The sequence below is a fragment of the Podarcis bocagei genome, assembly GCF_964188305.1.
Source record: "Podarcis bocagei genome assembly, chromosome: 14".
In the NCBI taxonomy this organism is placed as follows: domain Eukaryota; kingdom Metazoa; phylum Chordata; class Lepidosauria; order Squamata; family Lacertidae; genus Podarcis; species Podarcis bocagei.
Genome location: NC_138139.1, coordinates 22,445,521 through 22,517,609, shown reverse-complemented (window position 1 = coordinate 22,517,609; position 72,089 = coordinate 22,445,521). Strand labels below are relative to the sequence as shown.

The window sequence follows — 72,089 nt, the reverse complement described above, 5'->3', positions numbered from 1 at the left end:
CTTCCTATGTCCTATAATTGTGTATTTTAATGGGTTACTTGAGCAGATCATACAAGCCTTTGAGCGACATGACATGGGACACAATCCTGACCCTGAAAATACTAAACTATGTATTGATTTAAAGTGTTTATTGAAAGCACCTTCAGCTAAATGGCTCCCAGGGCTGTTTATGTAAGAGCAATAAAAGCAAGACAACCTGTCTGCAGGTTTTACCATCTAAATGGCATGACACAAAAGGAAAACAGGAGGAGGCAGGAAGAAAAAACACACAAAACACACAGGTAGTGGTTGCAGTTGTGATGGGAACAGTTCACAGAGAGGGGGAGCCCAATGGAGTTGGTCTCTCAGCAGAGCTGATGGAGTGACCCTGTTCCCCATCTCTCCTGGTGCTATAACTTGATGAAATTAGAGTGCTTTTCCCAAAACAAGAGTACCTGTATCCTCCAGAGTCTGTTTGTCCTGAATGTCAGCTGAAGCTTTTTGTTGCTGTTTGTTTTTTAACCTAACCAATTCTAATGTCATCACAGCAATGATGGGACAATTCATTTTTTTTCTCCTGACATGGTTAGCGTCCTCCTTTAATGAGCCTCCTTTATTTTGTATAGCACCCTAAATTACAGGGTATCACAAAGCAATTAAATGGGAAGAATGCAGAGTGCAAGGAACACACAAGCCTGCACACACACACACACACACACACACACACACACACAGTTACCCTGCAAAATGGTTTCAGATGCTGCTAATATTACTCATATTAAAAACTAGCGAAGCAAAACACCCTTTCATCTTATTTTAATTGAGGGGAGAGGCACATATCTAAACCAATTATCTGAACTATCTTGCTGTTCCAGATCATCGTGTCTTGAGCTTTCATATGAGACAGGAAAGGCTACAATGCCATCGGCAACTGTCCAAGTTTATGCTGGGCCTACAAATCAGCATCTGGGCTACACAAGGGAACAGAGTGTTTAGCACAGTACTCAGCACCAAAGCCACTGCTGCCACTGTCACATTTTCGCAAGGGCATTATAAAGTACCAAGTTAGGATAGATAGATCTGTCCATATCAGTTTCTTTCCATTTTAACTTTTCAAAACTTAAATTCAGTTCTCAGTTTTTCTACATCGGTTTGTGGTTAGATAGATAGGCAGGCAGGCAAGTAGGTAGACAGACCTATCCTCATAAAAATCCATCAGCGTTCTAGTACAGAGTTCCCCTAATCCACATGCCTTTGTAGGCAATTTTGTCCAATGTGCACTTTTTTGCACACAGAATGCCTTTTTGTATCTAATTTTCAGTAATACAGTATATACATTTGTAAGCATACTTTACCCTGGAATTCCCATTGACTTGCTACAGAAATGCATTGCAAAATTCAGAGAAGTGCAAATTTCGAAGGATGGTTGTTTCGTTTCTAATAATAATTTCAATAATAATAATAAATGTACAAATGCAGAAATGGGAGCAAGGAAGAACCATTGTGGAGTCCAATGCTAGCCAGGAATATGGAACCTGTGGCATACCAGATGTTGTTGGACTCCAACTTCCATCAGCCCATGGTCAGGGATGATGGGAGTTGTAAGAATCCAACCACATTTGGATGAGGGAACTTAAGGGCCACAGGGTCCCCCTGACTTGTGGTCCACCGGACCTTTCATCCACCTAGTTCAGTATTTTCTACTCAAAGGAAAACAGGAGGAGGCAGGAAGAAGAAAACACACAATCCCCAGGTAGTGGTTGCAGTTGTGATGGGAACAGTTCACAGAGAGGGGGAGCCCAATGGAGTTGGTCTCTCAGCAGAACCAATGGAGTGGCTCTGTTCCCCATCTCTCCTGGTGCTATAACTTGGTGAAATTAGAGTGCTTTTTCCAAAACAAGAGCACCTGTATCCACCAGAGTCTGTCCTGAATGTCAGCTGAAGTTTTTTTGTTTGTTTTTTAACCTAACCAGCTAAAATGACATCACAGTGATGATGGGACAATTCATTTTTCCCGACATGGTTGGTGTCCTCCTTTAATGAGCCTCCTTTATTTTGTATGGCACCCTAAATTACAGGGTATCACAAAGCAATTAAATGGAAAGAATTCAGAGTGCAAGGAACACACAAGCCTACACACACACACACACACACACACACACACACACACACACACACCAAGGTCTCTGCTAGAGAAGGCTCTTCCTATCACCTGATCCTTATTGCATGGATATGCTGGGACTGAATCTTGGGAACTCTATATTCGAAGTTTTGGGGTCTAACCCTGACTTATAGCCCATCCCCTCATTGATCTGGTGCCTACACAAAAGACTCAATATCTATAGTAAACATACAAGACAGTTGTAGAGGGATTTACAAGGGAGGTAAGACCAAGGGAATCAGGTGTCAATGGAAGTGCAAGTAAGGTATAGATAGGTATGTTCAGAATAATGCTAATAATGATAATGATAAAGATAAAGATAAAGATAATAATTTATACCCTGCCCATCTGGCTGGGTTTCCCCAGCTACTCTGGGTGGCTCCCAACAGAATTAAAAGCACAATAGAACATCAAACATTGAAAACTTCCCTAAACAGGGCTGCCTTCAGATGTCTACTAAAAGTCAGGTAGTTTTTTATTTCCTTGACATCTGATGGGAGGGCGTTCCACAGGGTGGGTGCCACCACCGAGAAGGCCCTCTGCCTGGTTCCCTGTAACCTCATTTCTCGCAATGAGGGAACTGCCAGAAGGCCCTCGGAGTGGGACCTCAGTTGAACAATGGGACTGAACAATTGGGGTGGAGACACTCCTTCAGGTAAACTGGACCAAGGCCACTTAGGGCTTTAAAGGTCAGCACCAACTCTCTGAATAGTACTCGGAAACGTACTGGGAGCCTATGCAGGTCTTTCAGGACTGGTGTTATGTGGTCTCGGCAGCCACTCCTAGTCACCAGTCTAGCTGCCGCATTCTTGATTAGTTGTAGTTTCTGGGTCACCTTCAAAGGTAGGCCCATGTAGAGCACATTGCAGTAGTCCAAGCAGGAGATAACCAGAGCATGCACCACTCTGGCGAGACAGTCCGCCGGCAGGTAGGGTCTTGGTCTGCATACCAGATGGAGCTGATAGACAGCTGCCCTGGGCCCAGAATTGACCTGTGCCTCCATGGACAGCTGTGAGTCCAGAATGACTCCCAGGCTGTGCACCTGGTCCTTCAGGAGCATGGTTACCCCACTCAGGACCCCACACCTGCCTACCCCCTGTCCCCCCAAAACAGTACTTCTGTCTTGTCAGGCTTCAACCTCGATCTGTTAGCCACCATCCATCCTCTGACCCCCTCCAGACACAGGACCTTCACTGCCTTCACTGGTTCTGACTTGAAATAGAGGTAGAGCTGGGTATCACTCAGTATATTCAAACCAGCCTCTCCCAAACCTGGCGTCCTCCAAATGGTTTGGACTACGACTCACAACAGCACCAACCAGCAGTGGAGGTTCATCCATGAGGGTGGATAGAGTGTTCGCTCACCATCCCCACTGTGGTTTCAGCCAACATCCACCAATGACCAGTTGAGGGGGTGGTTCTGGTTGGCAGCTTCCTCCTCCCTAGTCTCAGTATTTCTCAGAACAGCGAAGAGGAAGGGGACAAAAATAAAATGGGTTGCCTCCACCTGTCGTTGGTTCTGTCTCTTCCTGTCGTTCACTTGGCTCCACCTACGGTTGACCTTCCTCTTTTCTGCCCTTGCAGTTCCAATGGGCACCAGCCACCACCGCCAGCCATCACTGATTTAGTCCATTATATTTATGTGTGCTACTGATATGTCATACTATCCTACACACACACACACACACACACACACACACTCACTTACATACTTTTAAAACAATGGCTAACAAATTGTCAGGGATAGGTCGCTTTTGCCACTTCCAAATGTGTTCATGAAAAACAGCATATATTTTTGACTCAATCCTAACATTTTGCTTAATAGTTAATTCAGTCCTGCCCCCAAAACAGCAGCTGGTAGCAGGTGTGAGTTCCTTTCTGAAAAAAATATAATCTTGTAGAAAAGCATAGAATTTGTCTTAAAACCCACGTTCTTCAAACTTTCACTTTAACGTCTTATCTTGTAACTCCCAAACACTGGAAATGGGCTCAAGCGAATTGTTACATATAAGCTTTTGGTTATTAAAGGAAGTAACTTGAGATGTTAAATTTGGCATCTGTCCAGAGCACAGAGATTCCTTCCCCCTTCTAAACCCCACAAGGGGTGTGTGTGCGCGTAGCTCCGTCAAGCTCCAATACTCATTATAAATGACCTCATTTTATAAATAATGGAAGGAAAAACAATACATTCAACAGAAATGAGATTAGAGCATCGGCGGAGAGGTGGAGATGAATTGCAAATGCCGAAAACGTCTGTTAGTTATTCCAAGGAAGATAAATTTTACGTTAAAAGGCCCCCAGTGGGGCAGTGCAATTGTTAAGAATGAACTAAATAAGCAAACAAACGAGAGAGGGGCAGAGAGAATGAGCTTTTGTTTCATTTCAATAGAAATTATGACAGTATGATATGGAAGAAGAGGACTCACCCATTTTCAATGAGGAACATAGGAAACTGCTGTAGCTCAGTGGTAGAAGGTCGCAGGTTCAATTCCTTGCATCTGTTGCCAGTCAGTGTAGTGCCCTCCAGATTTTGCTGGACTACAACTTCCATAATCCATGACTACTGGCCATGCTGGTTGGGGCTGATGGGAGTTGAAGTTGATGTAGACAAAACTGACCTAGATGGACCATTGCTATGACTGAGTATAAGGCAACTTCTTATTGTTCCGATGCCTTATACCTTACACCATTTGTCCATCTAATATGGTACGGTCTACTCACTGACTGGTAGCAACTCTCTAGGGTTTCAGAAAGGGTTCTTTCTCTACCTTACCTGAAGGCACCAAGGATTGAACCTGGGACTTTCTGGAATCAAAGCAAATGCATCACTCAGTTACTTGGATCCAGAACTCACTAACAGCAGGAAATGCTAGCCTATCTCAGTTATACCACTGTAGACTGCATGAGGCAATTTGCAGGATACTTAATAATAATAATAAATCCCTTGCATATAGAACAGCAGGTGTAAATGAGAAGCTTTCAGCAGAAAATGTCTGCTTTCTAATTTCTATGCCACCTAAGAGAAGGATGAGAAAGCCAAGACACCCTCCTCTCACGCAGGGTTCGATGGGTATCAAGCCTCTCACCCTACAAGACAACTACCAGAGAAGACACTCCACTTATTTGGGGTGGGGGACTCTGCAAAAATAGAAGACCTGGTGTTACCACCACTCCAGTTCCAGGCCCCCCATGCTCGCCTCCAATACCCCCAGGTGAAGAGACGGCTCTGCGTCTGGACTGAAAACCTGGCTAAACAGTGCAGTGCCCACTGGACATCATTTGCCAAGTCCTATTTTGGAGGATGAACCATCAGACAATGTTCATCTAGGAAAGGGCGGAGCCAACTCTATAAGTGCTCAGTTGCAGCTGAGCTGGTGCTGGTGCAATGCCTAACCTACTCAGCATGGTGTGGTTTCTTGGTTGGACAGCTCCCCTCCTGCTTTGGCAACTTTGCCACAGACTGACTCCTAGGCTTGCTGGACAGCTCCCCTAACTTTGCCAATAAGACAGGAGTCGACGTTGCTCTGTAGCAGTGGAGGGAATGGGATGAGTGAGCACACCCACCAGTTCGGCTATGCAGTGATGTCATGCTATGGCCTGGTCTGCCCGGGTAGCAGAATCGGGTAACTGAACAGACTGTACCACTTTGGTCTACAGATGGAGAGGGCATTTTTGCTCCCCCATGGAAACAATTCCTTGCAGGCATTTCCTGCAATTATTTTAGGATGAAGAGAGTTTACAGTAAGCAGGAAAAAAACAGTTACTACTGTTAGATGTTTTGGTTATTTTCTGAATCGATTGCAATTATTACAATGGCCTGGTTCACACATAACCCTAAAGCATGGCTATTAAATTATTTATTAAAAGCTATGGCTTAGTGTTATGTGTGAACCCTACCTGACAGCTTAACTATGTTTACTGCCAACTATGATTCTATGAAATCATGAACTGAGGCCATGGTTTGTTGTTGACTTACAAGCATGGGTTGTGTTTTTTTAAAAAAAACCTGTGACTTGGCATTATATATTAGCAGTGATAGCAGTGCTTGCAGCTTGGGCAAATTAGATCAGCATAATCACTTACAGTTTCTGGAGTTCAAATGCAGGTAATATTTTCAGGATTAGTGGAGATGAGAGAGAGAGAGAGAGAGAGAGAGAGAGAGAGAGAGAGAGAGAGAGAGAGAGAGAATAACAGACATATTGTCTGGAGAGAATCACAAACAAAATGGCTCTGCTTTTTTGGGCTGGAGTTAGACATAGAGGTTTACAAGCAAGTGCTGACTAGATTGCTACACATACAGTGCCTTCATATGGTTTAAAGTTACACATGCATTAGCTAGAAGTTCAGGAGAAAGTAAATATATTTGCTTTTTTCCAACACCTAGCAACCATCCTTAACCATGGTCTCCTTGATCACCCCACACCAGAAGCTCAACAGACTACAAAAGCATGAGGCAACAGCAGCTGGAGGGGGGGGAAAGCAAAATTGGGAGAAAGAAGCCATGGCTTCTTTGATGATCTGTGGGACAACTCATGATAAACTTGTGATTTGTTAAAGAAACCATTGTGTTGCATTGTGTTGCAAATCAATCCAATATTAATTTGTTTGTTGAGTCTTTCAGCAGGTGGGCACATGGACTAAACACAGTTATCTCCCCTTGGATGGTAGTCTTTGACTATCAGAGACCTAACACAATTGCTCTAATACAGAGCTTTGAAAATTCATTTTTAAAAGGACCTGGTTCATATCCAAAAAGTAGCTAATTCTACTCCACATTCAGCCCTTTATAAAATGAACCCATTTGGTTCATACTTGGTTCCCTTAAAATTCATCCAAATGATCCTCTGCTAAATATATTAATAAATAAGCATTCAGAATGTTACAAGCTCCTATTCTGGTGTATAAAATACACTTAGGAAGACAAAGAAAACATCAACACACAAACACAGCTGAATGTGAATTTTTTAATGTCCACCAACAATTACACTGTTTAAGCTTAAAGGTCCAAAGAGTCTCAAATGTCAAACAAACAAAACACATGTGTAAGACAATTAAGTTGAAGACAAACAAGAAATTGTCCAAAGGTCAACCCCAATTCACCTGGCAATTATAGGAACTACTTATTGTTTCTCAACACTGGATGTAAAGTTGGTATGCTGGACTGGAGAAAGACTATTGTTGACATTTGTTGATGATAATAATTAGACTTTTTATGTAGAAGGGAAAATATTGCCCAGCAGAACAAGGAACAGCAGCATACAATCCTGGAATGAATGCTTTGAGTTTTGAACTTATTCACTGAACTTAGACTCATAGAATCATAGAACTGTAGAGTTGGAAGGAACCACAAAGGTCTTCACATCCAAGCCAACTTCATTAAAATGAACTAGTTCATTCCAAGCCCTGCTCTAATATTTCCCGCTTTCTAATGGAAAATGGGTTATTTTTACACACATCACTTTGATTAGTTCAGTCTCTCCCCAATAACTTATTGAACTACATATAATACACTCTTCCCCCACTCAATATATATATATATATATGTTTGAGCATATTCTTGGAATGTTTTAGCAATGGGAGTGCACACTGATGCCTTATCTCCATAGCAAGCCCCAATCATGTTCCTTCTATCAGGCAAGAGGAACACCACAAACCTTGGGCTCCAAAACACAATGGGCGTGCTTGTATGGCTCACTCACATTGGTGATGGTTTGGTCTGATTCTTTACTGCAGTCAGAGAGCTTTAAAAGGTGGAGGGGGGGAGCACTTGAGCTGGAAGGTCCTGGTCTACTAATTCCTATGCTAGCTTTCTCCTCCCAAGGGGTTATTCAGAAGGGGTTTCCCCTTCCTGCAGCCTGGTGGTATGACCCATCCAACAACTCAGAACTCTGCCACCTCCGTCTGCTGCCTGTTGTGGACCAGGCCTAATGTGAAGCAGATGAGCCTTCCCTGGACTTGCCCCGCTACACTGTGTAGAGGCTTAGCTGCGCTGATTAGATTTGGTGAGGTATCCCCTGAAAGAATGTGGATGTCACAATTCTGCACATGTAGACCTGTGGTATGTGAGGCGATGGAGGCTGAGCATCTAGAAATGGCAACCGTACAGCCTTCAACCCCTTGGGCCAAGGCTGGAGAACAACCGAAAGTTATGGAGCGCCAGAGCTAATGATTCCCTTTAGGATTGCATCACTGTATTCAGACTGAGTCATGGCGTGGAAATTTGGGGAAACAAGTCAGAATTCATTATAAAGAACGTGATCAAGGCTGTTTCAGTCTCCATGTATTGCTTGAATTATGCAAACATAATAGGTGTAATAAACTGGTCACAAATCTTGAGCACATCTGGGGAAGCCTGGGGGAAGTCTAGAAGTGATTATTATTTTTTTAAAAAAATAAACCAGGGCAAATGTTGAAGCGGAGTCATGGCTGACTTTGGGATGCTTTGAGCTGGCCATTTACTCAAGACAAATTTGCAATTTGTTCTGAGACAACCCAGAAACATTCAAGTTCTGGGCTGGCATGTCATCGGGGAGGTTATTTCTAGCTCTGAAATAAAATTTAGCAGCATTTTTTAAAAAATTAAAACATTTTAAACTTGATATTTCATCTTAGGCAATTTCAATTTTTTCTTTCTTTCTTGTTTGGATACTTTCCTCCAAACCCTATTTGGTTAATTTTAAGGCACAATCCAGTCTTTGTACACAGAAGTCCAAGTTAAAGATTTTAACAACTGTTTTAATTTGTATTTTTGAGCAGTTTGGGCCAATATTTTGCAAGGAATTTCCCATTGCAGTGAACAACTTGCTCTGACAAGTGCTGGAAGGGAATTTGAGGCCTTTTCAGCTTCTACACCCCAACCCAACTCTCCTAGCTCCACCCCTTTTTAGAGAGTCCCTTAAAAGGGTTAGTCCCTGCAGCCCTCTGGCCTGAAAACAAGCACTTCTCCCTTGCTTCATGGCCTCCCTCCTGGACCACTCCCTGTGTGGTTTGACTGGCAAGGTAATGTTGGAGGAACTCAATTCCTCAGGCCCAGTGGAAGGTGCCCATAATGGTTCTGGCTCTGAATCTATGCACCCTGGAGCTGTAGGAACTATGGGTTGAACAGTTTCCTGCTTGCTAGCCTCAAGGTTCAGTGGTGCCCTGACTACTAGGCTTAAAGCCAGGAAACTGGTCCAGCTCCATAAGATCACAGGAACTTAGGAAGCTACCTTAGACTGAGTTTCAGGCTATTGATCCATCTAGCTCAGTTTTGCCAGCACTGATTGGCAGCAGCTCTCCAGGGTTTCAGGCAGGGGATCTCACCCAGTCCTACTTAAAGATGCCAGGGCCTAGAGCTCCGGCCTTAGCTCCTTACTTAGGGAGGCTGTCGCTTCCGATATGGTTTCCTGGTCATTGTTGGACACCAGAGTCATGGTGTCTGTTGACCTTAGCTAAGAAATGGGCTCATGGGATATAAAGAAGGGAGGAAGCATTTCTCCCCCTGCCACACTTTTGAACTTGCATGGCATCCTGGACAACCAGCCGTAACTGCCCCCCTCCCCCTCCCTGTTTTGTACCAGGTAATGCCTGAAACTATCAATAATCATAAGGCCAGCACTCTCAATGGAGTTGACAGATTACATCTCTTGAGTTCCTTTATTGGGCCTTGTTCCTCAGAAAAGCTTGCAAATTGCTCAGATCTCAACTAACAAAGCCACTGTTCGCTCCCGGGAGCCTCTCTGGATATCCTGCGCGATAACATGTGAATTGCTGAGAATTACCCAAGATAAAATATCCTTTACAACATCAAAGTCGCCTGTTTCCAAGCTGTCAGCTGCAGGTATGTGAAAGTTCTGACAGGCTGAAGATGGAAGGAAGAGATAAAGGGGAAATTAAAGAGAGGGGCGGGAGGGACTGGGGAGTCCAATTCCGTGAATGGGGAAGGGAGGAAAACACACATACACTTTATCATCGCTTTGGCTCCAGAGTTTCTCTGATGGGGATTAGCGCAGGCTCCTCGGAGGTGTGAGCAAAAGAATTATGGATTTGGCCTCGGAAATTGGCAACCAATCCTGCTCAACTTCAGCAAAGGACAAGCCGCGACCTCCGGTTACATAGCGTACAATGCACGTAGGGTAACAATGCCTCGCGCATATCGGTAATCAATCTTTGGGGCTTTGATCATTTTGATGCTGGCAGAGCGGGTCCATACAGTCCCAGCTATGAATTTCTAAAGTGAAGGCTGCTGGAACTCAGTATTCTGTTCCAGAGGGAGGGGATCGTTCTGCATCATCTCACAGGGCTTAGTAGGCTATGAGTGTTTGGAGCACATTCTGCTGGGAAATTCTGCTGCCCACATCCCATGCAATTGAATGAAAGTTGTACAAAAGCACACCCGTGTTTCTGCAATATCTGTTTATGGAGAAATATACAGGAAGGGCAGTTGGGAAGCAAGGGCGCATGGCAATCGGGCATTGCATTCTGCTAGGCCCCATAAAAGCAAGAGCAGCCCCCTCACAGCCTCCCAAGACTGTATCCCGCAGGCCAGTTCGCAACTTTGTTTTCTCTTGCCAAAATTAGCTTCCAGGACTTGAGACCAGAACCACCAGATCTCCATGCTGGGTTCCCTTTGATGAGTATGTCAGGCTGCAGAATGAACAGGGCACAGTATTATCCATTTCAAGCTGTAGTATGCTTCCTTCCCTAGGCAACCCACTGATACTTCCTGACACAGCTTCGCTATAAAAAGGTAAAGAACCCCTGGACATTTAAGTCCAGTCAAAGGAAAGGGGTGCAGTGCTCATCTCACTTCTGGCCAAGGGAACCAGCATTTGTCCACAGACAGTTTTCCGGGTCGTGTGGCCAGCATGACTAAATCGCTACTGGTGTATGGAGGATGGTGATGAGTGCTAGAGCACATGGAAACGTCGTTTACCTTCCCGCCGCAGCGGTACCTCTTTATCTACTTGCACTGGTGTGCTTTCGAACTGCTAGGTTGGCAGGAGCAGGGACAGAGCAACGGGAGCTCACCACCATCATGCGGATTTGAACCACCAACCTTCCGATCAGCGAGCCCAAGAAATTCAGTGGTTTAGACCGCAGCGCCACCTGTGTCGCTATAAATGCATCCAGGTCAGCCTTGGGTCTTTGGCTGAGAAAATTGCCCAGTTTAGGCTTCCAGGGATGGAAGGATCTGTCAATTTTGGTTCTCTTGATTTCTCATCCCCCCACCAACTTCAATTCTCCACATTTTTGTAACAGTTTGAAATTATTATTATTATTATTATTATTATTATTATTATTATTATTATTATTATTATTATTTCCTTCTGACTCAGTGTAAGGCAGTTCCTGTGTTTCTGTGCCTTAAGGGAAGGGTAGTAGCTCAGCAACAGAGCATCTGCTTTGAATGCAGATGGTCCCAGGTTTATTCTCCAGCATCTCCAGGTAGGGCTGGGAAACATTTCCTGCCTGAAACCCTGTAGAGCTGAATTGGGTTCATCTAGCTCAGGGTTGTCTACACCTTCTGCATGCAGAGAAAATGCTCTACCACATTGCACACTGTAACCATGGAGAATGCACACAAGTTTGATCGGTGTTTTTATCTTCCCCAAAACCTTTTTCTTTTTCTATACTGGCAGTATGGACATGCACTTGTAAGATTTTGCGATTCTACACTGACTCGGTGGTTATGGAGGCTATTTGGGTGGGTGGGGGATCCCACTTTGGTTAGCACCCCCTCCCTGGCCGATACACTGCCTGAGTCAAATTACAACTCCCATCCCTCCAGGCCATTCTGTTGGGCTACCTATGAAATAACAGCTCTTACTGTAACCAAATATTTCCATTCAGGAAAGCCAGTTCACAACCAGCAAAGGAAGAGACGTCTTCATTCATTCCCAGAGGCTGGTGAAAGGTCCTTTGTTCCAAGCAGGAGCACCTGGAAAGGATGTTGCTGGAGGTCTGGAGGCCCTCTGAGTCCATGACTCCAAGCAGCTGTGGTGGCCCCTCACATTTGATCCTGCATGAACACAGTGGGGTGGCCATGTGTGTGTGTGTGTCTCCCCAGTGCAACCAGTATCTACTTGCTTTACCTGTAATAGCCCAATAAGAACATTAGAAGAGCCTGCTGATCAGACCAATGGTCCATCCAGTCCTGATCTCAAAGTGGCTTCCCAGATGCCCATGGGAAAACCTCAAGCAGGACCTGATCACAAGCGCACTCTCCCCTCCTGTGGCTTCGTCCATGAATTTGTCCAATTCTCGGCATTGTAGGAGAGGATATTAATAGACAGGATTATAAGCCGTTTTTATACGCAATGACTGCAGGAAGAATATTATTGGCACAAAAATGGAAGCAAGAAGAATTACCAACAAAAGAAGAATGGTGGACGAAATTAATGGACTATGCAGAATTAGATAACAGGAAGGATTTGAAACCTGTGGGATCAGAGATTCTTAGGAGACTGGAGTAAATATATGAACTATTTGAAAAGCAATTGTAATGAACAGATTACGCTTGTAGGACTGCAAGAAGTTCTGTAAGGAGGACTATTTGAAATATTGCACGAAAGATTATGAAGAGAATTATTAGTTAATGATAATTAAGAGTAATAGAGAAATCAAGAATTGCAGAATAAGTGATAAAGAACGGAAAATCATCAGAGGTTGTTGACGGGAGTCTAAAATATTGTACAAGATAAGAAGTTATGTTAAATGACTGTTGGAAATGATATGTTAAAAAACCCAATAAATATATAATTATAATAATAAAAATAATTTGTCCAATCCTCTTTTAAAGTCATCCAAGTTGGTGGCCTTTACTCACATTATCTCTGAACGAAAAAGTCCCAAGTGTTGCAACCTTTCTTCATAGGACAGTCACTCTCCTTGATCATTTTGGCTGCCCATTGTGGAACCTTTTCCAACTCTACAATGTCTTTTTTGAGGTGAGGTGAGGAGAACCGCACACAGTAGTCCAAGTGTGGTACCTCCCAGCTGTTCCTTAGACTCCCCTGGTTGTGCCTTTCTGTCAGAGGGCGGACTTGTGTTGAAGGAAGATTAAACCGTCAGGCCAGTCAGCTTCTGTATATGGAATAGCTGGGCGCCATCTTCTCCTTGGCTTCAGGCAGCAAAATGTATTGGACTCACCCTGAGTGGTCATCCTCTGAGCCCAGCGCTCTCCCATGCCCTCAGCAGTGTGACATTACAAAGCTCAATGGACTAAGGATTCACAGAAAAGTTGGGGAATGTGTACAATCACAATTAATGACGCCACCAAAACTCAAAATTGGGCAGTTTGTAGGTCAAATTGGTTGTTGAGAAATGCTTGAATCTGTGTCAGGTCAGTATTTAATATTCTTGTAATTTAGCTGCATGAGGAGTTGTAGACTCAGAATTGGAAGACACTTCAGAATATAAATATTGATCAACAGTACCAAAAAGTTTGGCCATGTGCTCTCTTAGAGAAATTAACATAAGAACTAAGGGCAAGTGTGGGACAAAAGATAAATTTGAGAAATTGTGGGAAGTGTTTGCTGATTATTGATTGGATTAGGTTCAGGTTTCCTTGTGGGGAGAATTCACAAGCACCTGAAGAAGGGCTTTACCTTCCAACCAGAAGAGAGCCCTGCCACTATTCTTGGATGCGGATTATGAGGGCCCAAAAATAAATTTATTTCCTTAACCACCCAGGTAGCACCTTCAGGGAGGCAGAGCCTACCGCACTTGATGGATGGTCAGCCTAAATGATGGTTCAGTTGACTCTACTCCCTGCAGAGAATACACCCCTTGTAGCTGTCTCAGGAGGAGAATGGTTCAGCCAATAGCGATCCTTTGAAGCTGTCCAAGGTCCTGATCTTGCCTGCTCACTACTTGAACCAGATACTGCCTGCTTCCCCCCTGGGCCTAAATAATGTTCCAATTGACTCCAGCTCCTTGCAGAGGCACCTTCTTCAGCACCTGCCTTCATGGGGCCCCTTGGAGATGCTCAAGGTCTTGGATGCACTCTGCTTGACTCAGCTTACTGCCTGTGTCAGGTTCCTGTCCCCAGACAACACACGCTCTACTCTTACTTGTAAGGAAGGAAGAGTTCTATATTCAGGTGGTGCAGGCTCAACAGCAAACATGGGGTCCAGAAATCAAGTTTCCGAGGTACAAGAGCAAAGCAGGTGGTACATAACCTAGATGGAAGCTACTAAGATGTCCCAACAGTTGGTACACTCCTCCCATCAAGCTTTTAAAGATGAGACAGGGCAAGCTCACTAGTGGGACTCTCGAGCCCTATGAATTTGCTCCAGGCACGCATGCATGTTTCATTTTGGCAGCTGTGCCTGATCCCACCTACGAAGGTGGTATCTGGTTTTCTGTGACACAGCTTTATCTTGTCCTTTTGCTGGCAGCTCTGCTACCACCACCTCCTGTTCAGTCCTCCACCTTCCCCACTGAGACTCTGTGCCAGAGGAGCAGAGGGAAGGGTAGGTAAATATGCTTCTCTCTCTCTCTCTCTCTCTCTCTCTCTCTCTCTGACATCTAAAGTCACAAAGGGAGGACCTTTCTCATTCAATCCTGTGTTCCAGCCTCTCAGCCCTCCCCCGCCTTCTCCTTCTCCTATATAAGTACAGTGGTACCTCAGGTTAAGAACTTAATTCGTTCTGGAGGCCTGTTCTTAACCTGAAACTGTTCTTAACCTGAGGTACCACTTTAGCTAATGGGGCCTCCCGCTGCTGCCGCCACACGATTTCTGTTATCATCCTGAAGCAAAGTTCTTAACCCGAGGTACTATTTCTGGGTTAGCGGAGGCTGTAACCTGAAGCGCCTGTAACCTGAGGTACCACTATAATACAGAAACGAGAGAGAAATCATTGTGAAATATGTTCAACAACATAAGAAACCGCATTATACTGAGACCAATGTCTACACTGGCTGAGTGCACTTAGTGATATCTCCCATGCTTCACCATAATAACTGCTTACCTATCCATAGCACTCACAGCTACCAAATAATATTGATACCCCACTTTTCTGTAGGCTAACGAAAGTGGCATACGATGAAATAGGAACACAGAAAGCTGCCTTATGCTGAATCAGACCATTGATCCCTCTAACTCTGTATTGCATACACCGATTGCCATTGACAATCCACTGTCTCAGAGAGGGAACATCCCTAGCCCAACCTAGAGACGCCAAGGATTCGACCTGGGGCCTACTGCTCTGCCACTTAGCCTTCTGTGGTAAACAACGGATGCAAAAACCATTTTTACTGCTTGCCCTCCAAAAAGGAGAGAATATTTGCAGATATCAGGTTCAGTTCCACACCCGCAATCATTTGTGTGAAAGCACCGTAGCGAATGAAACTTGGGCATGAGCAGGGAAGAGAGTTATTGGCTTGGCTTTTGAAACAAAAGCCTTCATGCTGTACCTAGAACAGCTTAAATGCTCCCCCAAGTCTTTATTTGGTTTTGATTGCCAGGTTCCCTGATACTGGATACTACATGAATACCAAACAGGGGGGGGGGGGGAGACCGATCAGGAAGATAGACGGAGAAACACACAGAATAAGCATCTGTATATTTTGTTTCAAAGGGGAAACCCGGCTATTGTCCTGCTGTCCTTGGTTCTGTTTGAGCCTGGATCCACTTAAAACAGTTAAAGTGATTCAAATACACCCAGCTTTAGAAGGCGGTAGCTCCCTATGAAACCAAACCAGCTTCTATGCCACTGAAAACTTTTTAATGCAGAGGATTGTGTGATATGGAAGTGGGGTGGGGCGGGGGGAAAAAATAGAAAAGTAAATCCTCCTATCTTCCTGGAAGTTTAATGGACAGATTATCTTGGCTGAAACATCCTTGCAGGGTAAAATATCTGGACCTGACATGTGCTCGCTTTATGCCTCACTAACGTTTGATCCTCTTGTTGTCTGAATTTGGTTTTTGATCAAATATTTGTATCCTCCTTTTCCAACAATGAAGCTAAGCTCGGCTCACAACAATAGCTAAGGTAGTAAAGGGGCCCCTGACCATTTAGGTCCAGTCGTGACCGACTCTGGGGTTGTGGCACTCATCTCGCTTTATTGGCCGAGGGAGCCGGTGTACAGCTTCCGGGTCATGTGGCCAGCATGACTAAGCCGCTTCTGGCGAACCAGAGCAGCACACGGAAACGCCATTTACCCTCCCGCCAAAGCGGTACCTATTTATCTACTTGTACTTTGACGTGTAAACGGCGTTTCCGTGTGCGGCACTGGTGCTGGCTCACCAGTGCAGCTTCGTCACGCTGGCCACGTGACCTGGAAGTGTCTTCGGACGGCGCCGGCTCCTGGCCTCTTGAGTGAGATGAGCGCACAACCCTAGAGTCGGTCACGACTGGCCCATATGGGCAGGGATACCTTTACCTTTACTTTGACGTGCTTTCAAACTGCTAGGTTGGCAGGAGCAGGGACCGAGCAATGGGAGCTCACCCCATCGCGGGGATTTGAACCGCCGACCTTCTGGTCAGCAAGTCCTAGGCTCTGTGGTTTAACCCACAGCGCCACCTGCATCCCTTTTTATTCAGCATACATCAGGACAAAAGGAAAACATGTCTGATCCCTTTCATGTCCAAAGCAAGACAGCATAAGCAAAAGCTACGCACAAAATGGAAGTTCCCAGCAAGCTGTGCTGGAGTGTAAACAGGCATGTGACACACAACAATCATGTCTGTTCCCTAAGGTGGAACGGAATATTCCAACAATACTTTGCCCAGCCAATCCCACTTCACTTGGTTTCCTTCAGTGATGAGAGGGTAGTCTACCATGCTGCCAAAAGCATCCCTATGTGTGCACAAGGCAGGACTGGACTGAGAGGGAACACACAATAGGTAACACCTCCTCTGAGCACTTTTCGGTACTACTCTCTAAGCCCCAAAGTGAACAGACGCATGAGATTCACGTGCTTGCTGATTTCTCTCTTCCTTTTACCTTGGGAAAAAAATCTTTCCAAATTTCCTTAAAAATAAAGGGACTTTTGTTTTGTTTTTTTAAATGACGAGGAACAGCTGTCAGGTGCATGGTAGACAGACTCTCTGTGCTCACAGGAAAGCCTTGCCAAGGACATCGTGGGCTTGTCAAGAAGTGTGGGTACCCAAAAATAAAGGCTCCAGAACGCAGAGTATCACAGAGGCTTGACTGAATGAAAGGGAGTACGCCTCACATAGGCCACATTTGCACACCATATATTTAAAGCACTACAATATCACTTTAAATAATTATGGCTTCCCCCAAATAATTATGGGAGTGGTAGTTTGTTAAGGTTGTTGAGAGTTGTTAGGAACTCCACCCACCCATCCCGGCAATTCTCCTCACAGAGCTACAATGCCAGGAGTGGTTTAACAATCAATCCCTCTTCACAGGGAATTCTGAGAATTGTAGCTCTTTGAGGAGAATTGGAGTCTCCTAACAATTCTTGAGGTCTTTTTTCGGTGCCCATAAAGTCTCTGAGCACCCACCCACCCCATTTGCTTCCCCACTGGTCAAGAAGTGGTGAGAGCGGTTATATCCCAAAGAATTTTGGGAACTATAGCATATATATTTTTAAAAAAATAATTTTTATTGCATTTTTTCCAGATACAGTATAGAACAACCAAAGAAAGAAAAGAAGAAAAGAAAAGGAAGAGAAAGAAAGAGAGAGAAAACCAACCATTTCAACAACTTGTTTCAACTTTCCAACGGACTTCCCCACGTCTCCCGCACAGAGCAATCTTGACAATAAATTTATCAGCAAATTATAACCTTGTTTCATGTGTTACTTTTGTACTTTCAATTGCAATTTAAGTTTAAATCCCTTATTATCCGTTTACTCTATAAGCAAACATATTATCCTTTTTGACCATTTAAACATTGATTCTTTCATTAATATTATCTAATTTCATATATATTCCACTCTTGTTGCTGGGGCTAACATTCAAGTTCATGCGAAATCCTATAGTTCATATAACTTATAAAATTTTTGCAGATAGTCCTTAAATTTTTTCCAGTCCTCCTCCATTGCTTCTTCTCCCAAGTCTCGGATCCTGGCAGTCATCTCGGCCAACTCCATGTAGTCCATCAATTGCGTCTGCCACTCTTCCAGTGTGGGCAAATCTTGAGTCTTCCAATATTTAGCGATAAGAATTCTTGCTGCTGTAGTAGCATACATAAAAAACGTTCTGTCCTTCTTTAACACCTTTTGGCCGACAATGCCCAAGAGGAAGGCCTCCGGTTTCTTAGGAAAGGTGTACTTAAACACCTTTTTTAACTCATTGTAGATCATTTCCCAAAAGGCCTTCACTTTTGGACAAGTCCACCAAAGGTGAAAGAATGTCCCTTCAGCCTCTTTGCACTTCCAACATTTATTGTCAGACAAATGGTATATCTTAGCAAGCTTGACTGGGGTCATGTACCACCTGTATATCATTTTCATAATGTTTTCTTTCAAGGCATTACATGCCGTAAATTTCATACCGGTGGTCCATAACCTTTCCCAGTCTTCAAACATAATATTGTACCCAATGTCTTGAGCCCATTTTATCATGGCTGATTTAACTGTCTCATCCTGGGTGTTCCATTTAAGCAGCAAGTTATACATTCTCGATAATACCTTGGTCTTTGGTTCTAACAGCTCTGTCTCAAGTTTCGATTTTTCCACCTGGAATCCTGTTTTTTTGTCCAACTTAAAAACCTCATTAATTTGGGCATAATGAAACCAATCTTGCACCTTATCCTTTAATTTTTCAAAGCTCTGCAACCTCCAATTGTCTCCAATGTTTTCTATTATTTCCCAATATTTCGGCCAGCCGGCCTCCATATTAGGTTTTTTCCGAGCCTTGGCCTCTATTGGTGATAGCCACCTCGGGGTCTTACTTTCAAGTAAGTCTTTGTATTTTTTCCAGACCATAAATATTGCTTTTCTGACAATATGGCTTTTGAACATTCCGTGTGTTTTTGCCTTGTCATACCACAAATACGCATGCCAACCTAACGAATTGTTAAAGCCTTCCAAATCTAGGACATCAGTGTTTTCTAGCAAAATCCAATCTTTCATCCAGCAGAAGGCTGCAGCTTCGTAGTATAACCTTAAGTCTGGCAGGGCAAACCCCCCTCTTTCTTTTGCATCAGTTAATATTTTAAACTTTATTCGGGGCTTTTTGCCCTGCCAAACAAACTTCGAAATATCCTTCTGCCACTTTCCAAAACATTCCACTCTGTCCACGATCTGCAAGGCTTGAAACAGAAACAACATTTTTGGCAAAACATTCATCTTTATAGCTGCAATTCGGCCTAACAAGGATAGTTTCAATCTTGACCAGATTTCTAGGTCTTTTTTAACTTCTGACCAACATTTCTCATAGTTGTCTTTAAATAAGTTCAAATTTTTGGAAGACAAGTTAACCCCCAGGTATTTCACTTTTTTAACAATATTTAAGTCTGTTTCCTTCTGAAACCCATCTGTTTCGGAAGATGTCAAATTCTTTCCTAGTACCTTAGTTTTTTGTTTATTCAACTTAAATCCCGCCACCCGACCAAATTCTTGAATTAATTCTAAAACTCTTTTTGTACTAGATTCTGGCTCCTGTAGTGTTAAAACCAAATCATCTGCAAAAGCTTTCAGTTTATATTGTTTCGCTCCGACCCGGGAACTATAGCATATTAAGTGTGCTGAGAGTGGCTGTTGTTGTTGTTTAGTCGTTTAGTTGTGTCTGACTCTTTGTGACCCCATGGACCAGAGCACGCCAGGCACTCCTGTCTTCCACTGCCTCCCGCAGCTTGGTCAAACTCATGTTAGTAGCTTCGAGAACACTGTCCAACCATCTCGTCCTCTGTCGTCCCCTTCTCCTTGTGCCCTCCATCTTTCCCAACCTCAGGGTCTTTTCCAGGGAGTCTTCTCTTCTCATGAGGTGGCCAAAGTATTGGAGCCTCAGTTTCAGGATCTGTCCTTCCAGTGAGTACTCAGGGCTGATTTCCTTAAGAATGGATAGGTTTGATCTTCTTGCAGTCCATGGGACTCTCAAGAGTCTCCTCCAGCACCATAATGCAAAAGCATCAATTCTTCGACGATCAGCCTTCTTTATGGTCCAGCTCTCACTTCCATACATCACTACTGGGAAAACCATAGCTTTAACTATACGGACCTTGGTCGGCAAGGTAATGTCTCTGCTTTCTAAGATGCTGTCTTGGTTTGTCATTGCTTTTCTCCCAAGAAGCAGGCGTCTTTTAATTTCGTGACTGCTGTCACCATCTGCAGTGATCATGGAGCCCAAGAAAGTAAAAACTCTCACTGCCTCCATTTCTTCCCCTTCTATTTGCCAGGAGGTGATGGGACCAGTGGCCATGATCTTAGTTTTTTTGATGCTGAGCTTCAGACCATATTTTGCGCTCTCCTCTTTCACCCTCATTAAGAGGTTCTTTAATTCCTCCTCACTTTCTGCCATCAAAGTTCTGTCATCTGCATATCTGAGGTTGTTGATATTTCTTCCGGCAATCTTAATTCGAGCTTGGGATTCATCCAGTCCAGTTAGGAGACCCCTATTCCCTTCTCAGAGCTACAGTTCCCATGGTGTTTTGACTATCAATCCCTCTTCACAGGGAGCTCTGGGAACTGTAGCTCTGGAGACAGGGAAACAGGGGCTTCCTAACAACTCATAACAACCCATAGCAAAACTACAGCTCCCATAATTCTTTGAGGGAAGCCATGACTGCTTAACGTGGTATAATAGCATTTTAAATGTGTGGTGTGAATGCGGTCATCATCCCGTGGCCACCTTGAAAGTAATATGAGCACGCAAACAAAAAACCCTTGTGCCCCACTCATAAGAATTTCACCCACATACCAAAATAAATAAATAAATAAAAATCCTCCCTTTGATCATTTTCAGATGTAATTCCAATTCCCATTAATTTATTTTCACAAAATTTTATTGGTACTTAAACAAATGCGAATACAATAAACGTTAAACACTAATCCAGCAGTACAACTAATGGTGTTTGTTTTATCCATTACAGTGGAACCTTGGTTCTCGAACAGCTTAGTTGATGAACAAATCGGCTCCCAAATGCCGCAAACCTGAAAGTAAGTGTTCCGGTTTTCGAACGTTTTTCGGAAGCCGAATGTCCGATATGGCTGTTGGCTATTGTTTCCGGAGCACCTGCGCCAATCAGAAGGCACGCCTTGGTTTTTGAACATTTTGGGAGTTGAACGGACTTCCAGAAGGGGTTATGTTTGAGAACCAAGCTTCCACTGCATTTTGTTTTGTTTTCAAAAAAGAGGAAGAAAAAGGACGGTGGGGGAGGACCAGCTATATTGAGCCTCCCCAGTCCATTCTTGGGCATGGTTTGGAAGACCTTCCACAGCATCTTCAATGCCTATGAAGCCCAGGCTCAGACAGCAGCCTGTGAACTAGCCCCAGTTGTCCCAATTGAGCTTGGGATTCCACATGTCTGGAAGTAGGCTTTCTACACCCCGATCCCTAGATGATGGAGAATTGCTTGCAAGTGGCTGCAGCTCCCACCGTTCCCCAGCCTGATCCAGCAGCTGTGGCTGGGCATGCAGCCCAGTAAACAAAGCTGGAATCCAGCTGTTCGGATGTTTGGGACAGGGAATAGGGGACAGAATCCAGCCCCCCCTCTCCACCTCCTTCCTTCCCTGCCAAATGACCGATTTGTGGAATTTCAGGTCCTTTTAATAGGCTGCACTTGTTGAGGCCTGGCTGCTGTTTGCACCCTCTACAGCAGCTGAGAGCACCACCATTTTTATTTCCTGCACTACGCCCAGTGTCCTATTGCTCCGGAAGAGGAATTGCCCACCTTTTTTAGGCCTACGGGCAAACTTGGTGTTTTGAGTGATGGGCACCATCCCCTCTGGTGTCTCCCAGCGATTGCCACACACACACTGTAAATTCAAGATACACAAAGAGAAAAAGCACACAGACACATACTTCAGCTTTCCCAAGGATCTGAGTGACATAATTAACCCGAGCTCTGAAAAGCACATAGTGGCGAAAGAGGAAGTAGGCAAGAGTGTCACCCTTCCCCGCTTCCTCCTTTGGTTCAATGTACTTTTTTCACTGGAGAAAAGGTAATCACACTTGCTACCTCATGACCAGGGGGGCAGTGAATGGGGACTGGGGGGGGGGGCTAACAGGGGTTCATGGGCCCTAGAGGTAGATCTCGAGGATGCTATTGCACCCATGGGTGCCACATTAGTGCCACACGCTTCTGGGTCATGCTTAGAAATTAAAATGGCAGAGATTCTAGACCTGTCTGCCTAGTACTCTGATGAGGTGTGAAATATACTCGGAGTCGAGAGTGGATTTCATGCTGTTTATTCAGCTCATAGTGGTGAGGAGGAATGAATGTTCCCCCAAAGTATCTGCTTTATATACATTATTTACACAATGGGCTGCACGTGATTGGCTAATTCCGGGATTCTCCTGTAGGCCAATCAGGTTGTGGATTCACTTCCATCTGGAGCTGGATTGGGTGGCTCCTGCGGACCAATCATACTGCTGCATTGTTCTAGGACCAGTCAGACTGCTGCATTCTGAATCCTATTGTTCTAGGACCAATCAGACTGCTGCATTTTGGATCCTATTTAACTCAGTACATAATAAGGTGTGTGTGTGTGTGTGTGTGTGTGTGTGTGAGAGAGAGAGAGAGAGAGAGAGAGAGAGAGAGAGAGAGAGAGAGAGAGAGGGGAGTGGGGAGGATTAACTGGGGTCCAAAATCAGACATCAGCCGTAAGCCTTGCTGGGATGCTGAGGCCTGACAGCTGACCAAAAGTGCTACTTACTGATTCTGTCTTTTTAGCCCTGTATTTTTATGGGACACTTTCCCTCCTCTGGGTTGTATCCAATGTTAGTCCTCCTCAGAGTAGAACCATTGAAGTTAATAGACATGAGTCACTTAGGTCCATTCATTTTAATGGGCTTACTCTGAGTAGAACTTAGCCGGCTGCATCTGGACTCTGCCTCGTGCCCAGAACTGTGCGCACTAATCTCTGTCAAAATGTATGTTAGAAGATGTTGCCCAATTCGTATTGTCCCAATTCTTTGAATGATACCATTTCAAACCAATGCTTACTTTTTAATTAGAGTTGAATTACGTTTTACTTCTTGACAGCTAATTAAAATCTATTAAAGGAAACCCTGGTCGCTAAAAAAGCCGTCGTTAAAACCAGTTGCTTTGAAAAATTATGCAAATCTGGAACTCATGAACTAAAATTGCACATATTCGTGCCTGTAATGAAAGTTCCCCTGCCCAACGCCCCAGACTGAGCCAACTTTGGGAAAGCTACACTATAAACCTGAAAATACTGCGGTTTTGCTAGAAAAAAGGAAAAGAAACACCAACACTGCCCCAAATTGCTGAAATAAGAATATTTTATATAAACTGTTACACCCAAAGGAAATACATGAAGACTTCTCCCTGGCCCCATGGCCAATTTTCCCAGTTCCCAGCCTCTGCCATGAACACGAGGGCCAGATCATTTTAATGATGTGCTGCTTTGAGTGAAGGGAAGACCACCGCCTAAAAGGTAACTGTGCTTGGTGACCCCTGCAACATCTCAGCTGGGAGTGAGCCCTCGCCCCTCCACACCTCTTCCCTCGGGGGGGGGGGTACTGCTTTTCCTTGCTGCAGTAAAATTGCTTTTCTGAAGTCACCAGCCATGATACTAGTCCTCACTGTCCTCTCAAACCTATTTGCAGCCTTAGGAACCTATATGTAAGGAGAGCAGGCCTGGGAGTGGGGAAAATATGAATGTGGGCATGTAGAACTGAGTCGCAAGCTCCCATCCAGTTACAGATTGGCCCATTCCCATTGCCACTTCCTGTTTGCCTTTAAATTCCCACACACAGAGACAGACAGACAAACAGACACACACACACACACACACACACACACACACACACACGGACTGCTTGTTGTGCCAGCCACACCTCCATTTTTGACCCCTCTGTTTCTTCCATGGTGTTCAGGGCAGCGTATATGAGGTTGTCTCATTCTACCCTCATGACAATCCTAGGCTTCAATGGGATACTTAAACACATGCTTAAGAGCTCAGTCCAAACCCAGGCCGCTACCCAGTGGGGCTGAACAGAGTGGGGGGGGCGCACATCAGCTGATGGAGGAGTGGGGGAGGCAAATTACCATGCCAACCTGGAGCTGGTGCAGCGTACAGGCCTGGATCAGGCCACATGCTGCCTTGTGCCAGCACCTTGGGATCCAAGGGATCGCAGGCTGACACAGCCCCTCCCTCTCCTTGCCTTTGGAACGTCCCTTGTAAAATGATGCTTGTAAAATAACAAATATAATTTTTTTTATATCTGACAAAAACAAAGAAAGCAATACAATCATTTGGAACTGTGTGTGAAAAAATAGTAGAAATAATAACACAATGAATCTAATCGAAAGTCAAATGTGTTTATTTTATTTTATTTCTTTTCTTTTTTCCCTTCCCCCCCTTTCCCCCTTTTTTTCTTTCTCTCTCTCTCTCCCCCCCCCCCTTTCTTTTTCCTCTTCTTTTTTCTTTTTTGTGCCTCCTTTCTTGGTCTTTCTCTTTTTGATTTGTTAAGAAAGAGATAAAGAGATAAAAGTGTAACATGAAAATTTCAGTAAGTTAAAAGTGATGTTGTGTAATTTTTCTATTACTATTCATATATTGTTAAAACTGGTTAATTGTAATGAATTGATGTAGCAATTACTGTGGTTTTTTTCCTTTGTTATTGTTGAATTCTAAATAAAGTATTATTCTTTTTTTAAAAGGAATGTTCCATTTTGGGGCTTTCCACTGGCTGCTCCTGCAAGAAATTGGTTCCAAGTTGTCCTTGAAGTCTGGAGACTCCAAAGTCGTGGCCTGTGTGGTTTTGGCCCTTGCACTGTGCCTGATTCATGTAGGCTATGTTTGCATGTCCCATCCCCATGTGAACATCTGGCGCAGGTGCAGTAAGCATACTAGGTGGTCAGGAAGAACAGGTGGGCACCAACTCCTCTCAATGTAATGGGCTGGATTGCCCAAGGGTCACCGACTGATCTGGCTCTTTGTTTCCTTAAGGCGCCACACAACTAGGGATGGGAGAGGAATTCAGTTCAAGCTCAGGTGGGCCACAAGTTCCCTTAAGAATATTTCAGGTGTGTGTTTGTTTCTTTTACTTGAAACTTCCCCCCCCCCTCACCCTGCCTTTCCTAAAATTCTCAAGGCAGCTAAACAATTCAAGTACAATGGTACCTCAGGTTACATACGCTTCAGGTTACAGATGCTTCAGGTTACAGACTCTGCTTACCCAGGAATATTACCTCAGGTTAAGAACTTTGCTTCAGGATGAGAACAGAAATCGTGCTCTGGTGGCGCAGCAGCAGCAGCAGCAGCAGCAGCAGCAGCAGCCCCCATTAGCTAAAGTGGTGCTTCAGGCTAAGAACAGTTTCAGGTTAAGTACGGACCTCCGGAACAAATTAAGTACTTAACCTGAGGTACCACTGTATACTAGAAACGTGTGTGTTTATGTATGTATTTGTATATTTTTTGGAACACACAAAAACCCAAACAAATGGCAAAGACCTTTCCCCTCTCTTCCCAGACATCCCCTCCTCATGTTGGTTTTGATGTTGGATATTATTTCATGCTTATTCTCAGCTGATGATGACTTAATTGGAATTTAATCGAGAGACAGTCGGGCGGCTGTGACTAGGTGACTGAAGCTGCCATCTGATCTTCAACAGCTAACGTGCGAAATATAACTTCATCCATACTGGGAATGGACTTTGATCAGATTGGGGCGTAGAAGATGGAGACGCAGGATGAGAAAGTCAAAGCTGTCAGAGTCAACTCTGAAGTTTATCATTCCTATCATAGCACCATCTGCCAGGAGGCAGGGCAAACATGTCAATTTCAGTATCCCTCCGTTTTTACAGTCTTATACGTTCAGCTCTCCACATTTCTACATCTGTTTGCAATTTTTTTAAAAAAGTTCTCATGAAAACCCACCAGCATTTTTGTGCAAATTTCTCCTACTACACATCATTTTATATGCAATTTTCTCTAAGATGCCTATTTTTGCAGTCCCCCCCCCATATTATAGAAGACATTAAGTGTTGTAAGTGCTCCTTTCTATAAACATGTAAGACCACACTCTGCCCTTTTGCTGAGAGGACACCCCAGGCAGCTGACCTGGGGCAGCATGAACAGGGAGCAAATAGCTGGTTACTTACAGAGCAATCCTACATTTTGTAGAGGCGGCAATCTGCTGAACAACCTCTATATCCAAAGCACCCCTGGCCCGGGAGCGGGAGAACACAGAAAGAGAGTGGTGGAAGGCAAGGCAGAGCAATCTGCATCCCCTACTCCACTGGAGACAATAGAAAGGGAATTACTTATACTGTACCAGGTCCTATTGTGGCATTGTTTTCTGCAATCTTTTTAGTGTGGCAGTACCTGCACTATTGGAACTCCCTGCTTATTTAAATCACTGTACCCTTTCCGTCACCTGCTAAAAACATTGTTGCTTTGACAAGCCTACTGAGGCTAGTAAAATACTGACCTGTGTTTCTTGCTTTGCACTTTCCTCTTTTTCTTCATTGTTGTTATTGCTATTATTTCACCTAAATTAGTCACGTCCCTTATTTTCAGTGATTCTACTCTGAGTAGGGCTAAGACTGGACACTAAGACTGTGTAAACCACTTAAAAGCTATGGATGATTAAGTGGTGTGTAAGTCCTGTTAAATAAATCCAAATAAATAAGGAAACACCTGAGCTTGTGGCCATCACCCTTCACCACATCTACATGGTGGCAGTTAATTCTGGAAATGGAATACTGTAGCTACAGACTGTGAGGGAAGAACTTCATTTTCAAAGTAACTGCTGGATTCTCTTATCAAAGAGGAATTTGCGTGGGAGAATCTCTTTCCAGTCTGTCCATCACTTTGGACCAGTGAACAGCTGCCCCGTGTGGTCGGCCAACGAACTGCAGGCAGCAGCTTCTTAGAGAGGTGCCTTCAGGCCCTGAACCTACTCCTCCCATGCAGGCAAGCCATTGGCTCCTCCTGAGCAGGAAGAGGTGTAAGAGATCTTCCTGATGCTTGAGCTCTTCAGCCCCGATTGCTCACCTGTCTGTGGCTAGTTCACCTTAGACTTCTGCTTACAACCTAGTTGTGACCTAATTGCCTTCTTGAACCAATATGCAAACTGAAACCAAACTACCCTTTGAAAACTGTGTTCTGAATTTTGCGGAGCAGTTCCTAACCAAGATGAATGAAAATGTGTATTTTAGGAGAATTTTGCGCTACAGTGTTGATGAATTTCCATTAGATTTTTTTTTGATTTTTTTTAATATTTGCAGATGATTATGGAAATGTGGAAAACTGAATCTGAGATTAGAAAAATGAGGAACTAGTGCCACATCTGCACCCTGTATTTAAAGTAGCGCTAAAGCACTAATACTTCTCCTGAAGAATCCTATTCCCCTCACAGAGTTCCTTGGAAAAAGGAATTGACTGCTGAACCTCTCTGAATATTGTAGCTCTGTCAGGAAAATAGGGGACTCCTAGTTACTCTCAGCACCCTGAGCAAACCACAGTTCCCATGATTCCTTGGTGGAAGCCATGACTGTTAAAGTAATATAATAGTGCTCAAAAAGTAGGGTTTGGATGTGACCTGAGAGAAACTGGATTTGACAGACTCATTTAATGTTAGTGACAAAGTCAATACCAAAATTTTAAATCCAAATCTTTAAAAAATAGCCTTTTCTAAAAAGCATAAAGCAAAACCCTTGGACTTCCAAAAGTCTTCAGTGGGGCATGGCAACTGAAGAAATGCCGTCTCCGTCAAAACTCTCCACTCATGATGAACAACTGTACCCATTTTCCATTGGACTCAACTTCCACTGGCTTTTGTTTCCCATCTGCCCCTCATTCTGCCACGGCTCAGTCTCGTCTGGTTGGACGCTTTGCTCATCTCCCGGCCGACCCCCTCCTCAAAGGCCCAGGGCTCTCCGAGACCCCTTCTCCCCTCGTTAGGGAAGTGTTAGGAAGTTGCTGAAGTGCGAAATGAGCCTGCAAAAGCTCGTTGTCCTAATTAAACTTTGACAAGGAGAGTGACAAGAGGCATCCGAGGGGAAACAATGCGGGCAGTGTTTGGGAATCAGCCTTAAGCTGAGAAGGCCTTTGTCCCTGGAACAAAAGCACTTGTTTGCATGTGTTAAAGTCCATTAAACTTCATCAGGCCCAGGTGCAACCCCCTCCCCTCGCCCTGTCTCTCCCCACCCACCCTGTCTTCTCCAAGCCAACCCGCTGCACCTTCCGAGAGCCAAAGGCCCCAGAATCCTAACTTGGGAGACAGTTGGCAGGGCTGGCGAGAGGACCTCTCAGCTTCCTCAGGGGGCCAATATCAAAGTAAATATTTTGCTCTGAAATGAATTATTGTTGCTGTTTCCATCAGCCTGCTGCCTGGACCGTCAGGGTGAGGGGCACCGGCAGAGGACTTTGTTAATGAGGAGGAAGTGAGGGAAAACCTTCATTAACATGGGAGTAATATAATCGTTTAAAACCAGGGTGGGTGAGAGCAGAGAGGCCTGTGAGGGTGCACTGCAGCATGCCGTGTGGGACTCTAGAATACAACTGTATTCATGAGGAAAGTGGCTAGGGAAAAGTATTTCTCCTTCTCTCATAACACTAAGAACTCGTGGACATCTAGTGAATGTCCAGGACTGATTGAAGAAAGGACCTCTTCTCCAGATTGCCACTAACTGAAGTATAGAAGCACTTGGTGCAATGAAGCAGGAAGGGCCTGAAGCAAGTTATGCTATGTTTCGTTCATTTCTTTATTTTTATTATGACATTTATATCTCACTTTTCCTTCAAGGAGCTCAAGGTGGTGTGCATGGTTCTTCCCCCACCCATTTTATCCTCACGACAGCCCTGCAATGTAGGTCAGGTTATAAGGGGAATAAGAACATAAGCCTGCAAGATCAGGCTAGTGGCCCATCTAGTCCAGCAAGTTTTTCTCAAAATGGCCAACCCAATTCCTGTCAGAAGCCCGCATAACGATGTTGTGCTCAGGTCCTCCTTGCAGTAGAATTTGTCTAATCCTTTTTTAAAGCCATCCAAGTGTCTGGTCAACTCCCATCCTGAGTGACTGGCCCAGCTTCGTGGCCGAGTGGGGATTTGAACCCTGGTCTCCCAAGTTGTAGCCTGACGCTCTAACCACTACACCACACTGGCTCTCAGACATACATACACACAGGTCGCAGATGGAAGGAGAGCGCCATACAGGGATGCCATTTTCACCAGCATCCCTGTGTTCCCTTTAAAGTATGGCTGCAAATCCCATTGCATAAGCAGTTGGTTGAAAAATATGCTCTGTTAGCCTTTATGTAAACAACACAAGCAGAGAAGATGATGATTATGATTGCAAATTGTCCTGCCTTCCTGTCCTTCTCAGGACCTCCAATGTAGCTTGACAATGGTCTAAAAGAGGACTGGGGAAGCTGCAGCCCTCTAGATCAGCGTTTCCCAAATCTGGGTCTCCAGTTGTTTTTGGACTACAACTCCCATCATCCCTAGTTAGCCAGAGCAGTGGTCAGGGATGATTAACCTACCTAAATCGCACTTCCAGAAACGCTACATGAAGTACAGCGATCCTGCAAAATTTGCACAGCACTGAATTTTGTGGTGCTGTTCTCCAACGAAAGAATGTGTCTATATTAGGGAAAACAACACACAGAAATGCATTGTGTTGGGAGAAATTTCATACAACAATGTTTCTGAATCCAGATTTGATGAATTGGTCACGTGGCACTTCTTAAGAGAGCCAGTGTGGTGCAGTAGAAAGCCTGTTGGATGAGGACCTGGGAGCCCAGGGTTCAAATCCTCACTCAGCCACGAAGTTTACTGGGTGACTTTGGGCCAACCATTGTCTCTCAGCCTAGCCTACGTCACAGGATTGCTGAGGGGGTCAATTGAGAAGGGGGAGAACTGTGCACTTGAGATCCTTTGAGTAAAAAGGTTGATGCAACAAATAACTAAAATTAAGGTACTTAAGGAAAGTGGTTGCAGCTCGGTGTTAGAACACATGCTTTCCATGCCATAGGTCCCAGACTTGATCTCTGGCTACAGGATCTCAGGTAAAAGGGTCTCCCCCACAGAGCAAGCAGGGGAGAACTCAACATCATAGAGTTTTGCCCTTTCGCTCAATGGACACTACAGAACTGGCCATTTTAATGTATTTCAGACTTTGAGGTAGACATAGCTGAAAAGTTTACTGCTTCCAATGGTGCCTGGCGCCCACTGAGACTAGTGGGGCAGAAAGCAGGGAAGTCAACAACAGGGCCACATGCACACCATGTTATGATATCACTTTAAACAGTCAGGGCTTCCTCCAAAGAACTCTTGGGGTGGTAGTTTGGTAGAGTGCTGAGAGTTCTTAGGGAACCCCCTTCCCATTTTCCTCACAGAGCTACAAGGTCAGGAGTGGTTTAACAATCAATCCCTCTCCACAGAATTGTAGCTCTTTGAGGGGAATTGAAGTCGCCAAACAATTCTTGAGCCCTTTCCCTAGTGCCCACAAAGCCTCCGAGCACCCCCTCCCCTTGATTCCCCCTTCGTCAAGTGGTGGTGAGAGTGGTTTTTGTACACCTTAGTGGTTAAGAGCAGTAGACTTGTAATCTGGTGAACTGGGTTCGATTCCCCGCTCCTCCACATGCAGCTGCTGGGTGACCTTGGGCTAGTCACACTTCTCTGAAGTCTCTCAGCCTCACTCACCTCACAGAGTGTTTGTTGTGGAGGAGGAAGGGAAGAAGATTTTTAGCCACTTTGAGACTCCTTAGGGTAGTGATAAAGCGGGATATCAAATCCAAACTCTTCTTCTTCTTCTGAAGGAGGAAGTTCAAAGAGCATCTCTCTTTCCTACTTCATCTTTCAAGGCTCAGATTAATTCTGTTGGAAGTAGCCTGAAGAGCTGATGCCCAGGAAACTTGGTAAAGAATCCAAATATACCCACAGGTTCAAAAAGGTTGACAACCCATGCATTACATTGTTGACGGCCTGAAGGTATTTTCCCTCAAATGCGTTCAGCATGTGACTTACCGTACTTTTTCATGTATAAGACTATGTTTATTTTCTTTAAAAATCATGCTAAAAAGTGAGTGTCATCTTATACATGGGTAGTGCATAGGGTGGACGTTTGATTGGTTGCTGCCGTGGCTCTCAGCAACTATTGTGCATGTTATTGGTTGCTGTGTCCATGGGCGGTGTTGATTGGCTGACACTCCGGCATTTGGGCTGGCAATTGGCAGCTTCTGCCGGCGATGGGACAGATGGGAGGCTAATTTTGTGATACGTGCGGGTGAGCGATTTTCAGCAATCCCCCCTTTTAAAAAGCTCAACAACCCTGGGTAATCCACCTCCCAAAAAGCTCTGCAACTCTGTGCCATCTCTCCCCCCATTTTCTTAAATTTGAGTCCCCCAAAATAGGGGGTGTCTTATACATGAGGGCGTCTTATAGACGGAAAAGTACAGTACTTGCCAAGTCTCCTGGCAGAAGACACTTGTGTGTGCTTTCAAGCTTGCATATCCCACATGGCTAATGAAGGGGACCAAATAAGAGCCTTTTGCCAAGTGCAGCAGCAACAGTATGTCGTATGTGCTTGCTTCCTAAAGAATCCATTGTTGAAGATAAGAATCCTAAGATAAGCACCAAATGTGGTTTGAAAGAGGCATCACTGCTTATGGTCTGTACCACTTTCACCACTGGCAAAAATAAACAAAAGAGGAAGAGAAAGGTCTGGCAGGTTTGCGCTGTTTCAAAAACCTACGTAACCTGTTTGAACAGGGCCAGGAAAGGGGATAGAACAGCATGGCAATTTTTGATGCTCTCTCAAATAGCTTGCCATTCTCTTAAAAAATGATTGTTGTTCTCCAGTCTATATTGATGAATGCCCCTTTGCTAAGGGTAGCTTTTAGGTAACAGCGAGAGGGGAGAAAGTAGATGATAAATGCAAATGTGAGAGATGAGGATGAGATAAAACAAATGATTGCCTCGCTTGCTATTGTTGCCACTTATTTGTTTCCAAAATGCCTTTGCTGGCTTTCTGAAATTCCATTCTGATCTAGCATAGGAAGTTGCCTTCTTATAGCAGGTTAGACCCACACCAAAGCCAGTTTTGCCTGTTCTGACTGACAGCAGCTTTCCAGCATCTCAAGCAGAAAGTGGCTCTTTCCCTTCACTCCTGACCTTTTAACTCAATGTGCCAGGGATTGGTCCTGAGACCTTCTGCATGCAAAGCAGGTGTTCTACCACTGAGCTGTGTTCCTTTGGGGCTGGAGACTGAATTCAGAGCTTTTCTGGAGAAGGGCCCAAAAGCACAAGGAGGAAAGAGGGGTAAGGACAGGGCCAACACAAGACGTTTTGCTGTGTGAGGCAAAATACAAGATAGTTGCCCCATGACCATCATCGCCACTATGTACAAAACCCTACTAGGCTGGCAATGGAGTCTTCGGTCCCATCCGCACTGTAATTTAAAGCAGTTTCATGTCACTTTAAACAGTCATGGCCTCCCCCAAAGAATCCTAGGAACTGTAGTTTGTTGAAGCAGTTGACCTCACAGTGCTACAGTTCCCAGCACCCTTAACAAACTACAGTTCCCAACATTCTTCATGACTGTTTAAGTGGTATAGTAGTGCTTTTAAGTGCTTGGTGCAGGTGTGACCTGAGGGTGGGGGTTGACAAACAGGTTGGGGGGAGAATAGAAAGCAGTGACTGGAAAAGGGAATGGGGAATGGGAATGCCTTCAGATGTTTTCTAAAAGTCAGATACAGTGGTACCTCAGGTTAAGAACTTAATTCATTCCGGAGGTCTGTTCTTAACCTGTTCTTAGTGGCAGTCTGGAGAAGCACCACTTTAGCTAATGGGGCCTCCCACTGCCACTGCGCCGCTGGAGCACGATTTGTGTTCTCATCCTGAAGCAAAGTGCTTAACCCGAGGTACTCTGGGTTAGCAGAGTCTGTAACCTGAAGCATATGTAACCCGAGGTACCATTGTAGTTGTTTATTTCCTTGACATCTGAAGGGAGGGCATTCCACAGGGCGGGTGTTACTACTGAGAAGGCCCTCTGCCTGGTTCCCTGTAACCTCCCTTCTCACAGCAAGGGAACCACCAGAAGGCCCTCGGAGCTGGACCTCAGTGTCCAGGCTGAACAATAGGGGTGGAGATGCTCCTTCAGGTATACTGGGCAGAGATCGTTTAGGGCTTTAAAGGTCAGCACCAACACTTTGAATTGTGCTTGGAAATGTACTGAGAGCCAGTGTGGTGTAGTGGTTAAGAGCTGTGAACTTGTAATCTGGTGAACTGGGTTCGTATCCCCGCTCCTCCACATGCAGCTGCTGGGTGACCTTGGGCTAGTCACACTTCTCTGAAGTCTCTCAGCTTCACTCACCTCACAGAGTGTTTGTTGTGGGGGAGGAAAGGAAAGGAGATTGTTAGCTGCTTTGAGACTCCTTAGGGTAGTGATAAAGCAGGATATCAAATCCAGACTCCTCCTCCTCCTCCTCCTCCTCCTCCTCCTCCTCCTCCTCCTCCTCTTCTTCTTCTTCTTCTTCTTCTTCTTCTTCTTCTTCTTCTTCTTCCTCTTCTTCTTCTTCTTCTTCAATGTAGGTCTTTTAGGACCGGTGTTATATGGTCTACCTACACAAAAAGACCCCAATGGAGGAAGGACAACACACACCCAAAGAACAGGTCATTAAGGACTCAGCAAGCATGTTCAGTGGGAATGAAATGCTGGCAGATTGAAGCAGAAATGAAAAATGGGGTGGGGGTGGGGTGGAATAGAGAGGAGTGGGTGGAAAAGAAGCACTTCATGCTGCAACAATTTTGTCCCACTTGTAAATGAAGAAAAGGAAAGAGAAAGAAGGAGGATGTTGGGAAGCCAAAGACAGTTAACAGAGTCTTTGCCCCACTTTTTATATCAGCTACAGGAAACATCCTAGATACTCTGGAACAAATCTTAAGAGTAAATATTGCATCCCATACAAGGCAAGAAAATCGTCATTTTCCAGACCAGGCAAATGACCAGGACATTCTTGAACACCTCTAGCCACTCCAGATGGGAAGTGGGGCTCGGGGAATTCCATATCCGTATCACATCCCAGCACCGAAATTACTGAGATTCCGAGAAACGGGAAGAAGAAAATAACAAATGCAACATAAACAAACAAACAAGGACATAATGAGGCATGCCTTCTCTGCAGGATCTCAGCTGTGCTCCCAAACACACTGGGTAGGGAGCAATCTTCCGTGAAACACAGTGAAATTTCCCAGCAAACTTACATTGGGTTGCATTGTTAATCATTCCAGCTTGTGAATCATACTCTCCCCCAACTGTACCTGTTCTGATAGGTACAATGGCTGCTTTTTCAGGTCTGGAAGCTTACTGGTGTGCAGTGAAACAGAACCTATTGCTTTGGGATCTCTCCTGCAAGGGGTACTCCTCTGGCTGCCACAATGCAATCTCTTATATTGGAGGACTCATCTCAGCATGGCGACTGAATGCAGGATTCTGACCACTGGGGCCTGAGATCTTGCAACAACCATTTCTTTCATTTAAATTTATATATATATATATATATATATATATATATATATATATATATATACACACGCATATTAATTTCATAAAATTTATAACCCTCTTGTTTGTAAAACAACAACAATCTCTAAGAAGTTTACAAAAAGAATAAATTACCAGTAAAAAAAACCATTTTAAAACTATTTAAAACCTCTGCAAAACAATTAAAACCAGACATAAGCTAAAAGGTCACCTCTGGCCTGTCTTTCATGCCAGGGTGCCTATTGGATTCATCACTGTGGCAGTAATTCCCAAACTGTGGGTTCAAACCTTTCATGTCCTCAAAGAGAACTGGTAGTGTGTGGTGAGAATTTGGTTAATTAAATACTGTAGTTAAAGAGTTTTGTAGGCCAAAAGTGTCTGCCCTCCACAAAGAGGAAGCTGCCTGCTGGGTCTCTGCATGATTTATTGCCCTGAACATGGTTCCTTCCATTTCATTTCCCTTGGAGAAGATAGTTCTGTACTGTGTCTCTTTCAGGTGTGACTGGATTATGACAGCTGGCTTTATAATCTCTGTATGAGCTTGGAGGCAAGTCCAGAGCAAGGACTCATGCAGAGGCATGGGGGCAAATTCCTTCAAGGGCAGCCACTCTTACAAGCTGCAATGTAAAAAGGTAAAGGACCCCTGGATGGTTAAGTCCAGTCAAAGGCGACTATGGGGTTGCAGCACTAATCTGGCTATCAGGCTTAGGGAGCCGGCATTTGTCCACAGACAGCTTTCTGGGTCATGTCGCCAGCAGGACTAAAAGCAGATCATTCAGGGCTTCTGCAAACCTGAAGAGGAGGATCCCTGTTGTGTCTCTGTATTATTCAACTGTGCTCCGAACAGATCCTTCCAATCAGCTTTCACTGAGCAGAGTTAACTCTGTCATGTCCTTGCATCAGATTGTTCCACCATGCTTGATATGAAGCCAAATGACTTGCCTTAAGAAGAGACTGCCCCCCCATTGTCTCTCTGCACGAGTCACTTGATGTCTAAGCTTGCTTATCAGAAGACACTTTCAGATCAGTAATTTCCACAGAAAAATAGGCAATGGAGCGAGGGTTGCCCTAGATCAAATAACACCCCTTTCGTTGTTCTTCTTCCATTTGTTCAACTGCCGAATACATTTTTAAATGTTGCATTAAAAGCCCATTTCACAACTTTGACTCATAAATCATATGAAGAACAAGGTATCTCTGCCAAAAAAAATTAGCACACATAAATCTGACCACAATCACTTAGGCCCCTGCTGCTTTCTGAACAGGGAGTGAAGCTGTAAATTTCACATGAATCATCCTCATGCATCATAAATGTTAAGTCACACATTGCCAGCTTCGCAAGCGAAGATGACTCCGGAAGCTGTAGCAGGATAATGTCTTTATTAGGATCAACCAAACCATTAGCTAATAGTGAGCAAGGTGTTGAGATCTGCAGGAATCCAGCAGCAGAAGAGCTCTGGAACACTCAAAAAATTGCTCATACTTTTGTGACATCATAGATGGTCCTAATCAATCTATTGTCCTACTGTAGCTTTTGGGTTGTTTTTCCTTCTTCTAATGAATCAACACACATTTTTAAGTAAATGTGAATTGTTGCCTTGCTTGTTTCAGCTGTTGAGTGGTTTGAGATACTAGACCCACCAGACAAACCCACCTCAAATCTGACAGCCCAAGCAATTGCAGGGTCGTTTGCCTCTAAATCCATTTTTGATTGGACTCCCGTGAAAGCAAAAGCAGCTTTCGCTCTTAGATATTATAAAACTCAACAGATTTTAATCTTTATGGGGAAATAAGATTCTTACATACTCTAAATGTTGAGCAATTTTCATTTGGGGTGCATTGAAAAAAGTAACTCTTGCATACTTAAAAATCAGTCCATTCTGAAATTTTGATATTTAAACCATCTTACACACTCTAAAGCTGCCATAGATTAACAGAATTATTGAGATGGATGGGACACCCAAGGCTCATTTTAGGCCAATCCTCTGCAATACAGGAGTCACAACTAAAGCATCCAAGACAGATGACCATCCACCCTATGCTGACAAAAAGGAGAGTCTCCAACCTCGCGAGGGAGTCTGTTCCACTGTTCCACAGCTCTTCCTGATGTTTAGTTGGAATCTCCTTGCTTGCAACTTGAAGCCATTGGTTCGAATCCTACCCTCCAGAGCAGGAGAAAACAAGCTTGCTCCATCTTCCATGTGACAGCCCTTCAGATATTTGAAGATCAGCTCCTCTCAGTCGCCTCTTTTCCAGGCTCCTTCAACCGTTCCTCATAAGGCTTGCTTTCTTATACATTGCTACACGAGAGCAAGCCTTCTATCAAAACACAATCTTTCCTTCAAAGAACCATGGGCGCTGTAGTCTACAGTTCCCACCAACCCTTAGTACCCCAGAAGGTGGGGGGAAATGTGCTTCGAATGTGCTTTACAGTACACAGACCCCAAACTGCACCCGCAACATACATTCAAAGCACACTGCCCTCCCCAAAGAATCCTGGGAACTGTAGTTTGGCATAGGTGTTGGAAATGGGGTAAACTACAGTTCCCATGATACTGGGGGATGGGGGGAAGTAATGTCTTTTAAATCTATGGCGTGTACGTTTTCGACTCTCCCTCCCTGCTGACAGTGGCTGCAGCGGATCGCTCCCTGGGGCCCTGCAGTAGAGCCGCGCTGTTGGTCCTGCTGGCCTGGGAGCAGGAGCATCCAGCTGGTGGGCCGAGCGCCAGAGCCGGGCGGGAGGGGCCCGAGGCTCGCCAACCCAGCCAAGCCAAGGCAAACAAGCGAGGCTTCCTTCGCGCTGCTCTTCCACGGCGAGAGGGGAGAGATGGACATTATGCACGCACGTTTTTGATTAGGAGGGGTTAATCTGATATGAGCTCATTCCATCGCGCTGCAGTGATCATAGGGGAGAAAAGGAGAACTTTAAACACACAAGCAGCACCATTATAGATGGATATGAAACGCTCTGCGTGGCAGTACAGCTGACCTCCTCGGAGGTTTGAGTTTTTGAGGCTGCGTGTGCTCATTTCTAAGGCAATTTATAAAAAAACAAACACAAACGGGGATGGGGCTTCTTAACTCATTCCCAGCCCATCGAGCCATTCCAGGAGGTTTTTTAAAACAATTACCTTCATTGTTTTATTTTTGCAAGGGGTGGGGGGAGGTGGGGAAGAGAAAGAATGAAAAAATCCAGGGGGCTGCACAGCTGGGATAAATGAAACAGCTGCTGCTGCTTTGGAGAAAAAGGATACACACGCACACACATATCCACAGTATTTATTATATATGCACCAGCTGGCTGGGGCTGATGGGAGTTGTAGTACACAACCGCTGATGGGAGTTGTAGTACACAACCCGGTTGGCAGAGGCTGATAGAGAAACAGAGCCGTTTTGTGTGTGTGAGTGCGCGCGCATGCACACATAATATATATGTGCATATATGCAAACACACTCCTTTCTGCTGAGGAAGCTGGAGCTGATCTTCCGCACCTGCTTGGGTCCCGCGCCTTGCCCCCGCGCCTTCTCTTCCTTCTTCCTTCCTTCCTTACCTGCTGCCTGTCAATTGCAGCCTCCGAGCGGCTGCATGGACCAGCAGCGGGGCGTGGCTTAGAGCCGCGCAGCCAATGGGAGCCCTCGGCCCGGGACTCCCGCTGGAGGCTGAGAATTCATAAAGGCAAGCCCTGGGAAAGGCTTGCGCGAGCTCGGCTGCCTGTCACCCTGCCGAGGAGGACTCCGTCGGCTGCAAGGAAGAGGGAGACTACCCGCAGCAAGGCATCCTGCGAGATGGCCGCAATCAATGGGGCCGTAGAAAATGGGCAGCCGGAGAAGAAAACGACCCCTCCGCTTCCTCATCCTATTAAGAACTTGGAGGTCAAGTACACCAAGGTAAGGGGGCAGCGGTAGGTTTCTCTTTTCATGCGTCCTCTGTGTGCTTATCTTCTTCTATGTCTACTCTTCTCTCCCTGGTGGGAGGAACTAGAGGGATTTTAAAGTGAAATAAAGTCTCTAGTCCTTAGGAGATCAATCTCTCTCTTCCTCCCGACCCCACAAAACCTGCTCAAAGGAGTAGACTAGAGAAGAATGCACACCTAAAAGTTGCTTCAGGATAAAAGCCACAAAACGCAGGTGGCCCTGCATCTTACAGGGGGAAATGTAGAAAAGCTGACAGAAAAATGGTTGGGTTGCAATTTCCAAGAAGTGTGTGTGTGTGTGTGTGTGTGTGTGTGTGAGAGAGAGAGAGAGAGAGAGAGAGAGAGAGAGAGAGAGAGAGAGAATTTGAGTTTGTTTTTAAATAAATATAGTGCATCTCAAGCATGCTGTGAGCAGCAAAAGCTATGTGAGATGACCTTGCCACTGTGCTCATTTTACAGCAGGGAAAACTGAAGCCTGGGCACTTGGAAGATTTGCCCTCAGTAACTTTGTGGCTGAGTTAGGATATATTTTCTTGTTTAAAAGTATTCATGTGCTGCTTTTTCATAATTAATACTGAAAGGAGCTCACAAACCAAACAACATAATAAGACATGCACAAACTTTACATTCCCTTCCATCTAGTTTTCCAGTTCCTCAGTAGTTAGTGTTTCAGGGCCGCTGAACATTCTGTCCTCATTGGGCAATCTTGGGCAGTTCCCCTGCTTCCTGGTGAATTTTTTTCTTCCAAAATGTTCTTTTGTTAAACCCTGGGGTCCCCCTGAGCCTGCCAATGCCCTCTTGTGCGTGGATAGCACTGTTTCGACTGTACAAGCCACATCACTCATAGCCTGAACGCTTGAAGCAGAGGACATACCAGCTGAATAAACAACAAACAGAAACATCGCAATAATGAAATCCATAGCCAGAGAAGAGAGCAGTTAACTTTCCAAAGGTTATGGCCATATTTGGAAAGCTACCAGAGATGAGGCCATGTATATTATGTTCCACAAGTCTGGGGCTGCTGCAGAAAAGGCCCTGCTCCTGGTGGAAGTTGACCTCACCTTCATAGGAAAGGACTTCTGCAGTCATTGGAAAGTTTTGTACCCGGGGGGGGGGGGCTCATAGTGGAACTAGGTTTGCATGTCTAAAAGGTATTCAAGTTCTCTTGGATCTCCATTAATGTATTTTACGGACATGACTAGATCCATGTTCTTCCTGTACCTTGGTACCATAATATTGCTGCATTTCTAATAGTGTTCGGCTAATCCTTAAACCACCCCTGCAAGGTAGGTCAGTGGTATACCCTTATTGCAAATGTGGAGGGAGGCTGAAGATGTGGAATTAATGGCTTGTTTAACACAAACTATTGAAGTGTGATTTCAACTGGGGTACCACTCCATTGCACATGGTATTATTTCATACCTTCTGTTCAGTATGTGAACGATAGTGGCATTAGCCCACAGAGTCTGCCGGTGTGAGAATGAATGAAAGTGAAGCATCTCAAAATAGTAAAATTTTCAGGCGTTAATATTGGCTAGGAATTAGTAGAAGCAAAATGCTACCCTGCTTTTTACATTTTCTTCAAGAGGCATGCTTGGAGTGATTGGCCCTGTAGCCATGTTGGAAGCAGAATGAATCGTATTTCATGTAAGTAATTATTTAAAATAATAATGAGCCAGTCCATCATTCACTATAGCCTATTCCTGTTCCTGTTCAGGACTCAATTGAACAGCTGGGACTGCAAAGTTGAGCGCTTTCCGGTAGTGAATTGCGTAGCTGTAGTATTACTCACTTTTAAAATAAGAATAATATTCAGCATATGATCTAGATTGCTGGTATTTTAGTCTGTGCCAGGTTTTTGCATTTATGCAAATATCCTGCTGTATTTGGCCACTAAAATGAAAACTGCATCTACCAGTTACAACTTAGATTGACAGCAGGACACCGCCCCAGCAAAAATAGAACCCAAAGAAAGCGTTAGAAGAGTTTATTTGGCAACATTTCCAGGTCTTAAATTGTATAGAACGTCAGTTTAAAGAAAAAAAGACATGGAAATTGGAGGCATGATTAAAATTCAGTTGCAATATTGCCTTGTTGAAATTTATACTTATTCCTTCTCCTTGACGTATTTGTCTGAAGATCTCGTCCCAAAGTAGAGTCTAAATCTGAGGTCCCAACAGAAAATAATACCTGAAATTGAGCCTATCCCTAATTAAGAAAAACAACATAAAGGTGATGTTTAAAGTGCAAGGTTGCTGTGAATCTTCTGCTGAAAATCGCTGTGTGTATTTCTTTCTGTGCAATGTTAGGCAGCATGTGCAACTACAGGCACTTGTATAATCTCACTTATTTTAAAGAATGCACGATAATAAATGGAACATGTATACTTCCGCCTATACAAAAATAAAGTGAATTAGTCATAAAACAGGGAAATTGATCAAGAAAGTTTAAAGAGTCTTTTGCACACATGCTTGGGACTTGTAGGAAGGAGTGTGTTATTTGAAAATGGATTTAACTGTTATGCTAAGCAAGCTGTAGACTTTTACCACTTAAAATACTTTTTAAAAACCCAATTAGCTGTCTGGCCTCTATTGATGAACTAATCACTTTCAGTTACAATATCCACACACTGCAGCCTTTAGTAAGGACTTTCAGCTAGCGGAATTGATCTGGGCTGTAGTAACTGACCATTGTTAACTTCAGGTTCTGGGATTCATATCGAGAGGAGCTAATTCCTTTTCTTGAAGTATAACCACTCAGTGGCACATTGGAACAAAAAGAAAGCCAGAACCCACCACATTTCAGATCCGTTATATCGGACTTGATGAAATGAGTTGGGGGGTCTCAGGCCTTTTAGGACTCCTTAATAGAAGACTTCTGCCATATTATTAGCACATTCTCATGGCAAGTAATGCAGTCGGTCACAGCCAGCCCTACCATTAGGTAAAATTAGGCAGCTAACTCAGGCAACTGAATTAGGGTGTCATGAAAGTATAGTAAATTGTTGAGTCATTTAAATTTTTTATGATTCAGATTGGGTTGGCTTTTTTAACTTCTGGGGAATGGGGAGAGGAGCTTGGGGGATTTTTAGCTTCAAGCGCCAAAATAATGTGACTGGGCTTAGGGCCTCGTGAATACACCCTGCTTCTTCCACATCATCTTCATCCTCCTCTGAGTGACTCTGGAAAATTCCCACACTATATACCTTGCTTAGAGGTACCATTTGCTCTGTGTTGGAAAACAAAATGTTTTGCGAGGATTGCAGCCTTAACTGATCACTTTATTAAAGCCTTTGGGTCTTGCTTTCAAACCTGGAGAGTTTGTGCCTCTCACAACTTGTGTTGGATCCTATAAGATGTGCATTGCAAAACACATCAGCCACATAAGATGTGAACAATGGCCTTATTTCCAGGAAAATGTTAAACTGCTTGCTAGGGATTGAGAGAATGTCACTTTCCGTTTCTGAGGTTCAGTTCTCTACATTTCACAGCCATTTGCGAATTTTCTTCTTAGAGAGCCCTCACGAAAATTCACCAGCGTTTTAGTGCAAATTTCTGCTATACACGTTTGTATGCAGTTTTGAAAAATGGTGCACAGTTTTGTAAAACAATGCTCCTTAATATGTTTTTCTATGTGATTTTCACTAACGTGCATTTTTGTACACATTACGTGGCTGGAGAACGGCCGGGCAAAGTTCAAAGAAGCGCTTGTTCCAAAAGATAGCTGCATTTCACAGAGTCATAGACCTGCAGAGTTTGGATCGTGTATTTTTTCCTATCAGAATGTAGAAATTGGGAAGGTTTGTCTTTAAATGTGAACTCAGTGGAGTTTGTCTGACATCCCTACTGTGGCCATAATGAAAAGAACTTCTCTTGCCTAACATAGGATCTTGGTGAGGAGACAGGTATGAGTAGATGTTGTGTGCATATATCTGTCTTTAAGGAGGCCTGCTTGTACACATTCTCCTTAATGTATAGGCGTATAGATATATACATAAATTTTAAAAACACTGACATTTTGGGTATCCATCCCGAAATGTGGAAAACAGCAGATGTTGACCATCTCAAAAATCAAACAGAATGGATGAATCATACACATTATTTGGAAGAAGCATATGATTCCATACCCTCCAACATTTCTCCAGTGAAAATAGGGGCATCCTATTCCCTGATGATGCTGATAATAATAATAATAATAATAATAATAATAATAATAATAATAATAATAATAAATTTTATTTATATCCCGCCTTCCCCAGCCAAGACCGGTCTCAGGGCGGCTAACACCAAATATAAAAACAATTGATTGAAATACAACTTTAAAAACAAGATTAAAATACATTTTATGTTGTATGATGATGATAGTATTTTTTTTATTTATATCCCACCCATCTGACTGTGTTGCCCAGTCGAGGTGGCTTCCAGCATACAGTGGTACCTCGGGTTACATACGCTTCAGGTTACAGACTCCGCTAACCCAAAAATAGTACCTTGGGTTAAGAACTTTGCTTCAGGGTGAGAACAGAAATCGTGCTCTGGCGGCGCGGCAGCAGCAGGAGGCCCTATTAGCTAAAGTGGTGCTTCAGGTTAAGAACAGTTTCAGGTTAAGAACGGACCTCCGGAACGAATTAAGTTCTTAACCCGAGGTACCACTGTATATAAAAACCTAAGAAATCATTATGCATTAAAAAATACTTCCCTATACTGGACTGCCTTCGGATGTCTTCTAAAGGTTGTATAGTTACTTATCTTCTTGGCTTGGGGCTCACATAACTCTATACCCTCCAATGAAAATAGAGACATACTACCATACCTTCCAACATTTCTCTAATGGGGGAAAAGGGACACTTGGAGGGTTTGTGACTCCCATCATGCCTGACTATTGCTTATGCCTTCTGGGGTTGATGGGAGTTGGAGCCCAACCATAGTGGGTGCCCCCAATCAGTTTATAAGCACAAGAGTGTCAGATCATGATGGTGATCAGTTACAGCTCCCCAAAACCATCCCATACTGTTCATATATACCTCCAAATGAGTCAATCCCAAAACTGTTTCCTTGCAAGTATTATTGTGGTGGTCTTACGTATTTAGAAAACACGTCTGTGTTAAATCCAAGTAATAATAATAAAATAATTTTTATTTTTATCCCGCCCTCCCCAGCCGAAGCCAGGCTCAGGGCGGCTAACAACAATAAAACAGTACAAAAGTACAACGCAACACTCTAAAATCATTCATTATAAAATTAATTCAAATCAAGCCACTGGCAACCATTGGGCCAGAGCTCCGCGAAGATTGCCGAGGGAGGGAGTCAGGCTGTGCCCTGGCCAAAGGCCTGGTGGAACAGCTCTGTCTTGCAGGCCCTGCGGAAAGATGTCAAGTCCTGCAGGGCCCTAGTCACTTGTGACAGAGTGTTCCACCAGATCGGAGCCACAACCGAAAAAGCCCTGGCTCTAGTTGAGTATGTAGGAAATGTGGAAGAAAGTAAGTGTAAATAGGAATGAGTTGGATAAAGTTGTTTTCTAGAGTCTAGATAACAATCAGCAGCTGATTTTCAGGGGAAAAGGTTTGTCTCCAATAAAGAAGAGGAATTCAGGAAGCTTGCATGAAATTTTAAGGGATGTTTCATCCATTATTTCATTTTTTTAATAGATAGTAGATATCTAATGAACATTTTATAGGGCTATAGAAATCAGGAGCAAATGTGCTTAAGATGCTTAATTCTTTCAAGTGTTTAAGGACATGTACCAGAGCCTACCCAGGCTTTCTGAAGTACAAATTCCATCAAGGCCAATGGCAATTCCTGACAACTGAGGCTAGGATAGTGACCTCACCCTTCAAAGCGGTGTTTTGTTACTGCAAAGTGAATTTAAGGCATCTCTGCAAGTATCTGGTTCTGGTCTTGGATCTGTTCTACTAACACACACTCCAGTCCTAAAATTGATGCTGCAGCTACTTCAGGAAAAACGTGATTTTTGTCACCTTTTAAGGAAAGGCCTCATCGCCCTGCTTTGTGTTAGTGCTAGCCCTGACTTGGAATTGTGTGAACAGACATTTCAGTTCATTGACTTGATACATATTTGTTTGGATAGGTTTTCAAAGAGGTTCTTCTAAAATATTTGTGGCTTAAACAACTTTGGGCAAAGGAGGAATTGCAGTTCAGAACCAATAGTTAGAAGAAAGCAGAAGAGAATATCAACAGGTGCTGAGAAATGGACTCTGTGTGATGCAATACTGTAGTAGCTCATCACATTATGTGTAGCCCTCTCCCCGAACAACTGTAAAAACATCCGTGTGATTGCAAATAAGCTTTCATTAAAAACTGGGTCGCTGGTATATTGCTGTTTTATGCTGATCTTTAAAAAAATTAATTTGACAGTCATCCCCTCTGAATTGCTTTTTAACACAAATGTTTTTACAGTTGCCCAGCTAAAGCATTTCTGCAAGGGCTGTTTAACCAATTAATTGGTTTGTTAGATCAAAGCTCAGGCCTCTGAAAACATAACACAAATGGTTTTTGGGGATCATTTTTCTACCTCAAGCTAAATTCCAGCATATCTTGTGGTAGAAAAATGTCCCAAAACAAAGCCATGTGTGTTGTGTCAGAAGAAAGAAGGGTGCTTAAGTCTGTTTCCCTAGATCAGTTTTTGTTGGCGGGCAGAGAAGGGGGAAGGAACTTTTTAAAAAAAATCCTATAAGTTAACATTGGCAAACCAAAAGCAACAACAGCCCAGTGACAAAAAGTGGGATTTATTAGGATATTTTATTGCCACTGGCATTTTTGTAGAAAAGAAAACTAAATGGCAAGCAGCTGAAATGTTGGGACAGCACTTGCATAGTAGTAAACAATATCCTAGAAGCACTCTTATCAGACTCCTATGTGAATTGTGCAAATATAGTGCAGTAGCAGAGTAATTTACATTGCAGAGGCTCCTCACAGGGTTAATTTTATTTTTAATAAAATATTTGAATAAAAAGAGGCCTCAACAAATGGGGCACGGTGCTTAATTTTTATTTTGTTTAATAAAATGTGAATGCCACTTAATTGTCAAAACCGCTAAGGGCTTTACATTGCTTTACCCATATGCATTTAGGTTGCAATCCCATGCACCTGAGAACAAGTCCCATTGACCTCAATGGATTTGCTTGTAGGTAGGCATATACAAGGACTGTCCAGTCAATATGATTAGTCGATTTCTCTAATTGTGTTTGTGGAAAGCGTTTTGCAAAAATGTGACTATAGGGAGAAATTAGCACTAAAGTGCTGATCGATTTCAATGAGGTCTTCAAAAAACAATAGCAAACTGATGTGGAACTTTAAGATTGGAACATCCCTTCCATGCCAACCTCTCTCAACTTTACACTTCACTTAAAAAAAAGGTAAAGGACCCCTGACAGTTAAGTCCAATTGTGAATGACTCTGGGATTGCGGCGCTCATCTCGCTTTACTGGCCGAGGGAGCCAACATTTGTATGCAGACAGTTTTCCTGGGTCATGTGGCCAGCATGACTAAGCCGCTTCTGGTGAAACCAGAGCAGCGCATGGAAATGCCGTTTACCTTCCCACTGGAGCGGTACCTATTTAACTACTTGCACTTTGACGTGCTTTCGAACTGCTAGGTTGGCAGGAGCAGGGACCGAGCAACGGGAGCTCACCCCGTCACGGGGATTCGAACCGCTGACCACCTGATCGGCAGGCCCAAGGCTCAGTGGTCAACACCACAGCGCCAGTTCACTTACCCATATGCTATAACAAAATAACACTTAGTGTGACATCCTTAACAAGCTGGGAAGCACAACTGGGTCAACACCAGATGTGGGGAACAGGATTCCCACCCCCCTCACTGTGTATAGGCTGATTCTTGGTAAGCTGGTTGTCTTAAGTGCAGAACATATTCCAGTCCCACAGCAGCTCCTGCCTTCTGGTTAATAAACCTTGTCCAGATCAGTTTGTGGTAATCATAGAATTGTAACGTTAGAAGGGACCCTGAGGATCATCTAGTCCAACCCGCTGCAGTGCAAGAATATGCAGCTGTCCCATTATGGGGATCAAACCTACAACCTTGGCATAATAAGTACCACGCTCTAACCAGCTGAGTTATCCAGGCAGAGAGCTTGACTTTAAAGGTAAGACGCATATCAATATCAAATGAATCAATCTAAAATGGAATGTTCACTGGCTTTTGCAGTTGACCAAAAGGTAGCACTTTAAGTTTTACGGGTACAGTGGTACCTTGGGTGAAGTACTTAATTCGTTCCAGAGGTCCATTCTTAACCTGAAACTGTACTTAACCTGAAGCAGCACTTTAGCTAATGGAGCCTCCCACTGCTGCTGCGCTGCCGGAGCACAATTTCTGTTCTCATCCTGAAGCAAAGTTCTTAACCCAAGGTACTATTTCTGGGTTAGCGGAGTCTGTAACCTGAAGTGTATGTAACCCGAGGTACCACTGTATATCCAAAGCAATGCCTGTGAAAATAATGCCAACAGGGGTGTGATCTGTTTGACTAGGCAGCAAAGATTCTTTAGGATGACATGTTAGATGAATATTCAGTATTTGATGAGTCTTTTTATGGTAAAATGTGCAGATGTTAGATGTTAGTGGGACTTGTCGGCTCAGTTATAATGTAGCGCAAAGCCAAACCATGGTTTGAAATGAACATGTGAGCCTTTATACTCCCCGTGAGGAGATCACGGCTTTTTTAATGCTTCTCAGGCATTATTCATGCCGCAAAGCAGCTTCAATCTCCTTTCTTGGCACCCACACACTCAGATTTACAGTAAACTGTGGTTTGACTTTGTGTTACATGTGAACTGGGTCAACAACTCCATCTGGACTGTATTGGGTGTGCATCTGCCACATGAGCTGAAAATGTCCATACTTGTACAATTTCCCATTGCAACATGGAGATTTGTACCTGGAAGCTGAATGTTTTGGTCCCTTGTGCTGCAAAGGTCCTGCCCTATGAAGGTCGTACATATTGACTTGGAGGGTAACTGCCTAGTAAGCAAGCAGAGGAGTGCAGTCTTACACTGCAACTGTGAGCCGGTATCAAGACTGCAAGAGGCAGCAGCACGATAAAATGCTCCTTGATTTTTTTAAAAAATGAAACAAAACAAAACGTAACAACCGTAACCTGCACATGAAAAACATGCATGTTAGGGAGAAGATAAGCTTATTCTTCTCACAATGCAGAAATCTTTATTTTCCTCTCTTTTAGATATTTATTAACAATGAATGGCATGAATCAAAGAGTGGAAAGAAGTTCCCTACCTTTAGCCCTTCAAAGGCAGAGAAGATCTGTGACGTCGAAGAGGGGGACAAGGTTTGTTTGATTTCCTTCCTTGAACTTGGTTGTTGATAGCTACATTTTGTGCATTTTGGCAACACAATTACACAATTGAGCGATCAACCTGGGTTTGTTGTTGTTGTTGCTTAGTTGTTTAGTCATGTCCAACTCTTTGTGACCCCATGGAGCAGAGCACGCCAGGCACTCCTGTCTTCCACTGCCTCCCGCAGTTTGGTCAAACTCATGCTGGTAGCTTCGAGAACACTGTCCAACCATCTCATCCTCTGTCGTCCCCTTCTCCTTGTGCCCTCCATCTTTCCCAACATCAGGGTCTTTTCCAGGGAGTCTTCTCTTCTTATGAGGTGGGCAAAGTATTGGAGCCTCAGCTTCAGAATCCGTCCTTCCAGTGAGCACTCAGGGCTGATTTCCTTAAGAATGGAGAGGTTTGATCTTCTTGCAGTCCATGGGACTCTCAAGAGTCTCAACCTGGGTTAGGCAGCCCAAACTCCAGCTTGCTTGCACAAACAAATAAGAAAAGGCATGCTTGTGTTTCTTCGTGACTTCTTGTTCTACAGGCAGCAACAGTTTTAGGTGGTTCTGATATGCACGCACATTGCGCTGAATCCAGAAGTGACCTGGAAACATCACAAAACGGGGGCGGGGTGGAACAGGGTGTTTGCAGGCTTTTTCAGCGGGTGTTCCAGTTATACGCAATTTCACACCAACATGCGGTGACCCAGAATGCCACTTTTGCGCAGACGGGGAGTTGCCTGTGCTTGGTTCCCCTTGAAATGGCAGAGTTCCTGTGACAGGGATAGGGTTCACTTTAAAGGGGTTTCTCCTGCTGTCGGATCTTCAAAATGGAGCAGGGCATAAGGAAGGAAGAAGAGCCAGAACTGGCTTTCATCTCTCCCAAGAGGCATGTGGAGGGGCACCATTAATCATTAAATACATTAAATTACGTATTATGTGAGTAACATAAGTGGCTGCCATTTTTTTGCACTGCAGACTCCATAATGGCTTGAGCTCATTTTGGGCATGCTTTTTTTTTTTTTAAGGGGCTACCAGTTAGTGTGGAGTTGGGCACTGCAGTAGCTATGTATTGTCCTGATTTGTTTGCACACAACAGTTGTTGATCATTTGTTTTGATTTATTTGAAGAGGGAGAGAGATGCATTTTATTTTAATGTCAAGTTGGCATACAGAGGTTTTATACATACATTTTACCAACAAAGTTAACAACATAGACTCTCATTTTGCATAACTTGCACATAAATCTGATTAAAAAGGGGGAAAGTGACAAAAAAAGGGAAAGGAGAGAGAAGAAAGCTTCCCATTGTGTTCATATTTTGTTTAATGGAAAGAGAGAGTGATCTCACATAAAAATGAAGATTTACAGACAGGCAAAATAAAAGATTAAATAGGCTTGGTTTGTGCCCTAAAGTGGGGAAAGGAGACTTTGCATCGCATCAAGCAACTGTTATCCTGCTGTTGCAGTTTCCCATTGCTTTCCTTGTCACAGAAAATCTGTTTGCTTTTTAAACAGAAGTAGACTTCTGTGCAAGAAAGCCAAACCAGTTTTACATGTGAAAAGGATCCAGTGTGGTGTAGTGGGTAAGAGCGATAGTCTTGTAATCTAGTGAACCGGGTTCGCATCTCCGCTCCTCCACATGCAGCTGCTGGGTGACCTTGGGCTAGTCACACTTCTCTGAAGTCTCTCAGCCCCACTCACCTCACAGAGTGTTTGTTGTGGGGGAGGAAGGGAAAGGAGAATGTTAGCCGCTTTGAGACTCCTTAGGGTAGTGAGAAAGCGGGATATCAAATCCAAATCCAAACTCTGTCTTAGTAGACCACAAGCTTAACATGAGGCAACAGGGGTGATGAGGAGCAGCCCCCCCCCCAAGCTAATGCAGCAGAATAGTGTCCTGATCAAGGGAACAAGAGTTCGAGTTCTATTCTGCCTTAGTTAAGCATGATTTGAATTGATTTTAGAATGAATTGATTTTAGAATGCTGTGTTACTTTTATTGTTAGCCGCTCTGAGCCCTGCTTTGGCTGGGGAGGGTGGGATATAAAATTATTATTATTAAGCCCCAGCTAGAATACTGTATCCAGTTCTGGAAAGGATATTGGCAAGCTGGGATGTGTGCAGAGGACGACCAAGACGATAAAGGGTTTGCAAAATAAAGCCTTCTGAGAAACGGTTGAGGGAGTTAGGTACATTTAGCCTGGACAAAAGAAAATTTAGAGGCGATAGGCTATCCATCTTCAAACATCTAAAGGGGTGTCTCACGGAAGATGGAGCAAACTTGTTTTCTGCCAAAACCAATGGATTCAAATTGCAAGAAATGAAATTTCGAGAAAACATTAGGAAGAACTTTCTGGGAGTAAGAGTTGTTTGACAGTATAATTGACGATCTGGGAAGGTGGTGGACTCTCCATCGCTGGAGGTTTTTAAGCAGAGTTTGGATGGTCATCTGCCAGTGTTTCTTTAGCTTTGACTCTTGCATTGCAGGGGGTGGACTAGATGACTCTTGAGGACCCTTCCAACTCTACAGTTATATAATGGTGCATCCTGCATTGTTCAATAAGTGACTTTTTATTAGGGATCTGTACAGCATCTTTGAGAGATACACCCCCCCACTTGCTTGCTGGTTGTCTTGTGGCATTTTATGTACTCTATTGTATATTATATATTTACAAAAATATTGGTATACCACTATGTCACGAAAAATCAAAGCAGTTTACAGCAATAAAAAACACAAAAGCATACAATAAAAACAACAAAAAGGTAAAAGCAGGCATCAATTAACCATTGTGGAAGGACGCATTCCTGCAAAGACCAGGTGGAATAGAAAAGTTTTTCAGCAGGCATTTAAGAGTGCCTGGTGACAGCTGTGAGGGATCTAGTCCTCCATTCACTAACCCCACACTTTAGCCGCATGTTTATGCCTCTGTATTGCAACATCCATGAAACATAACACTGATTAAGCACTGGGTGGGTTATGACTGGAATGTCTGCCCTACCCATAGAGTTTTCTTGTCTGTGCGGTTTTTTGCTTTGGGCCTCCTTCGTAGTCTTGTAACTGAGAGTTGACGTGGGCCTGACCTTTTCCGTTGAGGAACTTCAACCGAGTGTCTCCATTTCCGTAAATAATGACACTGCAGTATCTTGGACCGCACAGAGGTATTCAAATAACTTCTGGGAGCTATGAAGGTCAAACTTTTCAACCAAATGTAGTCACATGCCAGAGCAGGGATTGTTCACCTGCTGTGATTCTGTGAATGATGCTTTGAGAGTTGGAAGTGTATTTTGCTGGACAACCCAATCAATACCTTCATATGTTCACTGTTTTGAGTGGGTGGAAATATACTTCAGCTAGCCACTGAGGGAAGAAAAAGAACATGATTTAGAAGAAATTTTCAGATAAATTTTCCTATTTGAGGGTTTTCCCACAAACTGCAGGAGGATTTCAATGTTGCCAATGATATTTGACAACTCTTTCCAAAGTTCTCTGCCCATGAAGAGAGTGAAGGACTTTGAACATAGCCAACCAAATATGTATTTTAATATTGTTGATGGTGAAGAAGCCTTCAGTGGGTTTGCCCTGCCCCACTCTTGGTTCTCTCTGGGCCCAATGCTTTCTTCATCTGCTAGTATGAGCTAACCATCTAGCTGCGTGCAGAATTGAGTGAACTAAAAATTGTGCACATAGAGAATTTTCTTTTTCTCTCTCAAACGAATATTTGGCAAAATCCCTCTGTTGAATTTCACCACTCACAAATAGGGTGGACATTTCCATTTGATTGGCCTGTATTTGAAAACTCCAGAATAGGTTTGCCTGGTGCACCCCTACTATCTTCTAGGCCAGGAGTGGCTAAACCACAACTTCTGGGCTATATTGCCCCTGAATGATTTTTGATTGCCTTCAAAGCTGCCCCCCTCCCATTTGACTAGTTACCGTACTTTTCGCTCTATAGGACGCACCAGACCATAGGATGCACCTTGTTTTAGAGGGGGAGAACAAGAAAAAAATTCTTACCCTCTCTGCTCAGTGCCCTTTTAGCAAAGCGGCAGGAGAAATGGAGCCCCGCTTGGCTGAAGGGGCGCTGCGCAGCTCTCCCTCTCTGCTGAAGCCAGGAGAGTCTTGCTCTCCCGGCTTCAGCAAAAAGGAACCCAAAGCCTCTGGAGCACAGCGGGAACTCGCACTGCGCTCCGAAGGCTTCAGGCAGCTATCCCTGAAGCCTGGAGAGCGAGAGGGGTCGGTGCGCACTGACTCCTCTCACTCTCCAGGCTTCAGCAAAAGCAACGCGAAGCCTCCGGAGCAAGGAGGGAGCACTCCCTCTGCGCTTCGGAGGCTTCGCGTTGCTATCGCTGAAGCCAAGGAGCCTGCATTCGCTCCATAGGACACACACACATTTCCCCTTAATTTTTGGAGGGGAAAAGGTACGTCCTATAGAGCAAAAAATACGATAAACTCACATCAGCTTCAGACACTACAGCTGTGCTGGCTGTGGTTAATGGGAATTGTTGTCTAAAACATATGGAGGGCGTTGGGCTATGGAAGCATCTAACAGTGTGTTCTTTTTATTTTGTGTTTGGTCTTTTGTGTGGTAGCCTGATGTCGATAAAGCAGTAGAGGCAGCAAAAGCAGCCTTCCAAAGAGGATCTTTGTGGAGACAAATGGATGCTGTGAGCCGAGGAAGGCTCCTCAACAAGCTGGCCGACCTCATTGAGCGAGACAGAGTGGTGTTGGCGGTAAGTGATGTCTGAAGTATGTCTTAAGAGCCTACTTATGCTGCAGTGCATAAGCCATTGGTTCTACAATACCAAGGGTGGCCAACATGTGCCCCCTACATATAGTTGGACCTCAACCTTCCTCATTCCCAGCCAATAATCAGAGGTGATGGGAGATGCCTTCCAGAAACTTCTGGAAGTTTGTGGGTTGGCTACCGAGTTCTTGGCTCTGTTTCAAAGGTTAGGCAATTTATGAGATTACAACTTTTCAGCTAACTTCCTTCCTTCATTTAGACCAGGTAGTAAAATCTAGGTTTCAGGAGAGAGTGGAATTAGTGAGGGGGAGTGGTGGAAACCTTTGTCCTTTTCAGCCTGTAGAAACCTACTTATTAATGTATACATAAACTCAGAGTTGTAGAATATTGCTTTTCCATCATCGGAGACACATATACCTGAACAGGGACGGGGAACTTCTTGTTGTTGGACTTTAACTCCCATCCACCCTGACCATTGGCCATGAGGACTGTGGCTGGTGGGAGTTGGGAGTTGGGGTTGTCTGGAGGGCCACAGGTTCCCCATCCCTGAACTAAATGATGCTTTATTGAGAACCTCTAAAATATCACTTATCTGAAAGCAGCATCCGTGTGTGGCCTTTTTATGGCCTGAGGCAAAAGAGTAAATGATCCCCTCCCCACTCTCCCCAAGTAAAGGTTTATAGTAACCCAGACTACCTATGTTATTTTGATACAAAACAGAAAATACTACAAATGTCTCTCTCTGGGAGAAAAAAAATACAATAATAATAAATTCAATAACTACCGATTACTGCACATTCATGGCACCCAAAGTGAACTCTGTCTAATGTTAGGGCCTACCCTTCAACTTTGGTCACCTACTGCTTCCACTGAAGGGGGGGGGAATCTTCATGAGGATTAGACAATAGCAGTATGCAGAGAAATGGAAGAAATTCAGTTCAGTTCACATTGAAAGGGGAACTTCTTAATTCACACTTTCCAAAAGAATATGTGAAATGAAACACAGCCATCTTTCAAAATTTGCAGTTCTCTGAATTTTGCGATGGAGTTCTCCAGCCAAGTAATGTGTACGAAAAGGCAAATATTAAAGTGTGCACGAAAATGCACATCTTACTGAAAATAGTATACAAAAAATGCATTATATTGGGGAAATTGCTTTGCATTTTAAGGGAAATTGCTTACAAATGACCATGTGTATATTTTAGGTGAAATTTGCACTAAAATACTGGTGAATTTCCAGAGGACTTGAAAAAAAAAATGCAAACTGATGTGGAAATGTAGATTGAATTTATGATTGGAAGAATTATAAACCAAAATGGACAGGTTCACCCATCCCCAGCAATATACCCCCGTAGCAAATAGGGTGGGGGATTGACATTTTCTTTCATTCCAGACCTTGGAAACAATGGACACAGGGAAACCATTTCTGCAAGCATTTTTCATTGACCTTGAAGGCTGCATAAAGACACTTAGATACTATGCTGGCTGGGCCGATAAAATTCAGGGGAAGACTATACCTGTGGGTAAGTTGGAGCTTGTGTTGTATACATGTAACATCATAGGTCTGGCAAACAGAAGTAACCTGTAGTGAGGTTAGCCATGGCTAGCATATGGCTTTGGTTCACAGGAACAGTTCTCAGATTCCTTCCTCTTTGCCCTGGTTCACAGGAAACCATAATTTACCTATAAACCAGGATTAGAAATCCACTTCAGACAGGCTGCCTGAAGCCTGCTACTGACTGCCAAACCGTGGTTTGGCCATGTTGCTGGGCCTTCAGCTACAATCTTCCTTTCATATGCTTAGGAGAGAGGTATAAACGAGGGGCTGGTTCACATATAATATGAAGCTACTGTTTAAGAAGCCATAGTTTGTTCATGCAGACATAGTGCTTATAGACTATAAAAAGAACCCATGCCTTGTTTATCAAAAATTGGTTTTTCAACTACTCTTGCCTCCTGATTTTGTATTCTGGTCTGGGATGGAGTGGTCGAACAAACCATGGTTAAGGAAGGGTGCTCGGTTTACACATAACACCAAGCCATAGTTAAAACAAACCAAGGTTCATAAGCAATAATTCATCTTGATGATTGTTGGCAGTAAACAAACCATAGTGAAGCCTCTGGACCAGATTTACATATAACGGTAAGCCATGGTTCTATAAACCATAGCATAGTAACTCATGGTTTAGCATGATGTATGAATCCAGCCTTCTTTATTTTGGTGGGGAAACAGCTGTAGGGTCCCAATCTGGTTGGGAGTACTGTACTGGTTTTCTGGGTGCTGTGGGTAGTAAACAGCAATTCCAAGGACAAAAAAGCCAAGGGGGTGTGCTTTTTAGCATTAAAAATGCTTTCACCAGCTGCATTGGATCTTTGATCCCATGGGATCATTCACATCACAACCATCATAGGTAGATGACTTGCATTCTCAAAACTTTTACAGATGAAAACTTTGTCTGCTTCACCCGACATGAGCCTGTGGGGGTTTGTGGTGCCATTACACCGGTGAGTAGAATGTCGTCTTCTGCATTTCTGGGGAAGTATTCTGTACTGCCGACATCTTGATTTTTGCCTGTTCAAGTGAATAATGTTAATGTTTCCTTCAATTTCTGAGATTTCAAGACAATCTAGCCAACACACTTCCAAGTGGCTTTGAAGGATGGATAAATAAATAATATCCTTATCTCTGCTCACTATGTCAAATGTGGCTGCTTGAGAAGTAAATTGGTTTCCTTTAAACTTCGAAACAAGTTGTGTTTTTCATTCTGGATCATAACCTCCCCCCCCCCCCGGGTTATGATACAAATGCCTTGCTTTTCCCAGTCTTGACAGAGAGAGATCAAAATATTGGCGGTAGCCTGCTAGTTAACTGCCAGTGTATGGCCTGTTAACTGAGCCCTGAGCCCTAGTAAGGTCCTATCTGTATTTCCTTTGTTCACACTTTTGGGTGTGTCCACTTCTACTTCCCTTCCATTGGAATATAGGAATCTGCTTTATATAGAGTCAAACCATGGACCCGTCTAGCTCAATTTTGTCTATAGTGACCTTCTAGGGCAGCCTTCCTCAACCTTGGTCCTCCAGATGTTTTTGGCCTACAACTCCCATGGTCCTTAGTTAGCAGGACCAGTGGTCAGGGATGATGGGAATTGTAGTGGAGGGCTGAGGTTGAGGAAGCCTGCTCTAGGGTTTCAGAAGGCCTATGTGGAGATGCTGGGAGGACTTTTTGCATGTAGAGTAGATGCTCTCCTACTGAACTACAGCCTTTACTTAGTAGCGGGAGAAGCTGCTGTGTTCTGAGCTGCAGGAGATATAAAGAGTCTAGTGCTAGGAGCTGCTTTTTCTGCATTAGGGAAAACTCCCAGCTAATTGCACCGCAGCTGAGACTTTGGAGTGGCTGGGGCGCTACTCTGTCCCTTGCTTAGCATAATGGTTAATCCAGCGTATCATGGCCAATTCTGTTGATTACGCTGCTGGGGAAGATCACCACCAGCAATTAACTCTACTTAAATCTACAACAGGTATTTTCGTTGGCAGAAGATGCTTGTAACTAGGCTGAGAATGTTTACACAGCTGTTGGAATAAAATACCACTCTGGTATATTTCCTTACCACTGCTGGGAGGTGGCCAGTATAGTGTTAGACTAGACTAGGGTTGACATCTGATGTCTCCAGGAAAACAAATGCATAATTTCGCTGGGTAGACTGGAGACTCTACTGAGGTTGAACTTATTTTTTGCCTCCCTTTGGCCAGATGAAAGGATTAGAAGGAGCTACTAGCAATTGTGGAGAGATTTGAGTCAGTTCACATTTGCAGCTGAATCGATTGAATTCGCACTTTCTGGAACAATATGCGAGCCTGAAACACAGCTATCCTTCACAGTTTGCACTTATCTGAATTCTGCATAAATGATGGTTATTGGTGGAAATAATTTGCAAAACTGCACAATAATTAGGGACAGCTACTTGCAAAGCTATGTACATTAGTCAAAACTGCATATAAAATGCATTAGAAGCACTCAAATGCTGATTGATTTTCATGGTGTGTGTTTTTAAATATAAATAAATTGCAAATTGCTGCAAAATGTGGAGAACTGAAGATTGGAAAAACGAGAAATGGAGAGAACCGAAATTGACAGATCCTTCCATCCATAGGAGCTACTAGTACTCCAAATAGTCTAGAAGAGTGGATTCAAACCAAGCAGACCAAGGTTATTTCCTAGCCCTACCTAAGAACCAAGGCTATAAACCTGTGGTCCTCCCAGTGTTGCTGGACTACAACTCCTATCACCAGTGGCCATGCTGCGTAGGGCTGATGAGAGGTGTCCAACACTGAGATGATCACAGGTTTCCCAGCCCTTCTTTAAAAAGAGGTGTTAGGGATTGTGTCTGAATTGTTTATGCATGCAAATCATGTGTTCAGCTGAGGGAATCGAGACCTCTGTGGATTTATTTATTTTTAACATCACATTTCCATGTGGTCCTTTCACATAGTTGATCTGTCTTTCCACCTATAGTTCCCTTCCTGTGTAGATTCCCTCTGGTCTTACAGAGCTGGGAAGATCTGCCTCACTTGCCCTCGATTAGGATTTTAAGAGCAGCTGCTCTGTGGTCTTATTTTCTTTAATGGACGTATTGGTACTTGGCTATGATCTGCAAGCGTTGCTGGTATAGTTCTGTTTGTCTGTGTCTATGTGGAGACAAGTGGCACTACAGTGACACCTGGGGACAGGATAAAGTATTACAACGTCAACAGAAGAGGCAACTACACGTCCTGTCTAGAGAAGAATCACAGTTTTAATATAAAAAGGGGGGCCCATAAGTACTTGACAAAGTATATAACAATATGTACATGTGGTAAAAACTCAGCTTCAGTGTGTTTTCTACTTAGGAGTGTGTTTTCTGGGAGGAAGAGGCTGTAATGATACAATTGTGAAGCCGCCTTCTGAATTTCTAGAACAAGAGTCAAAGTATAAAAATGGTAGCAATGACATCCTCATAAAGTGAATGTCATGATCTTCTGTTTCAGTGGAACTTCCCCTTGCTCATGTTGATTTGGAAGATGGCACCTGCTCTGTGTTGTGGAAACACCTTAGTTGTTAAACCTGCTGAGCAAACCCCCCTTACTTCACTATACATTGGCTCTTTAGTCAAGGAGGTGAGTAATGTAGAAGCCAGCCAGGTGAGCTTTACATACTCAATGGGGGGGGTGGACTTTTGAGACCCTGCCCTGTAATTCCAAAGGAATGGAGGTTTGATGACTGGCAAGGAGTGGGTGTGCTCTTCGTACACCCCAGTGGCACCCACTCACCCTAACAAAGGGCACAAATACTCCTTTGCATGCCGCCCCACTCCCTTGCAATGAATGGAAGCCATGCCCTAATTTTTCTTATTCTGACTCTGGAATAAAACATCTCCCCCCCCCCCAGGCAGGATTTCCTCCAGGTGTGGTTAACATTGTGCCGGGATATGGTCCCACAGCTGGAGCTGCTATTTCTACGCATCCTAACATTGACAAAGTAGCTTTTACTGGGTCAACAGAGGTAGGTGATTTTAAACATTTGTTTGCTTCTGTTCTTGCCACTCTGCAACCCCCAGTTAGTGAACTCTGGAAAGCATAGAAATTAAACCTACATAGGATGCTCTCACCAGTATGTTTTGGAAGTATTTTCTGAAGCCAGGTATACACTATAACTTTAAAGTACGTTCAGAGCATGTTATTTCCCTCAAATAATTCTGGGCACTGTAGTTTTACCCTTCAGAGTTACAGTTTTCAGCAACCCTTAACAAGCTACAGTACCTAGAATTCTTTGAGAGAAAGGATATGCTTTAAAAGTATAGTGTGAGAGCAGCTATAATTTTTGTTGGGTGGTGTGGCTTGCGAATAGGCAGGCTCTGCATTGCTGTATATGAATAGTTCTTGATGTAGCAACTTCGTATTCTCAACAAGGCAGTCTCAAGAAAAATGTTGAGTTCTGCATACTCTGTCCTCCATTTGCCAGAGAGTATCTCCTTAAATAGGGACGTGGGTGGCGCTGTGGGTTAAACCACAGAGCCTAGGACTTGCCGATCAGAAGGTTGGCGATTCTAACCCCCGCAACGGGGTGAGCTCCCCTTGCTCGGTCCCTGCTCCTGCCAACCTAGCAGTTCGAAAGCACGTCAAAGTGCAAGTAGAAAAATAGGTACCACTCCGGTGCGAAGGTAAACGGCGTTTCCGTGCGCTGGTCTGGTTCGCCAGAAGCAGCTTAGTCATGCTAGCCACATGACCCAGAAGCCGTACGCCGGCTCCCTTGGCCAATAAAGATGAGCGCTGCAACCCCAGAGTCGGTCACGACTGGACCTAATGGTCAGGGGTCCCTTTACCTTTATCTCCTTAAATGTTCTGGAAGAGCCCAGCTGGATCAAGCCAAAGGCCCATCCTAGTCCCTTGTCTTTCTAATAGCTAGATGCCAATGGGAAGCCCACAAACAGGACCTGAATGCAACAGCGCTCTGCTCACCTGTGATTCCTGGCAGCTGGTACATTCCCTCCAACAGCAGAGGCATAACCCAGCTATTTAATATCCACAAACTTATTTAATCCTCTTTTAAAGACATCATTACCTCTTATGGGTGTGAGTTCCCAACTTTAACTATGTGCTTTGTGAAGAAGTATTTTGTCTGTCCTGAATCTTCCAACATTCACTAGCTGGTCCCAAGTTCTAACCTCATGAGCAGAGAAACAACTTCTCTCTGCACATTTCTTCATAAAGGTAAAGGGACCCCTGACCATTAGGTCTAGTCACAACGGACTCTGGGGTTGTGGCGCTCATCTCGCTTTATTGGCCAAGGGACCCGGCGTACAGCTTCCGGGTCATGTGGCCAGCATGACTAAGCCGCTTCTGGCAAACCAGAGCAGTGCATGGAAACGCCGTTTACCTTCCTGCTGGAGTGGTACCTATTTATCTACTTGCACATTGAAGTGCTTTCGAACTGCTAGGTTGGCAGGAGCAGGGACCGAGCAACGGGAGCTCACCCCATCACAGGGGTTCGAACCGCCGACCTTCTGATTGGCAAGTCCTAGGCTCTGTGGTTTAACCCACAGCGCCACCTGCATCCCTTCCATTTCTCCATACCTTCCGCAGTTCTCTAGCATGCCCTCACCCCACTGTGTTTTGCTCTTGCGTGGTTTGTTCATACACCCACGTCACCCTTGCAGCCCCCAAGTTGACATATATTTGCAAACTGCACCTTGGTTATATTCAGTCTAAACAGAGTAATTTGTGATTTCGTCAGATGCCACTTTAACAGAAACCCTGATCTGCCCCGTGCATTCAATGTTTGTGGTACAGAGCTTAATATCCTCCCTGGCGCACTGCCAGCGGCATCTGCGGTGGCATTCTCTGCATGCTTGATATGACCTTGTATAATTATGGTAAATTGCTGTCGGCACCGAAGGTCTCTCTCAAATGTCTAAGAGCCGGACAACTGAAGACCTTGGCATGGCACACCACCTACTGGTTGAATTTGGCATGGCTCTTCCTGGTTCCTGCAATGGTTTGTGGACTATTCCGTAGAGGAGCATAGGAAGTTGTCTTAGAATCATAGAACTGCAGAGTTGGAAGGGACCCTGAGGATCATCTAGTCTAAGGTTGCCATATTTCAAAAAGTGAAAATCCAGACAAAAATATATGTTTGTTTTTTGTTTGGTTGTTGTTGTTTTTTGCCAAAGTTGTTCAGCCTTTTATTTTTGTTTTGGCCAAAGTTGTTGAGCTATTTATTGCAAAAACAAAAAACCCACCGCCCTGTTTTTAAGCTATTTTTAAAGGAAATTTGCACACACAAAAATCATCACTTCTGACATGGGCTGCCTTTTAAGCAATTTTCAAAAATTCCACCAGGACACCATTTTTGGCGGACAAATCCCAACTATGTCTGGGAAATTCTGGATGTATGGTAGCCCTGATCTAGTCCAGTTGTCCTAAATGGGGATCGAACCTGCGACCGTAATGTTATCAGCACCATGCTCTAACCAACTTGTGCTATCTTTTAAATGGAGTCAGACCCGTCGGTCCATCTAGCTTTAGTACCTTCCACACTGACACGCAGTGGCTTTCCAGGATTTCAGGCAGGGTTCTGTCCCAGCTTTAACTGGAGGTGCTGGAGAATTGAATGTGGGGCATTCTGCATGCAAGGCAGATGCTCTACGAAAGCGCAACATTGTAAAGAGGTGTGCAGAGAAGAACAGATTGGGGCACAGAGCTAGTGTGGAGTGTTGGCAAGGTTTCTCGTTGTGAGATGGACCCACGTTTCTGAACCTTCACCAGACAATGAACGCAGCCAAGAAAAATCTCTGGATCTTGTGCTACTTTTACCCACAACTGAGTAACTTGAGTCCTGTTCCTTTGCAGGTCTGCTTGAAAGATATCTCTACAGGGTTTGCATCCTAGAAAATATTCTTAAGCTTACTTCCTTGGAAGGAAGTCCCATGGAATTTCATGGTGCTTCCTTCCAGTAGCCAAGGGTAAGATGGCTTTGAAAGGGTGCTTCCAAAGGAGAACATAGTTTCTGTATTTAATAATAATAATAATAATAATAATAATAATAATAATAATAATAATAATAATTGTATACCATAGATCACAGGTGGTTCACAACAGAAAAACACAATATAAAAAAACCCAACACAAAATACATACATAATAAAAACAACCCAACATCCCTCCCTTCCACAACATATTTTAAGAGGGCATTAGATGTCAATCAGCCAAAGGCCTGGTTATTTTGAACTCCTTCTGCTCCATTTCCACATGTGAGAAAAGGGTGATTTGCCTGTATTTCATTGCTGCTTTCTTCCCGGTGCAGGTTGGAAAGCTGATCAAAGAAGCCGCTTCGAAAAGTAACCTCAAGAGGGTGACGTTGGAGCTCGGTGGGAAAAATCCCTGTATTGTCTGTGCAGATGCTGACTGTGAGTATAGCTGCTGCCAACAGTGCTAATATTGAAAGGGTCAAGCAGAAAGTCTGTACTGTCTTTGGAGAAGGCCTTGGAAGTGGGGGGAGGGATAGGGGGGACCAAATAATGAGACACTGGTAAGCCAGTGGCATAGCATGGGTTACCAGTGCCCGGGGCCGCGCAGAGGGGGGTAGGAGGGAGGGAAACAGATGGAGTACGCATGCACATTCAACTGCAGGAGATAAGAGTTATTCTGTTGTCTGGAGAGGTCACTTATTGGTTTGCATGGAGAAGCCAGTTTCAGTGGAGCCCAGCGATGGAAGCAGCACTGGGTTTTGAAATGTTGCGCCCCCTAACAATTTTGCACCCCGGGCAACTGCCACTGTGGCCTCTCTACGCTATGCCACTGGAGTAAGCAGTAGTGTAGTGGCAAATTCAGAAGTATAGAGTTCCTTCATGATAGTCATAGCCACACCTTTCAAGGGTTATACAACCTCCTAAGATAATTCAATAATCTTATAACTATATAATAAAAATTAGGGATGCATTGCAACAATCAGTGCTGGTCTCTGTGTGTTGCCCTTCAGCTAGATCTACTATTTTCCGTGCACATACATGCATGAATGATTTGGAGTGTTCTGGTATCTTATTTTGGCATGACTCAAGTAGTGTTTTCCTTGAAGTTCCATTGTGTGAAACAGAACTTGCACACCGTTCTCCTGAAACTGAAGCACCTTATGTGTTCCTAAATGCTTTGCTTGGGAGCACACAGAACAACTCCTTGGTGTTCTTCCTGTGTGCCTTCTCCAGAGTGACCCTAGGAGCCTATCCTCAGTAGCTTGTTTCCTTTCACTCTGACTGTAATCAGCAAAGGGTGAGAAGACTTCTTCTCAATGGCTCAAAAGCTCAGCACTGTGCTGCTTGGATGGCTCTAGGCCACTGGAGACAGGGACCTTACTGCAGAAACAGTAACAGGTCTTTGACCCACTGCAACCCTGGACCACTGGGTGTCCAACAGAGGTCACTATGTTGGCTGTAGGTGATGCAGAGACCAGTGAAATGGTCTGGCTTGCTTGTAACAGCCTGCTTTTTCTCTCTTTGCATTCTCTTCTGGCTTTCCAGTGGACTTGGCGGTGGACTGTGCCCACCAGGGTGTCTTTTTCAACCAAGGGCAGTGCTGCACAGCTGCCTCTCGAGTCTTTGTGGAAGAGCAGGTGTACCCAGAATTTGTCAAGCGCAGCGTGGAGTATGCAAAGAAGCGGCTCGTGGGGGACCCATTTGATGCCAAAACTGAACAAGGACCCCAGGTAAACTATTTTTTTAATTTAAAGAAATGCCCATCTTTTGCTGCTTCCTTTCCTGAGGTGGAACAGCAGCAAATGGCAACTCCAAGTAACAGATAATCCATTTCATTCAATAATTTGGGAAACGGATGATGTCAGAGATAACTCAATTGGAAAGTGGTCACTTTCAGCTCTGGGAATTTTCCTGAAGGTATCTCAGTTAATTAGATGGCACATTATTAGATGTTAGGATATAATCTATGGTGCTAGTAAATCCTCTGGGGGAGATAAAAGTAAAATAACCCTCTTGATCCCCTTGACCGTGCCCATTGCATAACAAAAGGTTATGCTTAATTATAATTTCACAAAGATATTTCCCAGTGTGGTTAGAGCTGGTGTCCATTGCTGCCCTCTGACAGATTTCAGGTTCATCCTCCAAGTTTAGTCCAGAAATGGCAACTCCCCAATTGAAGTGGACTGGCCCTGGCTTTTATGGGTTGTATCCAAAGTAGCACTAAGTGAAAGGTAAAGGTAAAGGGACCCCTGACAATTAAGTCCAGTTGCGAACGACTCTGAGGTTGCAGTGCTCATCTCGCTTTACAGGCTGTGGGAGCCGGCGATTGTCAGCTCCAGACAGTTTTCCTGGGTCATGCGCCCAGCATGCGCTTCTGGTGCAATGGAACACTGACACCAGAGCAGCGCACAAAAACACCATTTACATTCCCGCCAGAGCGGTACCTATTAATCTACTTGCACTTTGATGTGCTTTCGAACTGCTAGGTTGGTAGGAGCTGGGACTGAGCAACACAAACTCACTCTGTCGCGGGGATTTGAACTGCCGCCTTTTGATCAGCAAGCCCAAGGCTCAGTGGTGGTATCCTTGTTCCACAGGTGGGATGTTTTGCACCAGTGGAAGACTGATGGCTGATGTGCAAGAGCAGGTTTCTGGTGTTGTTGTCGTGTCATAGTCTGTGTTGCACAGCACATTTTTGTGAACCCAACTGTTGTGTTGTATTCTTCTGTTGTTGAATATTTAAAGTTGCCCATGGTTTCCAGGAACTGGTATTCGGAAGCACTGGTGCCTCCAACTGTGGAAGGAAAACATAGCCATCATGGCTAGTAGCTGTCAATTTGTCTAATCCTCTTTCGAAGCATACAAAAGTGTGTTGATCTGGGAAAAACTGCACGGAAATACTGATGAGTTTTCATAAGGATTTTGTTAATAATTGCAAATTGGTGCAGAACTGTGAAGTGAATTTAAGATTAGAAAAAAAATAGAAACTGAGAGAACAACAAAAATGACAAATGTGTTGATCTCTGCCCACAACAACTGTGCTGCTTTCCTTTCCCCCCTTTCTGACAGATTGACCAAAAACAGTTTGACAAAATCTTGGAGCTGATAGAAAGTGGAAAGAAAGAAGGAGCCAAGCTGGAGTGTGGTGGTTTAGCCATGGGAGACCGAGGCCTGTTCATAAAGCCAACCGTATTTTCAGAGGTCACAGACAACATGCGCATTGCTAAGGAGGAGGTACAGACATTTTTATTTTAAGACTGGACTGTCATGTTATAAATTTGGGGTGTTCGTCTAGATGTCTCCTTTGGGTTCCCCTCTGAGCCTGTGATTTTATATTTCTAGGGTGGAATTTCTGCACATGTAAAAAGAACATTTTTTTCTTTTTTCTTTTTTCTTTTTGCTAAAGTGGTCAGCCAGACTCCTTCAGGTCAATTACTCTAGCCAAGAATCTTCAGGTAATATTTTCTGTGGAGCACTTTGACCTAATCTTAGCATAACAAAGCCTGTTAAATACTGCCCTTCTTAAGTTAAACTTGGGCCAAGGTGTTCCATAGAAATTATTATAGCAGAAGATTCTGGAAGGGATTCTGGACTGAAGGGAAGTGCAGTTTGCTGAGAATTGTTGGGAGACGGTGTTTATCATGGCAGCTACAATTTCAAGAGTTCCCTTGAAAGACGGGTGGACTGTTGAATTGTTGTGTGAATTGTAGGCCCCGGGATTCTTTGGGAGAAGCCATGACTGATTAAAGTGGCAGGATACTGCTTCACATGCCTAATGCCCCCTCAAGATTGGGGGGGGAGCTGGGGGGGGGCTGTAGAGGACTCCGTCCAATAGAGTTGACTTGCCTGTTAAGTAGCATAGATGAAAAAACTTTCTGACAGTAAGACCTGTTCAACAGTGGAACAGTCTCCCCTGGGAGGTTGTGGACTTTCCTTCCTTGGAGGTTTTTAAGCAGACATTGAGTGGCCATCTGTCATGGATGCTTTAGCTGAGATTCCTGCATTGCAGAAGTTTGGACCAGATGACTCTCAGGGTCTCTTCCAACTCTATGATTCTATGAAATAGAAGGTTAATTTTCCAGCTTATTTTACTTTATCCTCTTAGGATTTGTATGATATCTAAAGGATTGACAAATGATTAGAATCAATATGATTGATTAGAATGGGTAAAGTATTAAATGTAACTGTGTATTACTGTAGTACACTGCATTAAGCACGTTCGTGTATTGATATTAAGACCGTTACATAAAAATATGAAAAAGGAAATGGTTTTTGGAGGGGAGGAACCAAATTGCGGATGTTTTTAGACTGAGCCAAAGAAGGGGCCTTCCTGTTGTCCCATTTCCCCCACTGCCACATTTGTGACTTCTGCTGTTACTTTGGCTTGTGTCTCGCCTTATTTGTATCACTTCTCATTTTGAGTTCTGTAATATCAAACGAACGAGTCACCGTAAAAAGGAATGGGGATGTGGCGACCTGTCAAAGAGTTACGTCTGTTGTAAAATTTGCAGCATTTTGCATGCTCCGTATCCCAAAAGGCACTAATGTCAAAGTAATCAGCAACTTTTATTTCAAAGGCAGGTGATCGATTCAACTAAACTCATTCATCACTTGACGGCCCTGATTCTATAATGTGTTTGCAGATTTTCGGACCCGTGCAGCCCATAATGAAGTTCAAAAACATAGAAGAAGTGATAGAAAGAGCCAACAGCACAGAATATGGGCTTACAGCTGCTGTGTTTACAAAGAATTTGGATAGAGCCCTAACGCTGGCATCGGCACTGCAGTCTGGGACAGTCTGGTGAGATATTTTTTTAAACAAAAATTGCTCAATATTTAAGGTGGGCAAATCACTGCGCTGACCTTTATGCCACATTGCCCCTCTTCCTCTCAGTTATAAGCAGTGACCTCTATGTTGCTATGAGCAAAGAGGGTTGTAGGTGACTCATAGCTCAGTTGGTTAGAGCGTGGTGCTGATAACGTCAAGGTTGCAGGTTTGACCTCCGTATAGGACAGTTGCATATTCCTGCATTGAAGGGCGCTGGACTAAATGATCCTCAACGACCCTTCCAACTCTCTTAATTCTAAGAAATGTCTTGCAGGCTTGGTTTACCACACCTGCCTCACAGGGGTCTGCACTCACTGAGCTGATGTATCAAGGTGCTTGGGGAATCTGAAATGTAATGTATGTTGCTAAGATCTTTGCTTCTTAACGGGGCTGGCTTTCTTCCCCTCCAATAGGATCAACTGCTACAATTCCCTTTTTGCACAAGCTCCCTTTGGCGGCTTTAAAATGTCAGGAAACGGGAGAGAATTGTAAGTAGTTTTGTTTCATATTTTTTTTAAAAAGGGGCCTTTTCATTTATTCATTTCTGAAGCCAGCTTGGGGGAAGCCTTAACTGTTGAAGAGCTATCCTTTATATATATATATATTTCTTTTTCATTCATTACATACATCTCAGTTTCTTAATATTTATTATATTCCTCCCTCCCTCCCCTCCAGGGCTTCCCCCAACTTCCTCTTCTGGTTTGTTTCTCTTTTCACCCACTTTGCAATCTCCTAACAGAAAAAAGTTATTAATAACATATCAAGCCTAAAAACATAAAAATAAAAGTAAATACACTATATTTCACTATTTTCTAAACATTTTCTAATACTAATAATGTGAATGTTTATTTAAATAACTGTTGAAGAGCTATCCTAATGCTTTAAATGTACAGCATGGTATCTCTCTCTCTTCTTGCAGAGGTGAATACGCTCTGACTGAATACACAGAGGTGAAAACAGTCACCATTAAACTGTCGCAGAAGACTCACTGAGTGAGGAATGCCACGAGACCTAAAACTCTGACACTCTGAATGTTAATGTATAGTGGGGGGGAGGGTTGCTTAAATCTCGCCGGGGGGAGGAAAGTAGCTAAACTCTTTAAAAAGCAAACCATCTATATAACATGTTCGGGTTCTTTAAAATTCCAACCACTTTGTTTAGACATTTGTTTCAGGCCAAAATGGAGGCTCTTAAAAACTGCCTGCTGAAGAGTCACAAAATAATGAATGTTGATACGCATGAGCCATGCTCTGCAGCCAGCCCTGCTCTACTGGCACCACATGCGCTTCAGTAGCAACTAGAGACGCAACAAAAGGCCTTGCAGTCAGAAGCAATCCCTTCAAATCACACACAGCACTTTGTCCAAATTCTGCATCTTTGACATGTGCTCGGGGGCGGCTGTGGTTGTGTGCATGGGATGTGTGTGTTTTCGTTGATTCACCAGCATGGCTCCTCATAGGACCCTCTCTTCTGATTGTTGTTGTTGTTGTTGTTGTTGTTGTTTGTTGTAAGAAAATGGATATAGGGCACACAGGACACACTTATATGCCCAAGGAACTCGCAGCTTACAGTGATTTCACTTACGCGATTGCAACTTTATGCAGCTGGCGGGAAAATAAACAAATGGATAGCCCCGGAAAGTGCTTTATAAGCCACTCTGCCTTGCTTCCCAGCCTCTGGGAAGGTTGTGTGTGAGAGCTCTGGGATGCTCCGAACAGGGATGGTTCCACAGGGAGCAGGTCAGGGGGGTTCCTGACATTATGCAATTATGTGGGGACCTCCAGAACCAAACCCTCACGCAATCTGCAAATTACCTATGCACCCTGTTCCCTAGCGCAGCACCTACAGAGTCACAGATCCCTGGTGTTTAATGCTGCATATAAAACAGTGGGGCAAGAAAATTTTCAGAACAAGGTGCTGAGGGGAAGGAATAAAAAGATTGGGCTGCCCCCACAGTGCCTCTGCCCCAGGAACCAGCGGCCTTGGACCCCACACTGTATATTTCCCTCATCACTTGTGGGAAAAGTCAGCTCAGAATTTCCTCCTCAGGAGATGGGGCTGGGTTTTTGTGGGTCCTTCCTCAGGCAGTTTGAGAAGAGTTTGAGGATAAAATAGCCAGGCTTCAGCTGAAGTTTCAGCCTACGTGACAAGTCCATAATTTCTGACCCGCTCATTTTGATGGACCACATGCCTAAAGTGTGCATAAAATTAGAGGCCTTATTTGAATTTTTTTACAGAGCTTCTGTAGTCAGGTCATTTTTTATTTTTTAAAAAACCCTCTCCTTCCCCTCTGCTAACCCTGTGCACTGTATTGTGTGTGTGTTTGTGTGGAGCAAATGAGTGCAGATTCTGAATTTTGCAGCTCCTCAATGTTGGGATAACTGCTGCATTACAAGCAAACTGAGGCTGCTGCCCTTGTACAGTTCTCTCCAATTTTTGCAAGGGGTTGCACAAGAGAATATACCACTGGATCCAGGCATGGCTGATCTTCTAGGTGAAATGGAGCATCCCCCCAAAAAAAACTGCAAACAGACTCTAACTGCTTGTCTTACTGACAAGCAGCCCAAGGGAGAGAGATGTAAACTGGCTATCAACTTCCTCCTCCTCCTCCTCCTCCTCCTCCTCGGTCTCAGTGTTGCCCCCTTGTGGAACTTGGCAAGGGTGAGGATGTTGACAAAATTAGACTCGCTTGGCTCTAGCTCCCCCTACTGTTGGGCTCCTTGTCTTCTGCCCTACCAGCCCCAATGAGCACCAACCATTACTGACTGGATCAAGTAAAACTGGTGTGGAAACTTTGGCTTGCAGACCTCTTCCTTTGACTCATGAGATCCTTTTGGCCAAGCCACGCCTACTTGCACTGCATCAGAGGTGGTACATGACATCAGTTGTGGGCTAGATAAAGATTTGGCTCTGGTATTTGGTAATCACAGAGTGCTTGGCTGGTTGTCAGGGGTTGTGGGGTGCTTTGCAAGGGGCATCCCAAGACCCTGAGAATCAGCTGGTTGTGAAAGGAAAAGAGAGGCAAACAGTAAAACAAGGCTACATGGGGAGAATTTTGATTCAGTTTTTCGTTTAAAGATGAAGGTCCTAATTTGCACTTTCTGGAACCATACAAGAGCCGAAACAGGCCTCCTATGAAATTTGCCAGTTCTCCAAGTTTTGGGATGCAGTTCTCAAGCAAAGGAATGTTTACAAAAATGCATCTGTTTGTGAAAATAGAGTATGAAAATGTATTATGTTAAGGGGGGTTGCTTGCAAAAATGTGTGCGTTAGTCAAAGCTGAAAAAGGGTATTTTATTTTGGAGAAAGCTGCATAAAAATGCCGATGCTGATGAATTTTAATGAGGATTAAGGTGAAAACAACCCACCACAAATTACTGCAGAAACATGGAGAACTGAACTGGAAATTTGGAAAATGAGAAACAGAACCACCAGTCCCTCACTTAAGCAATTATTAGTTGACCTGTCTGCTTCTTTTGAGTTTAAATCACTACAATCATCATGCCATTTGAGATTCTATTTTCTAGTGGCTGAGAATATATAATATATATTCATTCCAGATCAAGTTTTTTTGTCTTGTAACTACTTACTGTAACAGGGTTTCAAAAAGAAATTGTATACACTGAATTTTTCTACATTGGATTATTAAAAGCATCATTAGGCACTAATTGTAAAGTACAATCCAGTAGAGCCTTTATATTCTTTCATTGCATGTTAGTGCTTTTTTTGTATGAAATATTACTTAAAATGTTTAAATATATAAATATATATATTTATAAATTAGAATGCAATTAATCTAATGTATTTTTAATTGCCATTTGTACATGGAAATGCCTTTTTTTTAAAAAAGGGGGGGTTCTCTCTCTTGTAATATTAGCTCTATAATTAAAATGTTATAATTTTGTGATATGGCTCAGAGTTATCTGTATGAGAGATGATTTCCATAATGTTGAAACAGTTGAGCAAAATTTAGATTCTGGTGCCGGGTAAGGATGCCTGAACAATTTGATCTTTTCAAACTGATCTGCTCCTCATAAGAACATAAACTTAAAACTTGTTCTCAACCAAAGGGAAAACAAAACAGTGGTTTAGGACACTTCATGGAAAAAGTATGGATTGGGAATGCTTCGTGTAAAACCTGATTTTGAGGCATTTCAATTGAAGCAGCTCTTAAAGCTGGTCTGAAATTTATTGAGATACCTTGGGAGCAGGAATTAAAAACTGGGAAACCTGTTATATTGGGGTTCAGGATGAGATACTATGGAAAGCATGGCTGGCATGTATTGTAGACCACCCAGGGGTCAGCTACAGCGCCAAGAATAGGCAATACAAAACAATGGGCAAGAGCACAAATAGTCAGGGTGTGGGGACATCCTCCCAAGGGGGTGCCCAATTACTGAGGAAAGTTTAAAGAAACAACCTAAGGTTTAAACTAACTGGTTCCAAATATGACAAATTTGTTTGCTTGCATAACAAAAAAGGGGCTCCGACCCCAAATGATGTTGGAAGCTTTAGGAATTACAGTGGTGCCTCGCAAGAGGAAATTAATTCGTTCCGCAAGTCTCTTCGTCTTGCGGTTTTTTCGTCTTGCGATGCACGGTTTCCCATAGGAATGCATTGAAAATCAATTAATGCGTTCCTAGGGAAACCGCCTTCAGACCAGGTCCGGGGACAGTCTGTCCCCAGACCTCTTCTGAAGGCTGGGGGGGGGGACAAGGGCTTTTCTTCCCACCCCCAGCATTTTAAAAAACCCTGGGACAGCGGAGGAATTCTCCGCTGTCCGGGCAATCTTAAAATGCTGGTGGGCGGCATTTTAAAATCGCCCCGGGACAGCGGAGGACTTCTCCGCTGTCCGGGGCGATTTAAAAGCCCCTGGGAAGGCAGGCAGGGGGGACAAAGACTTTTGCCCCCCGCCAGCCTTCAGAAGGTGTTCCCGCCCCCCGCCCCGCTTCGGAGCACCGTTCTGAAGCGGGGCGGTGGGGGAAGGTGTTCCCGCCCCCCCCGCCCCGCTTCGGAGCACCGGGAGAAGCGATCTCCCCGCAGCCCCTTGCTTCAAAAGAGGTCCGGGGGCAGCGGGAAGCGCTTCCCGCTGCCCCCGGACCTCTTTTGAAGCAAGGGGCGGTGGGGAGAAGCGATCTCCCCGCAGCCGCTTGCTTCAAAAGAGGTCCGGGCTCCCGCTGCCCCCGGACCTCTTTTGAAGCAAGGGGCGGTGGGGAGAAGCGATCTCCCCGCCGCCCCTTGCTTCAAAAGAGAAGACCCGCTGTCCCCGGGGCAAGCTTCGTTTTGCGAAGCAAGCCCATAGGGAAATTCATCTTGCGAGGCAACTCGAAAACGAAAAAACCTTTCGTTTTGCGAGTTTTTCGTCTCGCGAGGCGTTCGTCTTGCGGGGTACCACTGTAGATCTAAGATGGAGATAAAAGGCAAAGCTTCTCTTTTTTTATAAAATATTAAAAAATTTTGAAATATAACAGTAAAAATGAAAAAAATGAAAAATATAAAATAAAAACAGTTAAAAACATACATTTTTTCTTTTACTTATTCTCTTTTAGCTTATTTCCTGGACCTCCTCATACCTTCCTTTTTTGTATTCCACTTCAATTTATTGGTTCAGCAAATCCTTACCATTAGATTTTAACCCATTTATAACCCTTTTTTCATATTCTCTTAGATCATTACAGCTGGAAACCCCTTAGTTGCTATCCAACATCATTCTATCATTCATTAATTTTACAATATTTCTGTAGATAGTCTTTAAATTTCTTCCAGTCTTCTTCCACCGACTCTTCTCCCTGGTCTCGGATTCTGCTTCTCTACTTTGTAGGTCCCATTTGGAGCTACAAATGGGCAACAGACAGCAGTTGACCTCTCCAGACAACGGAACTCTAGAATTGTAGAGTGGGAAGGGACCACAAGGGTCATCTAGTCCAACCCCCTGCAATGCAGGAATCTTTTCCCCAACGTGGGGCTCAAACTCATGAGATTATTCACAGGGTTGTAGGGAGGTTGAAGCACTGCCAGATACTTATTGACCATTTGTCCCAATTTTCTTTGCGGGGAAGTTAGACAAATGC

General features: G+C 44.0%; 1 protein-coding gene across 2 annotated transcripts; it reads left to right on the top strand.

The window, feature by feature from the left end:
* Positions 1 to 38,418: 38,418 nt before the first annotated feature.
* ALDH1A3 (aldehyde dehydrogenase 1 family member A3) lies at positions 38,419 to 69,922 on the top strand. 2 transcript variants are annotated; one of them, XR_014002093.1, is made up of 14 exons: positions 38,419 to 38,607; positions 47,847 to 47,951; positions 52,532 to 52,672; positions 54,080 to 54,209; positions 55,130 to 55,191; positions 57,712 to 57,840; positions 58,112 to 58,225; positions 61,526 to 61,628; positions 62,736 to 62,920; positions 64,260 to 64,424; positions 65,834 to 65,991; positions 66,432 to 66,506; positions 66,938 to 67,512; positions 67,544 to 69,922. XR_014002093.1 is itself a non-coding variant. In XM_081170355.1 (13 exons), the coding sequence occupies exons 1-13, from the start codon at positions 38,506 to 38,508 to the stop codon at positions 67,008 to 67,010; spliced, it is 1,542 nt and encodes a 513-aa protein (XP_081026481.1). In that variant the 5' UTR covers positions 38,419 to 38,505; the 3' UTR covers positions 67,011 to 67,520. The 2 variants fall into 2 exon arrangements, 1 of the variants encoding a protein (XP_081026481.1); XM_081170355.1 differs by lacking the exon at positions 67,544 to 69,922 and having other exon boundaries at positions 66,938 to 67,520.
* Positions 69,923 to 72,089: the final 2,167 nt, after the last annotated feature.

Coding starts and splice junctions, on each gene's coding strand:
- ALDH1A3 (XM_081170355.1), top strand. CDS start 38,506: ATGGCCGCAATCAATGGGGCCGTAGAAAATGGGCAGCCGGAGAAGAAA. Junction 57,841..58,111: donor TTGGCTCTTTAGTCAAGGAG/GTGAGTAATGTA, acceptor CCCCCCCCCCAG/GCAGGATTTCCTCCAGGTGT. Junction 66,507..66,937: donor TCAGGAAACGGGAGAGAATT/GTAAGTAGTTTT, acceptor CTCTTCTTGCAG/AGGTGAATACGCTCTGACTG.